We start from the raw sequence: 72,089 nt of genomic DNA, 5'->3' as shown, positions 1-72,089 counted from the left end.
ACATCAATGATGAGTCATTGATCGGCTGCCTCCTGCACGCCCTCGACTGGGGATGAAGCCCTCAACCTGGGCATGTGTCCTGACTGTGGGGCGAACTGCATTCTCCTGGATCCTTGGTGGATCCTCAACCTCTGAGCCACACCTGGCCAGGCATAGAAGAGGGTGACTTTTCCAGATGAAATGTTGAAGAGTGTTAAACAGGCAAGTTACCAGATGGCTGCTATACAACCATAAAAAATGTATGATCTCCTACACCAAGGAAGCACCATTCAACAATCCTTTTTATGTGTCCTTGATCAGCTCCATCTCTCAGCCTCAATGATAATTCTAAAATTTTCTCAAATTCTAAACCCAACTCCTCATATTCTCTAATGACAGCTTTCTACTGGGACAGGGCATTTAAGATCACTAAGTCTTCACCATTTCTTACTTCCTAGAGCCTCCTAGTTGACACCCTTTCCCAGTCTCACCATTTATCTATTCACACTGGACCTTGAGTGTACTGTCTTCAAAGTAAGTCTGGTCGTGTAGTCCATATACTTAAAACTCTTCAATGGCATCCCTTCACCTTCAGAATGAAGTCCAAGATAGTACTGAGCATGACCTAGAAGACATTCTCTACTGATTTATATTTGAACACTCCCATGAGCAATTTTTATTATAGAAAGTCTGAAGTGCTAAATTTTAAAATCAAATCATGTTATTCCTGTGGTGAAAATACTTCTTCCATTGCTTCTCATTAGATTTTTGAATAGCACTTTGTCCTGTTTCTATGAAGTGTTATTTATAACTTTTAATTTTACATTGGGCTACTTACCTTCTTATTGTGTGACTATCTCTACTGATAAGTTCCTTTAGAACATTTTTATTTTATTCTCTTATTAAAAATATGCTTTTATTTACAGTGAGAGGAAGGGAAAAAGGAAGGGAGAGGGAGAGGGAGGGGGAGGGGAGGGGGAGGGGGAGGGAGACAGAGGAGATCAGTTGCCCCCAGCATGCACCCTGACCTGGGATTGAACCCTAAACCCAGGCATGTGCCCTGACAGGGAATTGAACCAGAGACTTTTCCAGGCACAGCACAACACCCAACCAAATGGCCCGCACTGGCCAGGGTTTATTTTATTCTTTATTGCATTCTCTGTCTAGAATAGTGATTGGAATATAGAAGGTATGCAATATTCATTGATTATAAATGGCCTGTTACTAGTAATATGAATACACCATGTTGTTTCACATGTCTGGCTTTTTGCTTATAACTACTTCTTCCAAAATTTATTTACTTAGCTAACTTTTTCTCACCCTCCAAGAAAGATACTCTAACCCTACAAAAGTGCAAACTATCTCACATCCCTACTATCCCATTATCTGGTGTATACTTCTATTTTATTATTTGTTGTGCTTCATGTATCTGTTTTCATTAGTGGCAGGGAACAGGTTTCAATCATCTTTTAATCATCAGTTAGCATGATGCTTAACATAAACAATCTTAAAATGGAACTTTTTTTTTAAACCCTTACCTGAGGGTATGTTTTTATTGATTTTAGAGAGAGAGGAAGGAAGAGAAGGAGAGAGAAACATTGATCGGCTGCCTCTCGTACGTGCCTTAACCAGGGATTGAACCCAGGTATGTGTCCTGACCGGGGATGGAATCCACAGCCTTTTGATGTGTGGGACTACGCTTCATCCAACAGCCATCCTGCAAGGGCTGAACTTTTCTTTTTTAAAAACACAGATTAAGCTCCACCTGTGTAACCAAGCAAATTTTGAATATATAAAGAATTATTAAAGAATTAATTATTTAAATAATTATAGTCTACCTCTTATTTAATAACTTTCCTGATGATCTAAGCCTAAACGGTCTTCCTCTTCTTATCATTCATTCATTTTACTTTAACTACTAATCCAATGCTTTGTGAAATCTATTAAAATTATTGCCTTGAACTTTTATTTTCTCCTTGAGCAGTTTTACATTTTGAATGGGTTTATATCTCATTTTTTCATTTCATCAGCTAGGGATAAGAAATTTTGTCCTATAAAATCCTAGAAAAAGGCACATTGGCATATAATAAGCATTTGCTTATCAGACTCAATCTGAATAAATTTGCAGTATGTGTAAATTCAGAGACATTTAGAATTATCTGTTATGTCAGTTAGCATTTTCTATATAACAATACAACCCAGAACTTTGTGGCTTAAAAAGAAAATCACCATTTCATTTTTTGCATGATTTCATTTTTTGCATGATTTTGTGGCAATGCTGGGATGGTACTTCTGGTCTGGGTCAGCTCAAATGGGTTGTGTGGTCTACACTGGCTTCATTCTGTCTGGTGATTTGTATATTAGTTGGGCTGGGGTTTCACCAGGTTGCTGTGTTGACTGTGAATAGTCTTGTACATGTTAACTGGTGGACAATATGAAAACATTCTCTAGGTGGTATGGCCTGAATTCTCTCCCCCAAATTCATATGTTGAAGGTCTTAACCCCCAATGTGACTATATTTGAAGACAGAGCCTTTAGGAGATAATTAAAATTAAATAAAGTCATTAGGGTGGGGCCTTAATATAATAGAATTAGTGGCTTTATAAGAAGAGGAAGAAAGAGATACTTCTTTCCATGAGCATGCACTAAAAAAAGTCCAGAGCAAGGAGGCCTGGCTGTGTCTGTGGGGCATTGCTAGAAGGGTGCTGTCTTACAAGCCAGAAAGGGGGCTCTCACTGGAACCTAAAGAGCTCGCACCTTGATCTTGGACTTCTGGCTTCCAGAAACGTGAGAAACAAATTTCCATTGTTTAAGTTCCCCAGCCTATGATATTTTGTTATGGCAGCCTGAGCAGACTAAGACACTACAGTTTACACCTAGGGATGAACTTGCATGATAAGATAGACACATCTTCAAATTAATTAACAAGGTTAAATTATTTTCCAAATTATTATATCAATTTACCTTTCAAAATTTCCTACTTCCTTCCCAACACCTGATATCCTAAAACTTGAAATTTTGCCAGCCAAGTGGGAATAAAATGAAAACCAATTGCAATTTATTTAATTTTCTTCTTACTAAGGTTGAGAATTTTCTCATTTATTTATTTTATTTATTTATTTTTGGCCATTTGGATTTTCTTCTTGTTTCAAGTGTCTGTTTTTTACCTGTTAAAAAAAAATTGTGCTATTTGCCCTGGCCAGTGTAGCTCAGTTAGTTGAATGTCATCCGGTGTACCAAAGGGTTCCCTTCAAGTCTGGGTCAGGGCACATACCCAGGTTCGGGTTTGATCCCTGGTCTGGTCACTTACAGGAGGCAACCAGTCAATGTTTCTCTCTCACATAAATGTTTCTCTTTCTCTCTACCCCTTTCCCTGCCTCTCTCTCTAATATCAATTTTAAAATTTGTACCATTTATGTTTTTCTTTCTGATGTATAAAATTATCTTATGTATTCTGAATACTAAGCCTTTGGTAGTTATATATGTTAGAGATATACTCCCCCTCTGTCTGTAGCCTGTATATTTATGTTCTTTGTAACAGCTTTTGATGGACAGACATTCTTAATTTTTAATATAATCAGATTCCTATTTTTTCTTTATGTATTTCTATTTTTGTGTCTTGCATAAGAAATTTTACCTGCCCCCCAAACAAAAAATTGTTCTTTAATTTTTTTCTAAAATTTTGCTTTTTCCTTTATACATTTAAGCCTTTACATGTATAAAGGAAAATGGAAATTGATGGGTTTAACAGCAGATATAGAGGAGTGGGGAGAGGTGGGCAAAGGGTGTTGCTATTGGCATCTAGTGGGTAGGGGCCAGGAATGCTCTAAATATCCTGCAGTGAAAAGGATAGTCCTTGCAAACAAGGAATTATCTGGACCAAAATGCCAATAGTGTTGTGAGGAATCCTTGGAATAGTAGTTTGTATAATACAACTTTAATCAGTATTCTTAAATACGTTATATATGCTTAAAAAGAAAGTATACTCTATAATTGTGAGTGTAATTGGTTTCTGTAATCTATGTTCTTCTTTAAGTTAGCCTTGTTAATTTTGTGGCTTTCATCATTTTACTGAACTTTTTACTACATTATTTATCATTACTGGGAGAACTGTACTTAAATTCTCCCAGGAGGCAGATTAATCGAGTTCTTACACGTCTGTCAACTCTTGCTTTAAATAATTTGAAGTTCTGTTGTTAGGTGATTCAAGGTTAGAATTCTTATGTCTTTCTGGTGAATTGAAATATTTACCATTTTGAAGTGGCTATCATTTTCTGATCACACATTTTTATTTATGTCTATTTTGTCTAATATATTTTTATAAATACATCTGATTTTTTTATTGGTTAGTATTCATCTGTTATGATTCTTATAATCCATTTACTTTACATTTTCTATGTCCTTACCTTTTAGGGTGTCTTATAAATAGCATGGATTTATTCATTTATTTTTGAGTTACCAATTGATGTGCTTTCATGAAATTGTGAAAAATACATATAACATAAAATGATTTTTAAGTGTACTGTACAGTCATGTTAACTGTATATACATTGCTATATAACAGCCCTATGGAATTTTTTTTGTCTTGCAAAACTGAAACTCTATGCCTATAGACAACAGTGCCCCATTTGCCCCTTCCCCTAGCCTCTGAGATCACAGTCTTCTTTCTTTTTCTGTGAGTTAGATTGCTTTAGATAACTCACACAAATGGAATCATTTGTCTTTTTCTGACTGGCTTATTTCAATTAGCATAATGCCCTCAAGATTTACCCATGGTGTAGCATGTGGCAGGATTTATTTCTTTTTTATGGTTGAATAATATTCCATTGTATGTATATACCACATATTCTTTTTTATAAAGGAATATAATATTAAATATTTGTTTCAAATGATGAAAAAAATTTCCAAAGTCTTTGGTATACACTTACATATGAATAGCACTTAACCCTGGAGGGGGATGCTAAATAGTTGCAAATAAATGGAAATGAAATATATGGGGAAAACATAAATTTATATTCTGTAATAAATAAGGCACACCACACCCTATATGTGATAGCTTAATAATACTCATTTAAGTCTTGACCAATTTTTCTAATCCTTTACAAAACATAAAAAAGGATTCTTTAAGAGTGATCAAGTCCATCTAAAGAATTGAGAATCACTTACAATTTTACTAGACTTAGGCAAAAAAAAAAAAAAAAAAAAAAGCAAACCGGAAACATGGGACATAAGATTCTAATGCAAATTTGTATCCTTCCTCATTTAAAGAAAAACCAGTGAAAACTTTCTCCTAGATAGAGGGATATTTGCATTTTTCTGATAATTAGTGATATTAAACATTTTCTATTTGTTTGTTGGCCATTTGTATAGTTGCTTTGGAGTTAAGTTAGTTGCTATATATTTAAGTTAGTTACTATATTTTAATCAGGTTATCTCTTCTTCTTATTGTAGAATTGTAGGAATTCTTTATATATTCTGGATGTTAACATGTATGGTTTGCAAATATTTTCTCAACAGCGGATTTGTGGGCCTGGCTGATTCCTTTCTGGTTTGCGTTGCCCTAAGCCTGCAGATCACATTGTCCTGGTCCCCTGCTGGGGTGGGGGGTGGGGGGTGACTGCTTCTTATATTTATTTCCCAAAACTCACTTTGAGTACTTTCTTGTTCAAAGATAACTTTATTGCAATTTTATTAACTAGAAAAATAAAATGTTGCCTTCATTCATTCCACTGTGCTGTAGGTAATGTTGCCTGCTTTACATGTAAACTCTGTATGACTTCTCTGTGTAGGCTTTGCAGGTTTTGCTTTGGCATAAGAATGCTGCAAACCTCCTCACTTGAGGTCTCCAGCAAAAACGAATTTATCCCATTAGACAGAAATATACTGAGCTTGATAGTCTTAAAAGGGTTGCTCAATTCCCATCTCCACATTCTCATCTCCCCTTCATTTTCAGAGCACCATGTCAAATGGTATTATGAATGGTGGTGAGAATTATGCCTGGGCTTTGTACCACATTTTCTTTATTCATTCACCTGTTGATGGACACTTAATTTGCTTCTACTTCTTGGCTATATTAAATAATGCTGCAGTGAACATGGATATGCAAAAGAGGTTGCTGCATCACATGATAAACTATTTTCAATTTTTTGAGAAACTTTCACAGTTTCCCATAGTGGCTGCACCTTTTTGTATACCCACCAACAGTGCACAGGGTTCTGATTTCTCCACTTTCTCCCTAGCACTTATTTACTTTCCTTTCTTTTTGTAGGTGCTATCCTAAACATTCAAAAGGGTATGAGGTGAAATCTCATGGGGGTTTTGATTTGCATTGTTCTGATAATTAGTGATATTGAACATGTTCTATTTGTTTGTTGGCCATTTGTATAGTTGCTTTGGAGTTAAGTTAGTTGCTATAAATTTAAGTTAGTGGCTATATTTTAATCAGGTTATCTCTTTTTCTTATTGTAGAATTGTAGGAATTCTTTATATATTCTGGATGTTAACATGTATGGTTTGCAAATAGTTTCTCCCATTCTACAGACTGTTTTTCTCTCTGTTGACTGTTTCCTTTGCTGCACAAAAGTTTTTAAGTTTGATGTAGTCCAATTTGTCTAGTTTTGTTGTTTGTGTTTTTGGTGTTATTTCTAAGAAATCATTGCCAAATCTAATGTTCTGAAGATTTTCCCCTTTGTTTTTTTTGTAGGAGTTTTATTTTAGGTCTTACATTTAGATCTTTGGTCCATTTTGAAGAGCTGCATTTATTTTAAATTTGGTTGGATATTTTGTCTTTTAAATGAGTCATTTAGTCTTTTTAAATGTATCAAAATCACTAATATTTTTGTGTTTATATCTACCAGCTTATTCTGTGATTTTATTTGGACTACCTTTTAAGTTTTTAAAATATGTATAATGAATAGAGATATATAAGTATATTTTATTTATATGTATAAATACATATATAAATTTTTATTTATTTATATTATACATATAAGTAAAATCTCCATAAATGGAAAAACAGATGGGGCAAAAGTAGGTTTATAGTTGTGAGTACACAAAATACAGAGTTTATTCTTGTACTATTATTTTTTTATTATTGTATTATTTTCCATATGAACAACTGTAAACCTACTTTTTCCACATCCTGTATTTGTGTTTCACACACAGATTTATGTTCCTATATCTATTTCCACCTATCTATCTGTCTATCTACCTAACATCTGTCTACCCTGTGAGTTTATATACTGTTTTCCATTCCAATTCAATAGTACCTTTGTGTTCATTCTAGCTTAGTTTCTCTGTTTTCTGTGTGTCTGATAGTGAGAAACCTGACTTCCATTACCCTGAATGTATTTACTTATTTGTTCAACCTTTTTGTATTTAACCAATATCCCAAACATGCAGGTTACCTCCCTTGACTTTTCTGCTGTCTTCTCAGACTATGATTCTGCTTCTGTCTCCTCAATTGACTGCTTACCTGGCCCCAGCTCCATTACCACCTTCTGAGCCTCACTGTGTTCTCAATTTTTAGCCCACCAGTCTCTGACACACTTTTGAACCCTAAATACACCGCCACTTTCTTGATTCTCTACTTCTTCATTCTTAGCCATGTTCCACAAGACAGGAAGGGTGTAAGAAAGTGGCTTCCAGTTTCATTTTTTTGCATGTAACTGTCCAGTTTTCCCAACATCACTGTTTAAGAGACTGTCATTACTCCTGTGTTTACTTTTATCTCCTTTGTCATAAATTAGTAGACCAAGTAAGGAAGGGTTTATTTCTGAGCTCTCTATTCCGTTCCATTTATCTGTGTATCTGTTTTGGTTCCAGTACCACACTGTTTTCATTTTATAGCTCTGCAGTATAGTTTGAGAGTAGGGAGCATGATATCTTCAACTTGTTCATTCCTCATTACTAAACTTTTAAAAATCTAAGTGAACATACAAATAAGCTTTGGACTTGTTTTGATTATCCATACTACTTTATTTCTACTGTAGCTGAAGATCTTCCTTTGAAAGTCTTACTTTCAGTTCCACCCCATAACCTGCAACCTCCCAACATACTGCTCCATTTACTCTGTCTTCCTTTCTCTTTCTCAAGCCAAGTCTTGATTAAAGGTGGGTAAAGTAGGGAAGGCTTACTGAGAATACAGTCACTAAACCCTTCAAACCTCCTTCCTTAATGTTGTCCCCCCAGTAACAAGAAATTTTGTTTTTTTCTAGGAGTAGCTGGCTTAGAGTCACTCACACTATCCTAGTAGTATATATACCTCAGCACTAAATGTCTTTGTGATTCTTCAGAATAAAGGGCATTATTTAGTACCTTTTATCTATTAAATAGGATTTCACTACTACAATTTTTTAAAAAGGTAAATTTAAATGTCGAGGAATAGAAATACAGAAAAAGATACTTGTCCTGCCTGCTCACGTTTTCCTGTAAACCAAAATAAAACAATCATTAAAGTTACTTATTTTAATCTATTTGATATGTGCCGCCCAGACTAGAACTTGCAGAGCAGTAGAATATTATACATTTAATATCTCAGTAGTCATAACCATTAAAATAATCATAATAACACTCTACACTTACAGAGTACCTTTCATCCAAGGATCTCAAAGGTCTTTCTAAACATTAATTAGTTCTCCTAGCACTTCTGCCAGATAGATAAATATTATTATCCCCATTCCTCTGGTGAAAAAACTGACACATTGAGGTTGCGACTAGCCCTAGGCTGTTCAGTGAGGCTGTGGCAGCTCTGAGGGTGAGATCTTAGTGAACAAAATTTTATTCTGTGCATTCCTGTTCCATTACTTTGCATTCATTCTGTTCCCAGAGTTGTTTCAAAATTGTCAATGAGCTGTAAAGTAATTTTAAGAATATAACCAAATCCCTAATGAAACTAATAAAAATAGGACCAAAGGAATAGGATAGCATGTGAACAATTCCCTGACATTCATTTCTAAATCTTTGTTCCCTAAATGTTACAGCAAATAAGACAGAAGTCTATAATTAATTTGTACTTGCCGTGAGTCTTCCCCAAGTTTTCATCATTTCTACCTTTTATGCATGTACTTGTTCAGCTTTTTTCATGGTGTTTCACATTGAGAAGTTTAACTCTCTAGCTTATTCAATTTCTTTTAAATTAAGATATTACAGGAAAAAAATTGAAAATATCAGCATTGGTTTCTGAAAATTTTAAACACAGACAAGTTTACATGAAATTTATAGTACCAATAGGGAAATGGGAGAAATAAATGAAGGAGATTAAGGGGTACAAACTTTCAGTAATAAAACAAAAAAGTCAAGGGAATGTAACAAACAGCTTTGCGAATATAGTCAATAATACTGTGATAATTTTGTATGGTGACAGAAGGTAACTAGACCTATTGTGGTGATCACTTTGTAATGAATATAAATATTGAATCACTATGTTGTACACCTGAAACTAATATAATATTATAAGTCAATTATACTTCAATAAAGAAAAAAATTGTAACCAGATGCCGGACCTAGCTCTAGTGCAAGAAAAAGTTCTGATTAAAATTTCACAGTTAGTCTTTTAATAAACACATATTTTAATACAAATAGTTTTAAAATTATGACTAATATTTAAATATTTTCAGAATGATAAAAAAATTACAGTGCCAGAAGTGTATAGATGGTGTCATAGATACTCAAATCCCATAAATCAATTCAGAACTAGTTATGCTAATAGTTTATAAATGTTAATTATAGAGTCTGGGATCTCCTAATGTTAAGTTAGAGTCTTTTAAACAGATAATATGAAGGTTGGTTCCAGAGCATCTACTTATCCAAGTCTAGAAATTTAGTACAGTTGAAGAGTAAAAGTGATTTATATTTGTTGTTCTTTTAATCATTTACTGAGACCCTAAAGTTACTCCAAGTAAATTCGCTTTTATTTAAAGCATGTAAACCTTGTGGTATAAAATTTTATCACATTATCCATCATGTTAATATTTTGTCCCTATTGAAATATGTCCCATCTTTTACCCACTTTTCTATAGTTTCCTTTCCCTTTCTTTCCTTGCCTGTCATCCACCCAGCCTCTTGCTGCCTGTTTCCTAAAAGCTCACCACCGAACAGTTGCTTGGAAATAGCCTCCATCAAGTAAAGTGGATCCAAAATAGTTTTATCCCTTTGTAGTAAGATTTATATTGGTTTCTAAACTCCAATGATGTCATCTAATTAGATTGCTTGTCATAATCATTAACAAGTCTTTTGAATTTAAGAAATAATCTAGTTTTAGAAGCCAGGACTGCTATTTTTTTCTAATGGCACATGTTTTGAATTTATATATTCTTTTAGCTTGATGTCTTTACCTCCTGGATTTCCTTTTTTGGAATATCACATGATTTCTCATGTTGTTACGTATGCATCCCGCTTTGTATGACATAGAAATAAAAAACTACATGGACTCACCTTGGCCTGTGTGGCTCAGTGGGTTGGAGCGTCATCTTGTACACCAAAAGGTTGCGGGTTCAATTTCCGGGTGGGGCACATACTGGAGGCAACTGATTGATGTTTCTATCTCACATTGATGTGTGTCTCTCTCTAAAAATCAGTGAAAATATCCTTTGGTAAGGATTAAAAAAAACCAACTACATGGACTCAAGTTCTTAATAGGTAAAAATGTTGGAAAACAGGAAGAAAACTAGTAACATTTGGGTAATTCTGGCTCATTCAAGGCATAAAGTGATGCTTGACTATGTATTTGTCTGAGAATTATCCTTCCAAAAGCTAAGTCATTCTTCAGTATTGCTGGGGTACATTTTATCTTGTGCTGTTTGTTAAAAACGATGCTGTACATTTCGCATACTTATAATTGATTCAGAAATGCCTCTTTCCAACACTTACCTTTAACTACAGTTTCTGTATTTAAACATCTGACACCTTCAACTAACCAGATCCCTGAGTCACCAAGAACAGAGCAGATTCGGTTCACCCCCTGCTTCACCCCACACCCAAGAAGGTTTGTGTCAGGGCCAGACTTGCAGGCAGAGGGGCCCCAGGCAATATTTTCAGCCTCCTGCAAAATAATTACTGAATAATCACTCAGGGCAGGATTAAGGTGTTGCAGGTTAAGAGGAACAAGAAGAGGGGGGCAAGAATAATTGAGTTCTGTGGAAAGCTTACTTGAGATGCTAATTTAAAATGCTTCCTTTGGTGGAATATAGAATAATCTAGAAAGAAAAGTCTTTAGAGCTAACATATCTATATTAAAAAGAAAGTTATGGCATTGTTGACTTGATATTATATAATTTAAGGTTTGTGGATATCATGAGTGAAAACCTTTTTTTCTTTTTAATCGAAAACTAAATAGAAATAAATATTTAGGAAAATATATTGAAGAGCTACATAAAAGTAAAAAAAAAAATGGAAATTTTTGTTAAGGAAGAAAAAATATAGAATACATTTTATTCATTTAAATAACAGAAGAAATACCAGAGGAATATAGCTACTTTTTTTTCACACCAGTATAAGCATACTTGAATTTACATATTGCAGATATTTGAGACGAGGCTAAGAACTGCAGGAGGGAGAAACAGAAGATGATTTTGGCTCAGAAAATGACAGAATGGAAATCAGAAGAAACTGACAACACTTCAAGATAAAAATGACCCTCTTCCACATGTCCTCTGATCCTGATTACCTGGTTCCCAGCATCGCCTTGGTGCAGTTCCCCTGAGCTGGCTGCTGCTTCTGCCTGGATCAGGGGCTGCACTCTGCTAGCTCATCTCATCCCTAATAGTCTCGGCAACTACTCATCCCTATCAGTATTGATGTGTTCCACCTCTTTCTCCACCATCTCCTTGAGAAGATTCATTGCCCCTCTATCTACCTTCTGATAGGCATCTGATAACTGAATTTGGCTGAGTTTTTCACATCTCTGTATATAATTCATGTGAGACAATAGGGAAAGATCTCAAATCTCCTTCCTATAAGAGTTTAAGAAAACTCTTGGCACCTTTTTGATCAATTAAATTATATTTGACACAATTAATTGTTTAAATTATCTCCAACCCAAATCACTTTCTTAGCATATAAAACAGCACATTAGATTTATTTACTTATTTACATATTTAGCACCTCCAATCAATCTTGAGTGCCTTTATGAAAAGGCTGTGTATTACCTTTATTTGTGTGTTTACAGTCTAGCATAAAACCCAGCACAAAGCAGGAACTGAATATAGTGGTTTTTATAAAAAATAATGAATGAATTATCAATATTTACTCAGAGGCTACATTCATTTATTCATTTATTCAAGAAATATTTCTTGAGTTCTTACTCTGCACCAGACATTGATGACATTGTGGATGCATCAAAAAATGACACAGAAGAGGTTCTGCTTTCTAGAACTTACATTATAGCCACAGATATAGAATTGTAGCTCTTGTGAGAAGCAGGTTAAAAATATACAGTTTTGGGAGAAATTACGGCATCAAACTAATTGCTGTCATAAAAATAGATCAGCTTCTGGAAAGAGACCTGTATAAAGGGACTAGAAGGTCAAAGATATAACTGGCACCCACGGTTAGGGACATATGTTGCCTTTTCCTCATAACATTTTTACAGATGTCTGAATAAAAGCCATTACTCTGATAATAATTGTTAATAAGTAATAGATATATCCTAAGAACATGTACAGTTATATCTAAAAAATAAAACAGCATATGATTCCAAGATACTATAAGTACCATGATTATTAACTATTATTTTTTCAAAAAAGGAACTAAAACTGATTTGAAATAGAATTTTGTATTTTTTTTCAAAAGCAAGATTAAAATAAAGTTTAAAAATACCAATTACCTGGCCTGGGAGCTCAGTTGGTTAGAGTGTCTTCCCAATATGCCAAGGTTGTGGGTTCAATCCCTGGTCAGGGCACATACAAGAGTCAACCAATGAATGCATAAATAAGTGGAACAACAAATTGATGTTTCTCTCTCTCTTTCTCACTCTCTTTAAAAATCAATTAAAACATCAATTATACCACAATAAAGCTATTTTTAAAGCTATATAATAGTTATGTAATAGTGGTTTTGTTATTTGTAATTTGGCTAACTCTTTGTGATGCAAATGATATATTTTTTATAGATCATGTTAGCATCATTTAAAATATATATATATATCTTTATTGATTTCAGAGAGGTAAAGAGGGAGAGAGAGAGATAGAAACATCAATGATGAGAGAGTCTTCATTGAATGGCTGCCTCTTGCATGCTCCCGACTGGGAATCGGGCCTGCAACCCGGGCATGTGCCCTGACCGAGAATAGAACCCCGATCTCCTGGATCCTAGGTCGACGCTCAACCGCTGAGCCACACCTGGCCAGGCAAGCATCATTTTTTGAGTAAATGATTTTACAGGCTAGATATGAATAAAGTTACCTGGAAATTATCAAACCATTTCTTACATCTAGAATTTTGTACTTCTTTTAACATAACTAATTTGAAAATACTAAAAAATATGTTCTTATTAATGAAGAGAACAAAGCCAAAGTTTCAAATAGTCATCTTCAGAATTATACCAGAACATTAAAAGTCAAAATTAATGTTTCTGAGATGTTCTTTGCATAACTCAAAACACTACATGTTATCAATTACTTTAGACTAAATTATTATAACTTCTCATTCTGTGGTCACAGTTTCTGAGTTTAAATCCTGGCTTTGTTCCCTATTAAACAAGTTGACACTGGACTAATTGCTTACTATCTATGCCTCAGCTTTCCCATCTGTAAAGTAGAAGTAATGATAAGATTGCTGATTAAATTAGATTACCCATGGAAGGCAGAAGAATATGGCATATACATACATGTATCCTGATTTTTAAATTGCATTTGGGATTGTATAATATGCGCTGTTCTAAGCCTTTTCCATTTAGTAATGTATCTTTTAGAGCTCAATAAATATTTGCTGCATGAATGAATTGAATAAATGATTCTTGCACCTATGAAGCACCATTATTTTTCAATAGCTTTGATGTATTTCGTTAAACAAATGTACTATGATTGAATCAATAACTTTTTGTTTTTGTTTTTTTGTTAATTTTCACCTGATGATTTTTTTCCATTAATTTTTTTAGAGAGAGTGGAAGGGAGGGAGGGAAAGGGAGAGAGAAAGAGAGAGAGAGAGAGAGACATCAATGCAAAAGAGACACATCAGAGAGACACATTGATTGGTTGCCTTCCTCATGCACCCTGACCAGGCTGGAGATGAACCTGCAACCCTGATATGTGCCCTTGACTGGGAATCAAACTCGAGACCCTTTGGTGTGTGGGCCAACACTGTTAACTACTGAGCAACACCAGCCAGAGCTCAATAACCTTTTTTTGATGGACATTTAATCTCATACTTCTGAGTTTCTACTATCATTATTAATACTATTAGTTAATTTCTTGACAGCATTCTAGAGACCTGGGACTTTCATTTTGTTCACATTCTATAATGGAAAGCTAAAAATTACAGTGCCTACATTTTCTTGAAATCAGCATTCTGGATGTCAATTGGATGCTGCTGAAGGGATGTACTCCTGGGGGTTTTGGAATGTGTGTATGAGGCAGAGCCTGTCTATCTGACTATTTTAGCCATTTATATTAAAAATCAAAGTTGGTGTGACCCCAGAAGTATGCTGAATTCTGTCCTTTAATGCTATGTTAATGTTTGCTGTTGGTACAACTCATGGTCTGCCCCACACACCTTGACTTGGTGAGGGTCTTCGCTACCCTGAGCCCATCTCAGTGGCTGCTGCTGCTGGCTCAACTGACGGTAAGATAGCAACCTCAGCAATTCTCTCTGCAATCCTATATTAGGGGCTCACTTCAGGCCCACCACCATTAGTTTCTCTCTGATCATATGTGTCCCTGGTGGGATACATGAAAATGATCACGCCTATTTATGCTACAAGTGATCCAAGGGCAGTTCTGGAGAGCTAAACCCAGGTCCTCAAAGTGTCCTTTGTGTTGTATAGTTCCAATATACAGTGTACAGTGTTGTGTGACTACCATGAAACTATCATACAGAATAGTTTTACTGCCCTAAAAATTATCTGGCATAAGCTAAATGAAAAGAGGAATCTTAGCTGTCCTTTCTTTCTCTTTTATTCTCAGAACTTAGCAGAATACCTCGGACATAGGTTGTGTTCAAAAAATATTTGTTGAAAAAAGAAAATAAATCACATCTTCTGATATCCAGAGCCAACAAATTTATTCTCTTCACCAGGACTACCAGTGGATGAAGCTAAATAACTCAATTGTATTTCATGAATTTTAATTACTTTCATTGTCCTCTCATATCTCCATTGTGTATTAGTTTTCTCCAGTAATGGGCATTCTGTTTTCAATATTAACTTTAAAGTGTCCCTTGTTTTAATTTAGAAAAAAAGTGCTACTTCATCTTCCTCATAGCTATTGTTAATCTGTTTATCTTGTTATTACCAGTAATGTTTTCTTACATTCCTTATCTGGTGTAGTATTCTGATTTCAGAATCCTTTTCTTGTTTGTGAAATATTCTCTAGTGAAGAAACACAGGAGTCAAGAGACTTAATTTTAAATTCTAACTGGGTGATATGGGGATAAATCATATAAGCTTGGGACTCAGTTGCTTCCTCTGTCGAATTCAAGACTGAATTGGAAGATCCCCAAGGCCTCTTCCTGGGCTGTTCCAGAATGTTAGGACAAAGTAGGGAATGAGAGAGCTGCATGACTAACAAGGGTTAAAACTGAGCCGACATAAAAAAGATAATGAAATATAAATAACTGGCTGGACATTTCAGTGATAGCCCTCCCACTTCTAAGTCATCTAATAATATCTTGTATTTTATCATCCTGGATTATATTGTGTTTTAAAATATTGCAATACTCAAATGTTAAGGTAGGTCACCACCATCATTCCCAGCAGCAATAATAGCATTACATAGCACCTTTCATCTTAGGTTCTCAAATCACTTGGTAAACATTAATTAAGTCTCAAAACTTCACTATCCTAGTATTACTGTGCCCATTTAAGAGATGGAAAAGTGAGCCATATTCTTCTTTAAACCGCAAACCAAAGCTTTCTCATTTTAAATCAGTAGACTTCCTTAAGTTAATAACGTGCTAGCAGAGACCTGGGGTTGAATTTAATGAATGAGAATTTCTATATGTGGTACTGCCAAGTCTGTGGGTTTGTGGAACAATGTGTGGTGTCTGCGAATGTGTGTGGGTGTATATATGGTGTGTGGGTAGCTATGATTATGTGTATATAGTCTGTGGGAAAAACTAGTGCGTATGAGTGTGTGTCTGAATAAATATAAAGCCGCGTGCTCTGTAGGCACGCAGATTTTTCCCCATAACTTGTTTGTAAAATTCCGCAGCTGCACTGAACACTTCTGGCATTCCCTTCACCATCCTTCATGCTCTTTTCTGGTATCGCTCCTATTTCTCTGCAATTTCTTCCTTCTCTGCCAATCCATGCTCAGAGTTTCAGCATTTATTCTCACCCCACGTGCTCCCTCTGGTGCTCCTGTGCTCCTTACCCTGGTCTTATTGACTCTATATGCTGATAGTACCTAAATCTACTCTGACAGCTTGACTCTCTTCCCTAAATGTCACCACTGACCACAGATATTCCTCTATTTAGATGTCCCACCATTATTTTAAACTCAGGAAATCTGAGAATGCACTCATCAACTCACTCACCTCCTGTCCTTTGCCATATAAACTTCTTTTTCCTCTTACTGTTCTTAGTAGAGATTACCAACTATCCAGATGCCTAACTCAGACATCCAGACTCATCCTCTCTTTCCCTCGATGCTTGCACTCAAACATCTAGCTAGTTCTGTTAGCTAAGTGAAATTCTACTTCCAGTTTCTTCAATGTCTTGATCCCCCTCAACAGTCCTGCCTTATCCTTGGAATAGGTCCCCATTATTTGCTGCGTGTGTGATGACAAAGAACTTCAAATAAATTCTCTGGCCTGATGTCATAGTGACTTTCCTGAGACAATAACCCGATCACGTCTACTCTGCATAAAGCCCTTCAACAGCCCTCCTCATTACTATTTGAATCAAGTCCATCCTTGACATTCCTTTCAAGGTCCTGCATGATCTGACTCCTGCAGACCATATCAATGATCATCACAAAAGTCTGCCTTCTTTTTTAAGACAGCCGTCTGTGTGCTCTCAGAACTCACTGTGTGTTATCACACAGCATTATTACTATCTTTATTTGTGTGGTTTTTACCCCCTAGATTTTAAGTTTCGGAAAGACAGAAATAGTGCCTATTTTTGGAACACCGTATCCCAGTGTTGGCATTGTTCCTGACACAATAGATGCTTTGTAAATATTTACTGAATGGTTAACTGAATCAGTGACCACACAGAGCTTGTATAAGTAAATCAGTGAGGTCACTGTTTTAGGTGAAACTCATGGGAATAAGGAAAATGGGCCAGACCCACGTTGCTCTAAACAAACTATATTGCTTTAAATAATTCAGGAGCAGTAGGTCACTCAGTCTAAATAATGTATTCTAGGAGAAAAATATTTATTATGTCCTTAAATTGCCTACTGCATGCCAGGTATGATTGTAATGAGACTGATTTTATGTGTGGTTTATGAAAATAATCTTCTTGGATTTGCAGTTCCATTCATCAGTACACACAGGCAGGAGAACCTCCTGTCTTAGTCCCATGTATCTCTCCACACAAGGTGAGACTATGGGGTCCATGCACAGGTACAAGCCTGGAAATCCCTACACAAACCAGTCAACTCACCTTTTCTGAAGCTGGCAAATGCCCATTCCTGGGATCTGTCTTTTTGAGGGTTGACTAGGACACTTTGGGGTCTGAAAGGTTACTAGAGGACAAATGTTTGAATATTTGAGAGAGATGAGGATTGAGCATTGACATGAGGGTGGAACTTCTAAATTCATGCCAAGGTAACTCATGGTGTTGACCAGGGTGGGAAGAGAAGGCAGTTGGGGAAGGGTGCCAGAGATGGAAGTCAGCTGTGGGTCTCCAAGGGCTCTGAGGATTCTATTAAATTTGTATCTGGTCATCCAAGTTGTTATGAAGTATATTTATCAAGGTAGGAAGATTTATTTTATTTAAAAGTTTGTCCAGCCCGGCAGGGCGTGGCTCAGCGGTTGAGCGTAGACCTAGGATCTAGGCAATCGGGGTTCGATTCCAGGTCAGGGCACATGCCCGGGTTGCGGGCTCGATCAATGAGTCTCTCATCATTGATGTTTCTATCTCTCTCTCTCCCTCTCCTTTCCTCTCTCTGAAATCAATAAAGACATATTTAAAAAAAAAAAAAGTTTATCCAGTTGCTTTTCAGCCTTCAACCATTTAAACTTTTGTTATCTGGGCCTCCAATTATACTCTTGCAAAGGTCCATAATTGTTAGGCGTTGGCCTGCTATTCAAAACAGTTATTTTCTAGAAGATTTTTGTTTTTTGTAGGATAGTGTGAAACAAATATTAAATGGTTCCTTAATTTTTTGATATTCTGTCAATAATACTTTATATCAAGAGTAAAATATATTTCAGTTAACCTGAACTCAAAATTATGCTTTTTGTCGTAAACCATAAAACCAATATTGATAGGTTTTTATCCGTTTTTTGACATACTGATAACAAAAGTGCTTCAGCAAAGGCCCTGGTGCTAATTTTCATGGTAGGGAAGGTACTAAAGCATATTTGAATTATAACCTAAGGTTTGTTTGTTTTGTTTGTTTGTTTTGGCTACCTCTCTTTTTATAGGGTTGCCATGCCTCAGCAGCTTCTCATTATTTCAAAATTCCCTTCTCAATAAGAGGAAGCCAGAGTTACTATTTTTTATGATATAGCTTGATTTTGGTACAAGAATGTTGTAGATATTAGATGATACACATTTTTAGAATTTGCTGGGCACTTAGTAAAAACTTTGTAAATATTAACTCATGGAGGCCTTCTATCACTTTGAGATAGGGATCATTATTATTATCCCCATTGTACAGATGAGAAAACATGGGCAAAAAGGGGCTTAAGCAACTTGCCTAAAGTCTCCACCATGTGTCTAATAAATAACCAAGTGAGGGCTCAAACTCAGGCAGTCTAACCTAGTAATGCGACCCTAAGTACTACTCCATTATTGCCTCAAACGAGTATTCTTCCTTTTAGTTTTATAGAGCATTTACTTCTTAAGGACATGGATCACAGGTTTTTATTTAAAAACTAAGACCATAAGGATATATTTTTAATAATTAATGGTCATTAAAGGAGCAATTACTGACTCTGACTTTCCACTTTAAAGGAGCTTAAGTTTTGCATTGTATAATGTAGATTTTTGAAAACTTTTAATATGCTTTGCTTAACCCTGTATGAATATTTTACTTTATACCTATATTTTGATCAAGAAAGAGGACATGCTACTGTATTGCTTTATTTTTTTGGGGGGAGGGGAGCGGAACTAGCTGAGTTGTATTTGAAAGAATTCATGATAATAATACCTTCATACTTATAGGTTTCCTCTCTTAACCTGCCATTTATCAGAGTGGCACAATGTTTTTAGATATTTAAAAATATCAGCAGTCACCATTTCAGGCAACTGAACTTATATCTGCAATATAAATTGTCAATGCCCTTGATAGAGTGAATCTACTTAGCTGAAGGAAATACATCTGAGTGGGACAAGTAATGCTAACAGGCCTTATTCCATGTGTACACATTTCTCCTAGAAATTGGGATAGCCCAAGTTTATCTTTAATAAGACAACTACATGTGCTCTGAAGTGAGTTGCACAATTTCCATTTTAGCTATGTAACAATAATTACTTCATATTCCCATATAGATTTAAAATGCATATTATACAATACTTAAATATAATTAATCCTAAAAATATATATTCTGTAAGGGTATGTAACAGTCATTCACTTACTTGATTATGCAAAAAATTCCATTTCACATTTTGTGACCTTATTTTGTAAGCCAACCATTAAAGAAAATATGGTATGAATTTCCAATGCAATATAAATAAAATGTCATGATCTACAGAGTAAGAACTGCTCTGGAATGTTAAGGTTTCCATATTTTCTCTCAGTACAAATACAGAAGAATATTATTTGGCCTAGATCAGTTCCTTTTATATAAATTAGACTGGAAAATTGCATCAGCTTTATTTAGAAATATCCACAGGAGAGATACTCTGATTATTGAGGTCATTGCTGTGACTACAGTAGTGACTTAAAAACCAGTCTCACAGTTAGGAAGTTTATTATGGAAAGTAATTAAACTTAGTCAAATTTAGGAGAAATTATAAAGGCCAAAAAAACTTTGGGGTTTCTAAAATCAACACCTAAAAGATAAAAGCAAAGTATATTTTCATTGCAAATAATCTTTCATCATTGTGAATATTAGAATTACATTACTTTCTTCATAAAAGTAGAACATCTTAGGTGCGAGGCCCTTTGGTAGGTACCAGGGAGTCACAATGAACAAGAGAGAAAATGTCTGCCTTCATGGAGCTTACTTCTAGTGAGATCAATTAGGAAATCATGTTGGTTCTGCCACCATTAAATGTGTTTTCAATATGTCTACTTTTCTATTTTTGCTCCTATCTGGTTTATTGCAATGCTTTCCTACCTTGTCTTCAGGATTCTATTTTGTAGCCACACCCTGGCTGAAGTCTCGCATTCTCAATGCAGGCAGAGATCTGTTTAAAACCTGAAGCAGTCTCTCCCACGCTTAAAACTCCTCATGGCTTCTTTTATACGTAGCCTTTCTATGTCACTGTAGCATCAAAGGTAATCTGGTCCCGTCCTGCTGCTTCTAACCTCTGATTCTCTAAAATTCAACCAACTGACTCTCTTTCTGTAACACTTACATTCCACACTTACTCTTCTTTAAGGCCTTTACATTAGCTCCTCCTTGCTTTTTTGCCAGGTCTGTACAAAACAAAACATTCCTACTAAAATGTTACAGGAAAATAATGATCTCACCTAAAAAGGAGTTGACCCATGAACAACAAGGGGTTAGGGGCACTAACCTCCTGAGCAGTATAATGTTGACTCCCCGGAAACTTGATTAACTACTAACAGTCTACTGTTGACAGGAAGCCTTACTGATAACACTGACAGTCGATTAACACCTATTTTGTATGTCATATGTGTTCTATACTGTTCTTATAATAAAGTGAGCTATAGAAAAAAATGTTATTAAGAAATTCATAAGGAAGAGAAAATACATTTACAGTATTTACTGAAAAAAATCTGCATCTAAGTGGACCTGCACAGTTCACGCCAGTGTTGTTCAAGGGTCAACTGTAAATAGAAGTGTTGGTTTGGGGCTGCCTATCCCAGTTCTCATTATGTGTACCCTTGGCACTTACATTCTAGTGGAGAAAGAAAGACAATACATGTGAAATATATAGTAAACAAAATGCTAAGTAGTTTTACAGGAAAAAACGAATCAAAAAAGGGGGACAGGATGGGAGTGTGTATTCAGCTTTAGTCACACAGTAATTGCTAGATAAATATTACTGTTGTAGTTACTGAATGGTAAATGGAAAGATGTCCCAAATTTGTATTTCTCATCTCTTAAGTAGTGATGTCACTTTCTTAAGTATTATCATAGAAAGTTGTGATGAAGTTGGGAATGAAAAGATGCATACTATATTGGGGGGATCAGTCTCTCCCACACACTCCTCCACCACTTTAGGTCAATAATGGAAAGAAGTTGTTCAAGGTAATGCACATTTCATTTCATTTTTATCCACCCCAGGCACATTTCTTATTCCTGCACTTTGTTTCCTGCTCAGTAATAATTGCCATCATTGAATAGTGCCCATCAGTAGATGACTGGATAAAAAAGCTGTGGTACATTCACGTAATGGAATACTACATGGCTGCAAAAAAGGAAATCTCACCTTTTGCAACAGCATAGATGGACCTGGAGATTATTATGCTAAGCAAAATAAGCCAGACAGAGAAAGACAAATACTATGTGATCTCACTTATATGTGGACTCTAATGAACAAAATAAACTAACCAACAAAATAGAATCAGAAGCATGAATACATGGAACAGACTGATAGAAGTCAGAGGGAAGAGGAATGGGGGGACTGGATGAAAGAAGGTGAAGAGATTAGCCAAAGAACATATATGCATAACTCATAAACACAAACAACAGTGTGGTGATGGCCAGAAGGAAAGGGGCAGAGGCTGGGTGGAGGTAGGTAAAGGGGGGGAAATGGGAATATCTGCTATAGTGTCAACAATAATTTAAAAAATTAAAAAAATAAAATAAAAATTTAAAAAAGTAAAGAAATGTTTCAAATATGGGACAAAAACAAATTAAAATTGCCTAAAATAATTTATTTTGACAAATAAGAATTCATTATTCAGAAATGTATTTCAGTGTGAAGCAGTTCACAAAATATAGAATAAATATGAAAATGAGATAAATAATTTTACAGAAGGATTGAACAGCAAATTTATTTTAAAATGTTTTCTCTCCTACCATGACAAAAGTGTTAATATAAAAATTATGGTGCCCATCACTTTTCAAGAATATATCAATTGCATAAATTATAATCTTATGTTCATTTAAAAAAATATTTCATATGCACATACAATTCTATTTGTATTTGATATTACACAATATACATCAATTGTCACTTTTTTATGTTTCTAAAGTAGCACATCAGGTTTTGCCTTTATTAAATCAAAGCTTTTAATTTTTCAAAATAATACTTCCTCCTCTGACCTCCTCATATCCTGACTCAAATCCACAAACACGTTTTCAATAATTTCCTAGTTTCCATTTGCCACATGTATCATGACAGTCACCTAATTCATTAAATAAATGTAAACATTATTTGACTATGCATTTGCAATGTTTTTGCATCTGCTATGTTTTTTTCAATTGTTTTATTCCTAAGCTTTGGAATTATTTAATGGTAATAAAACCCTCATTTATCTTTTTAAAGAACTTGGTTAGAAATACTTTTAAAAATCTAATAGGACTTGATCATTTTAAAGTACAAATAAAAATATGAGATTTCTTGTGTTCTTATACCTTCATTTTCCTTTTGAATAGTAAAACTCCTCTTTTCTACTTTTACAACTTTATGTTTATGCAAATTTTAAAATGTGTGACTCTGTTAAAAATATCACTAGAACAGGATTTAAAGGAAGCAGTGCTAATCAAAGTCATAGAAAACTCTATTCACTTAGTCTTAGACATACTTCCTGGTTCTTATAGTGCTTGATATTTTCCTTCAGGTAATATATTTTAAAAATTTATCTTTATTGTTGAAAGTATTATGGATGTCCCTCTCCGCCCCCCATAAGCCCCCCACCCCCAGGCCTAGGTAATATATTTTTTTCCTATCTTCCCTTCCTGAAAATTTGCTTTCAAAGAAACTTCCAATTATTTGAATAGCTTAATTTTTAATTTATTTTGCTCTTTTTGATTATTGCTTTCACTACCTGTCTCCCCAGCTACCTTTTTCCATGACACATTTTAGAGTTCCAGGTGGCTTGCTTACCAACAATAATAAAGAAGAGGGATGTTTTAGATTATAGTTTGCACTGAGAGGATATCCCTGGACCATTGCACATTGGACTTAATATGAAAATTGTGTTTGGAGTCATTTGATTTGCAGGAATAACAAGCTTAAATGCTTCAGTTTCTAATATTAATTAGTTTTCAACCCAGACAGTCTGGATAACTATATATTTACTACCTTGTAAAGAACTATCATAAGAAGCCCTTAAGCATTATTTGAAAATTAATAAACTAAAGTAGGAGGAAACCTTTTACTTTCCCATAGCAGCATAAACTGAGTTATATTATTTTATTGCAAAGTTTCAGTTTCAATTATAGGTTTACTAAAGTAAGAGGCTTGAAAAGCATAAAAAACAATTATTAGTTTCTTAACACTGTAGATGACTAATGCAATGAGTCCACTTTACTGTATGGAAACAGTTGTTTTTTTTGTTTTTTGCTTTTTAAAGAAAATTCTTTCCTTGAAGTGCCTGAGAGTAAGACTTGATTCACAAATAAGTCTTGTTTCTATTATATTAATAGAACCCATACATACTTAATTGAGGTGTTTTCTAACTCTTAACCTTGTTCATATTTTTATTTTCTAAAATTGAAACTTGGAAGTAGAGAAATTTAGTTGTTAAAAATCTACAAATATACACTAGATCCTGCAGTCTGAATTTGAGCTCCACAAGAGTTGCTATTGATGATTATGTTAGATTTAAAAGAAAAATGTGTATAAATTGGGTTAATTACTTAGAAGAGAGTGTGGAAGACAAAAATTACTTAACCTAATTCTTACCATCAGAGGGTGAAGCTGGAGAACCTGTGTTACTACACCCTGGCCGAGAGAAGTAATGTAATTCCTTCATTACCAGACCTAGCACCGTGGCTCTGGATCATCCAGAATGCCAGCTTTCTTAGAAATCTGATGTCTGACTACCTGTGAGTGCTGTGTGTGTGTGTGTGTGTGTGTGTGTGTGTGAGAGAGAGAGAGAGAGAGAGAGAGAGAGAGAGAGAGGGAGAGAGGGAGAGAGGGAGAGAGCCGGAAGAAAGATAAAGGATTAAACTCTAAGGAGAACTGTTGAAAAGGGTGAGGTGCAGAAGAACTTGTTTTTCTCCCACTCCTGCCCTTTCACCTCAAATTTAAGTGCACATTTTGTTTTGTGGATCTTATGGCATAGTGATGAAGGGCAAGGGCTTTGCCCCGGACAGAGATGATTCAAATTCTGGCTTCAACGCTTACCAGCTGTGTGATAATTATCAACTCCCTCAACCTGCGACTCAATTTCCTCACCTACAACATGAAGATAACCTGCCAGGATTGTTGCAAAAATCAAGATAGCAGGGTCTATGCAAATGATATTGGTTTTAATGATGAAATTCTCATTCTACCGGGTTTTGTTTGTACCTTTTACAGTGCTTTTTAAATATTTAGTTTAGTAAGTTCTTGAGTCATTTAGTAGTGATAAAATGAAGAAGGGCTTAAGTTAAAAAAAAAAAGTGTTGAGAAAAAAAGAGAGATAGAAGATATGAATTGTTGAGGGAAATGTCTCTAAGCCATTAAATTTAGTACTTTCAACTTTCAAACCACCATCCCTGAGTTGCTAAAGGTCATTTGAGGAATGAGATACCCAGATAGGTGGTGATATTTTAATAGGAAAAGTTGCTAAGGAAAAGGAATCAAATCTATCAATCAGTTGATCAATTAATTCAAAACACGTTACCAAGAATCATAAAAGAGTCAGTTTGAACCTCAGTAAAGAATAAACTCACTATTTCAGAATAATCAAGAATTCTGTGTGCTCCTGCTTAATTCTAATGTATCCTCTATACCATCAACATAATATGTGCTCAATTAGTGTCTGTTAAGTGAATGGAAGGAGTGAATGAATGAATGAATGAATGAATGAATGAATGAATGAATATGCCCATGACAATCAGAACTGAAAAGAGAGGTAAAAAAACACACCAAAAACACCAAAAATGATACAAAAAAGAGAAGAAGAAAAAAACCGCACACAAACAGCTGATGGCCAGAAGACCAAATTTGATCTGGTATATTGTGTTTGGCCTTTCTAGTCTGTTAAACATAAAATTAAAGAATTAAAATTTAGGGAGCTTCACATTTTAAAAAATCTATATTTCGGGTTCCTCTTTTAAAAATTAGCAGCTGTGCTAATAGTCAGCCTTTGTTCCTGCCTGCTTACAAACACCTGGAGCCGGACAGTGGCTGTTCCCTTAAAATGAGTGGAAAGTGGCACACAGGACTGTGACAGCTTAACTCAACCTGTCACCGGCCAGGCTTCTCTTAGACCTGGGGTTTGCAAGCCTCTCCTTCACAATGACAGGGCTTTCCCGGTGCAGTTCAGTTGCCCTACAAGACTTTGTCATAGCTTAAAACAAGTGGATGGGCCCCTAAACCTTTCAAAGGTTTCTCTCTCTTTAATGAAAGGATGAGGGACCTTGAGCTAGTAACAAGAGTTTCTTATCTGTAGTGCTATTGACATTTTGGGTCAGAAGATGTTTGTGGCGGAGGTTGTCCTGTGCATTGTAGGAGGTGTAGCAGCATCCCTGGCCTCTACCCACTAGAAACTCTCTCATCCAGTGTGACAACTAAAAGTACTTCCAGGCATTGCCAAATGTAACCCAGGGATGGGGGGCAAAACCACCCCGAATTGAAAACCACTGAGTCAGCTGCCAGATTTGCATTAGACAGATGTTAGATAATTTGTAGATTACTCATTGGCTACAACCTCGGCACTACTTCTAGGTTCTAGATTTGGTTGCTGGAGACAGACCACCTGTTTAACTATATTTATTCAAATTTAAGCTATTCAAACTTGAGTGGGATGATAATGCTATGGTTTTCTTAGACCTCTGATTTTTGATGGAGTTTATAAGGACAAGGAAGCATAGCTAACATAGTAATGTTATAAAATGCAACATTGTGCACATAGAAATGTCTGGATAGTATTCATATGCTATCACTTCGTCCTGTTTTCTACTCACATCTTGTTCCTGATGAATTATTTTAAAAGTATGACTAAATTATTCATTACACAGGATCACCATTATTTATGCAACTGAGGTTTACCACTAACATTTCAATATGGATTTTTTTGACTAGGGGAATTCAATACAGCGTCTAAGAATAGAAATGTATGCCTAGAATTAAGTAATGCATGTGGGGCACACCATAATGATGGAGGAATAGTACAAAGTGATTAAACCTTGAAATCTTGAGGGAATTCTTAATAACAGTAAACCTGATAAAACATTATTTATAATATTTGCATATATAGTTAAATTTTATGTACATATCTTGGTTAGAATATCTTAACACATTCAAGCAGATTAAGCTACCAGATATAACAAATTTCTCCCACAGGTTATGTGCCTCATGTATTTCATTTAAATAAAAATTAGGTAGTACTAGGTAACAATCAAAGTACAAAAGCATAAAATTATACATCATTTAAATTTTATTTTCACAGCATCAGAAAAATAAGTATCATAAACCTCTGAGTAATTTTAATCTGATTTTTTTCTTATACCTTCTTTCTACCAGTGCCTTTCTGCCAATGAAGGTATATTCGCTATTGCCTGTCCTCTAAAGTCTCATCCAATGTCAATTTAAATGACTAGTGATGACTTCAAGTACAGTACAATTCTTCCTTTGGGAAGCTTGAAGCTACCCCTTTGACTAATATTAAGTGTGTTACTATCGGTATGTTAATTAGCTGCATCACTCAGCATGGGCTATTTATGTACAATATACCCCTCTTCCATGAATTACCACGTGTGAAATAGCCCAAGATGAAATTTAGGAGTTTTTTCACATAGTAGCTTCCGGTGACTAAATTAAAATGTATTTTTTTTTTTTTTTTGCAGCTGTATCTGTTTTAGCATTGAAAATTGACTAAAACTTTTACTATTTTGATATATGGTTTTTCAAGTAAAAGGAACCAAAACCCAACTTCTCTCTAAATGTTTTAGCAGTGGAACTAGTTTTCTCTTCAGAGGGCAAGCCACATACCAATAAAGAGAAATACTATGCTGGTCTTTTTTTTTTTTTTTTTTTTAACAGTTGAAAAATAGAATAACATAGAAGCCACAGAAGAAACAAAATATTGGGTCAGAAATTGTAAAAAAAAAAGGCTCTTCTTGAAAGTGATTGTTTTTTCTGACCAAGCCTATCAATAGGCAGACCTCAAGTCTAGGGAAAGTCTTTGCTTTGAGGGCCAGTGGAAAGTGGAAAAGATGTCTAATATTGAAAGCTGATATCAACTCTGATTGATAACCTCAACACATTTTCAGACCTTTACATAATTCAAGTTACCTCTTCCCATAGTTTCCATACAAATCGGAGGACTGTCTTATCCCACTTTGGGAACAAATTCTCTTTTAACCTTTCTCTTTGAAGGTGTTGCCTTAACTGGAAATTATTTCCAAATCTTGGTGAGCGCAGCTATAGCAGTGAATCTATGGACCCACATTTGCCTACAAATGTGAAATGGCTCAGCATATAAAATGCTGTTCATAAATACTTTGTATTTAGTTATAAACATATTTATGGACACGTTTATTCTGATGTATTGTAATATGGCTTATTTCAAAAAACAAAGCACTGAAGGGGAAGTTCACTGTCTTTGACTAATAAAAATTACCAGAAAAAATTACTAAATAAACCAACTATAGTTTATCTTTAAAGGACCTGGCTATCAAATCTCGATGCCAGTTTAATTTCAAATTTTTGATACCATATATATGCCCTTAGATGTTTAAAATTGTTCTCTCAATCTCTACACTAGAATTTAGAAGGCTGAGTCATGTCATAAAAGTATATCTGCTTAAACCGGCCTCGAACATTAAGGGGAAGTTCTGAAGGATCCTAGGGCTGAGAGCAGAGCCCAGCCTGAAACCAGGCTACTGAAGGTGGGAAGAGATGGCCTGGCAGGTGACACACTGAGCCATAGGGGTCTCAGTCTGAACTATATCAAGAAGACTATAAAGCCCTGGGTCGTGTGGCTCAGTTGGTTGGGCATCGTTCCGTGCACCAGAAGGTTGCCCGTTTGATTTCTGGATTCTGGTCAGGACACAAGCCCAGGCTGAGAGCTGATCCCTGGTAGGGGCCGTGCAGGAGGTGGCCAGTTGACGTTTCCCTCTCATACCCAGGTTTCCTCTCTCTCTAAAAAAATCAATAAAACAATTTTTATAAAAGACTACAGAAAGAATAAGCCGCTGAGGGATCTCCTGCCCACTGGAGCTCAGAAATGATGGCTATCTTCAAATTTGCTTCAGTAACTAATTTCAGATTAAATGATGGAAGGCAAACCTTAAACAATCATCCTCATGCTTCAGCTCCAACAACTTTAAACTGGACTTTGACTAGATTAATTTAAGTAGCCCTTATATATTAAGGAAAGAGCACAATACGAGTGAAATTTTTAGAAGAAAAGTCAGAGACCTGTCAGTCCACATCCTCACAAACCAAGCCTGGGACGGAAAATGGTGTGCGAGCAAACGAACTCACACATAATTACAGTGGGCATTTTAATGCTGCCACCAGGCCTTTTGTAAGGCTTTATAAACTGGTCTTAATTTTGTTATACTGACCCCTAAAGGCACTTTCTATTGTAAAATAGTCTATTAAGAATTGGTCTATATTTTGGAAAGCAATAATATTAAGCTCATTATAGCTTTTTGCAGTCCAGGCACTAATTTAGCTTGTGTAATCCTCTTAAGATTTTAATGGGTAAAAGCTATTTTAAGAATTTTTGCAAGAGAACTCTATAGGTAGGCTTAGAAAAGTACTTCTCTTTCAGATCCTTTAAAATATATATAGGATATTTATGTTAAATTGATTCATGTTAAAAATGTAACACATCCAGTCAAAAAGCCTTAATAAGACAGACTTCTGTATAAGGTAGTATTATTGCCTAATCTCAGCCCTAGAATCTTGACTTTACAAGCCAAGTATGGTCTGCATGTTGTAAGTATGTAACAATATATCATTATTATTATTAAAGAAAGTTATTTTCATTGTAGAAAAAATAAGTATAAATAAATAAATAAATAAATAAATAAATAAATAAATAAATAAAAATGTTAATATCTTATCCTCAAAATGGAATCCCACTGAACACATATTTTGAAACACACATTTTAAAATAAAATATTTTGTCAAAAAATATAATAGAAACATTTAAAATCTGACTAGTGTTCCACTAGAGTTAAATTTTTTCCTATATGGTTATTGTTCATCTATGTTCTTCTGTGAATTGTCAATCCTTATGTTATTAGCTCATCTTTTTTTCTTACTGGTTTGTTATAAATAAGAGACTATAAAAAGAACATATGTTATATTTTTATATACTTATATAGTATTTAATCTCCATGAAGGTAAGGAATGCTGCCTCTTTTGTACTTTGTGATAACCCCAGTACAAAAAGAGTGTCCAGCATATATCAAGTATTTACTGAGAACCCCAAAACCTTTTTTGAATGAATGAATGAATGAATAAATCTGAGAACAGAAAATTCTATATACAAGATAATTATAAAACTTTTTTGTAAATGATTATACTTGAATATTTTTGTTTTACATTATTTTAGGATATTTATAATATAAAATATAATTTATATTAATATTTTGATTTTATAATATTAACTATTGCATTTCCATGCCCTTATTGAAGTCCTACTTATCATAAATCAGTATATTGCAAAATTTTAGGTGTTTCTGTGGCACATTTGACTTGATTTATTGGAGCTAGTAGGATATTTTTGGATGGTAGCTTTAACACAAACAATCAAGTGGTAGAGGGAACTAACTACACGCTCAGAAAGCAAAGGTAAAGGGAACAAAAACTTTGATCATTATTTATTTAAATCTCACTAAATACAGAATGAACACTAAGCTAGGTCCTATTTAGGAATGAGTTTAACTAATGACTTAAAAATTAGCATTTCCTTCTTTAATGACTAAAAACCTGAGTAGGGATAACAAAATATCTAGATTTACAGAAAAATTCACAGTCAATATAGCATATATACTTATAAAAATGGAAAAGTATGCTGTATAAGTCAGAGTCCAGGCTCAAAGACAGAAAGCACCACACAACTTTTTATCAGGAGGAAGTTATCACAGGAAATTGGTCACCCAGGTAAAGGAAGAGCTGAGAAGCCAATCATTGAGACAATTCAGGCATTACCAACTGCAGAAAGCCAGAGGAATCAGAGTCTAGTTATCCAATGGGAACTGAGACCACAGAGAGAGAAGCAATCCTATAAAGCTGAGTCCATAGTAGAGAAGAGACCCTGATGCTGCTGGAGATGCCACAGCAAGGAGAAAGAGGGAGAAATTCCCTGTCTTCTTCCCTCATTTCACCTTCCAATCTTGTACTAGTACCTCCCATTGGCTCAACTTAACTAGAAATCATCAGTCAAGCAAATGTGACAAATATTCCCTTTAATACAGAAAAACAAAAACAAAAAACAAACAAGAGGTGGTAGGGAAAGGATCTGAGAGAAAAGTGGTAACTGATGGATGATCCTTAACTGTCATTGAGCAGAGTTCGAAAGAGATCTGGAAAAAGCATCTTTCTTTGGACATTAGCAGAAAAGAGGTCCTTTTCCAGTATAAAGTCAAGAAAAAGACAAAAAGACTATCCAGGGAGGGTAAAGAGATACAGAGGTGGGAACAAGCAAGTTGAATGTAGGGACTGACAAGCTGATTAGCTTCAGGGGACTACAAATGTCATTTAATGGAAAATGGAAGAGAAGTTTAATGGAAGCAGTAGAAGAGTGATGACAAAGATGATGCATAATTACTGTCATTTTGCCACTTTGTTTTGATATTTACTTCCTACTATCTGATAACTGTTGTTCAGAAAACAAAGTAAAAAATCATTTAGATGATTATTCTCAAACCTTAAGTAACCTAAAATTGATATCCTTTAAATTGATCCATTCCTCAGCACATATCATAGATTATATTATTAAGAAGTATGAGTATCCAAATGCATAGGACTCTGTACTGAAGAAAATTTTGACATAAAGTGTAACACTCTAGGGAGCCCATCTTGATAATGTTGATGACCTAGCCACCTGCAGTCTCATCTTTGCTGGGTCAGTGAGAACATAGTCTGGATATTAAAACTTTTCTCCACTAGTTTGTCAGGCTGCAAATAGCTGAGTTTCCTGGGGCTGGTGTACCTGGATTGGAAGCTGGGCTTCCTTGTGATCAGTGAATGGTAGTCAAATCTTTTTGATCATGACTAAGAGCATCTATAATGATAGGCTTGCCTTGATTCTTGGTTTTCATTCTTGTTTTTTTGTTTGTGTGTATGTGTGTATTTTTTAACTGGAGTGCTGACTAGAACACATTAATATAAAATACAAAATTCTTTATCCCTGGTCTCCCATTACTTCACAACTCAAAACATCTTTAATAATGCTATACTCATTGAAGCTTTTTACATGTAGTATGACTGTGTGCTTCTATCTCCTTGTACCACTAATGTCACTCTCTCTTGCCTACAAGCATCTACAAATAATTTTTGCTAAGTGGTAAACCTTTGATTTATATAACAACCTGACTCTAGCATCAGAGATCCTAGTAACTAGCTATGGGTCTCCCAATAAATTCTATTATTATAATGTACTTCTTTCAATGACTCTTGTGATAGCAACTCACTCATTTAAAATATGTTTATTCCATGTCATTTATATATCTATATATCTATATTAGGTTCTGGGACTCTAACCTAGAATGGGATATAATCCCTCCTCTCAAGGAACTTACTAAAGTGTGGTTAGGAAACAGGACATGTAAGTTAAAGTATGGAATCTTGTTCTCAATAAATACTTGGTGAATGAATTAATAACTTTTGTGAGAGTGGTATATAAAAGGAGATCTGAAAGCAAAAGGGGAATATATCAATAAGGCTTGAGGTAGTTGGTCATCAGAAAATCCTTCCTGGAAATTAGCTAGATGACCCTAATAAGGGAAAGTGTATTCTATGACAAGGCAATAATAAGTGAGAAGGTCCAGATATATGAAACAACCTCACACACTTCAGGAAAAAGGAACCATATGAGGAAATAGTGAAAAGAAGTGGATTGATAATCTAAGAAGAGGTTACAAACAAGTCTGAGGTCTAAATGTGAAGTGCATTGGATGTTAAGCTATGAACTGTGAACTATAGCATGACAGTCTTGAGAACCACTTAAGGTTGGAAAGTCAGCTAGTGATATCAAAATGGCATTTTATAAAGGTCACTCTGACAACAGTGAGGAAGGTAGTTTAAAAGGTTCAGACAGCATAAAACAAGAAGCTACTGCAGCAACATAGAAGAAAAACAGGAGTGACTGTGGGAAAAGAAAGAAGAGGACAAAGATGGGTTTGGAGATACTAGGCAGATCTACTCAATCAGACTGTGCTCAATATACATTACGTGTTTTCATAACATTGCATCTATATAATTGTTTAATTTCCTCTCTATGCATCTTTCTTCTGTCACAGTACATAACAAGTGCTTCATAAATGTGTTTTGAGTGAATAAAAGTATACCTTGTGATTGAGCAGATGTGGGGAAGAGAAAGAGAAAGAACACAAAATGAATCTCAACATTTCTGGCCAGACCAGCATGGAGCCATACTCTGAGATAGGCAGCAAAGGAAGAGGAGGGATTCTGGTGGAAGGATGAAAAGTTGAGGATAGTCAGTGGCATGAATTTCAGACAGGTGAAGATATTTATTTACAAGGCAGTTTGATATAGAAGTGTGGGGTTCTGATTCTTACATTTCTTGCTTGGAAATTGAGATTCATCAGTGCATGTGTGACAGTTAATTTTTCCAGTTATTGTAAAGTTCTTAAGGGAGAGTCAATAAGATATTCAATCTGGGTGGAGAAACAAGAGTACAGGAAAATGATAGAATAGAAAAACAAAGAAAAAAATCTAGGAGAGAGGGTCACAGAAGTTCAGAGGGAAGAGAATTTCAGGAAGAAATGAGTTCAACACTACCAGGTGCCACAAAGAGTTGAAGTGAGACAAAGACAGCAAATTTTCACTGGATCTGGTAATGTTGAGGGCAATGTAGATAAAACTGAAAGTAGATCGAGTGAAGTGGTGGAACCAGGTGCCAGATTAAAGTGGGGTGAGAAACAAATGGAATGCAGGGAAGTGGAAATAACAACTGTAGAATCCCTTTGCAAGATGTTTCAAGACTTTTACCAATAAAGGGAATCAATACATGAGACTAGAAGAAAATGTGTGTTCAAGGGTAACACTGTCCTATGATTGAAAGGGCTTGAGCACCTCTAGAAGGTAAACTGTTGCAGGATGCGGTGAGAAAACAAGAGAATAAAAAAATCAAAAGAAATAAAAGTAACTAAGCAACTGAAAAGATGGGCCATGGAGTCTAACTAAGCTACATGGGAAAGGAGGTAAAGTCCAGAGAGGAGACAGAAATTATCCACAAGGGAGTATAAGAGGAAGAAGTTATAAAGAATAAGAGAAAATGAAGTAGATTTGAATTGGACAAATGAATTGAGATGTTAAAATTTCAACAGTGAATCCAAGAAAGTTAATAGAAAAAGGAGATGTATTAATCAAATATAGTTTTTGATATGTATTAGGCTTGGTGATAGGTGTGTGAAATATCTAGATTATAATATTGAAAATACATTTCTTAGATGCAGCAGAGGAGAAGGAAATGGGAAATGGGAAGAGCAAGAAACCAAAGGACTAAGCAGTTACATTACTACTCAACAAAGTATATATTAAATTCTTTCTGGTCAACTGTGAGAAAAATACTAAAATTCTCAAACAACAACAAAAAAATGTGGAGGAGATTCCAAAAGGCATGAAGGATGGACAGAGGGCTACATAGCTACATGACAGGAACTTCAAAATGTGCTTTATGGGGAATTAAGGTGTAATTGATTGGAATGGCCCTGGAGATCAAGAAGGTAAAGGCAAGTTTTGGTCCTGCGTTTCAAGGATGTGGGAAAATGAACTACTAGAACAGGACAGTGAAACGGGAGAGTTTGATTCAAGTGATGTTTGATCTTTAATAAGTAAGCAAATAGATAGCTGAGTGAAGAGAATGATGCTATCCATTTGTTAATAATGGGTCATGGTCTCTAGAGAACATAGTAGAAAGTGTTGACAAAAGAGGTAGCAGTAGGGAGACAATTAAGAGAGTGAACACCAAAACTGCAGCGATGAGAGGATAATAGTGCATCCCTATTTGGGGATGAGGTAGAGAGCTTGACAAAAGTTGGGAAGCGTGGTGATATTACTAAAGTCAAGTGTTCACTCAGAAGTTTCATACAGAAATGGTCCATATACAACACACACTCTCTTCCACCTTGAAAACAGGTATCATGTGTATTCAAGGCCCTTTTTTCCTTCAGACTGAGCATACCCAGCCCTTCACAGTTTCTAATTATGGTCCATTTAAACATCCTGCTCATATTTGAAATGGTTCAACTCATTTTAATTTACAGGCATTCGAAATATGGTAGCTTGGAATGAATCCAGTACTTAAAGTATATTTTAACAAACACACTACAGAATAAAATCACAAGGGAATGAAACCAACATTTATTGAACAGCTACTATGTGCCTAGCCCATTGGCAATAGTGAACATGCATAATCTCACTCAAGACTCTGTGGTTAAAACATAGGCTCTGATATCTGAGACCAGGTGCTGGAGTTCATATTCTGTGGTATATTAGTTGTGTGATATTGGAAAAAAATAATTTGCCTTCTTGGGATTCATTATTTACAGATTATCCTCTGTAAAATGAGGATAATAATTTAGTAGTGTTACTCTGACAGTTAAAAGAAATGAGACATATGCAGAACTAGTTGCCTGGCACATGGTAAACACATAATAAGTGATAGTTATTATCATGATCTTCATTATACAGATTAGAAACCTGACTGCGACTTAAGGTCAGACAATAAAGATTCAAATCCAGACCATGAACTTCCAAAGCCTATTATCTTAAATGCTATATTGTTTAATGCTTCTCTTTCTAATAGTGCCACCCAAGACGATTGACTGTTGATTTACGTAGAGTGTATTGTCAACCATGATTCCTATGCTTTTTCATGCCTGTTGCTATGATTACTATGATTTCCTTAACCCGCCCTTGTGCAAATTTGTTTTTAGACATAATGGAGGCCACTGTATTATCTAGGTTTAATGATATGAACGATAGAAAAGTTGATGAGTAGGGAAATTTTTTTTAATTAAGAATATAAGAAATGTTATAAAAATAAAATCATCAGTGTATAGAAATAAATTGGAACTGTGTAGAGAGAGTGAAAAATAAGATAAATATAGGCTGATAATAATTTATTTAAAGGATGTTAGTGCCATAGACAAAAATGGAGAAATTTAGGAAAAATAATGAGTGCCCATCAGTAGATGAGTGGATAAAAAAGCTATGCTACATTTACACAATGGAATACCACTCAGCCATTAAAAAAAAAAAGTAAATGTTACCTTCTGTGACAGTATGGAAAATCCTGGAGATTATTATGCCAAGTGAAATAATCCAGGCAGAGCAAAACAAATACCTTATGATTTCACTGACCTGTGGAATCTAATGAACATAATAAACAAACAAACAAAACAAAAAGAGACTCACAGATAACAGAGAACAGACAACCAGCTGTCAGAGGGAAGGAGGTTTGGGAGCCTGGGTGAAAAAGATGAAGGGGTTAAGCAAAAACAAACAAACAAATGAACAAACATTAAAAAACAACCTCACAGACACAGACAACAGTCTGGTGATCAGAGGGAAAGGAGGAAAGGAGCAGGTAGGACAGGGTGAATGAGGAAAGGAGACTTCAGCCTTGGGTGGGGAACTCACAGTACCACATACAAAAGATGTATTATAGCCTTGTGCACTTGAAACCTATATAATTTTACTAACCAATGTCACCCCAATAGATTCAATGAAACTTTTTTTAAAGAAATAAAAGACAAAATGTTGGTGTAGGAGACAAAATGAACTTCTGGGAGGTTTGTTGAAAGGAAACTTGAATTGACTCTTATCTACATTAGATGTCTCAAAAATCATTCTTATTTTCCTAGATAAAATCCTAGATGAACAAAGCTTAGAGTGGAAACTTCACCTTTTTTAGGAATTAAAAATAGGTACATTTAACTTTATGCTGTAGGACCAAAGAATTTGCTAACTCATTGGGAAACTAGTCAGAAACATAACATGGGTCTGAGTCCAGAAGGAGAGTAATATCTGAAAATAATTTTGATTTAATTGTCCTTTCATTTGTGATGAATTTGAGAAAAATACTGTGTTTCCAAAGAGCTGACATCAGACAATAAAAAAGTGCCTTAGTGTTTTGCAATGAATTACCAACATCCTAAGGCACAGTGACTGGCCAAATGGTTTAACTTGGGCTTCATAATACAATCCTATCTGAAGGGGAATTTTGTTTCATTGGAATCTCAGTAAGAACTTGTGAGAATGATTATCAGTGTTCTACGAGGAATGAAAATCTGGTAACATAAAAAGTAGTGGCCGACTGTTTCTTCACTGACCAGTGTTAATCCATTAGCAACTTAATTCCTTTAAAATGTAACATTCAAAATACTTAAGGTTGTCATTTTTATCACTGCTCATCAGAGTCTGCCAATCATTTTTTAAAAAAATTGTCAATCACAGTCAAATGAAGGCATTTTCAGAACTAATGGATTAAAACTTTCTGACCTCATATTTTTCACAACCTTAAAATCACATGCAAGGGATATAAAAACTTAAACTTTGTTTTTTTTCATTAGTAACTTTAAGTAATAGTCAAAGTAAATTTTGGATACAAATCATTAGGCTTGTCTAATGGTTTGTATTTTAAGAAATCAAAAAAAGAGATATATACTGAAAAAATATAGAGAAATGAGGGAAAAAAACCTGGGTTCTATTCTGTACTCCACTATCACCTGACTGAGGAACATTCCTTTACCTCTTCTGACAGCTCTGCTGTTTATTCTGTAAAGCATGTAAATAGCATCTTCCCTGCTTGGTGAGGGAACTGAGAAAATGATTTCATGGATTTTCCTCCCTCTCCAAGATTTATTACTAAAAATCTTTTATTTAATTGAAATCCACAAAAATAAACTGAAACCAAAAAATATAAGGCAAAAGAGGTTCAAACTATTTCCTTAGGCATATTTCCCCTGTGAAATAAACTTTTGCCTTCTATTTTTTTTTTGTCTGAGTATATTTTTAATGTCCTACTCCATTTCCTTTTAAATTTTTTCCTTTTTTATTAAATTTATTGGGGTGACAATGGTTAATATGAACATGTAGGTTTCAGGGGTGGGTTTCTATGTTACAAGAGCTGTATATTGCTCTGTGTGCCCACCACCCAAAGTCCTATGTTATCCCATCACCATATATTAACACCCCTCACCCCCACCCCCACCCCCTTCCCTCTGGCAACCACCACATTGCTGTTTGTGTCCACGAGTTTCAGTTTTATATCCCACATATGAGTGAAACCATATGGTTCTTAGCTTTTCCTCACTGACTTATTTCACTTAGCATAATAGCCTCAAGGTCCATGTTGTTGCAAATGGCAGTATTTCACCCTTTCTTATGGCTGAGTAGTATTCCATCGCGTACATGCACCACATCTTCTTTATCCAGACCACTATCACAGGATCCTTTGGTTGTTTCCATGTCTTGGCCACCATGAATAATGCTACAATGAACATAGGGGTGCATATACCTTTGAGAATACATGCTTTTGAGTTTTTTGGATGTATACCCAGGAGAGGGATTGTTGGGTCCTATGGTCGCTCTATTCTTAACTTTCTGAGGAACTGCCAGACTGCTTTCCCTAGTGGCTGTACCAGTCTACATTCCCGCCAGCAGTGACTGAGGGCTCCTTTTTCTCCACAGCCTCTCCAACACTTGTTATTGCTTGTCTTGTTGATAATAACCATTCTAACAGGTGTGATGTGGTATCTCGTTGTAGTGTTGATTTGCATTTCCCTAACTGCTAGTGAGGCTGAATATCTTTTCATATATCTATTGGCTGTTCTCATGTCTTTTTTGGGAGAGGTGCCTGTTCAGGTCCTCTGCCCACTTTCTGATTGCGTTATGTGTTTGTTTGGTCCTGAGTTTTATGAGTTCTTCATATATTTTGGAAATAAAGCCTTTGTCAGAGCTACTGTTTACAAATATCATCTTCTATCTGGTCAGCTGCCTGTTTGTTTTGTTGGCAGTTTCTTTTGCTGTGCAGAAGCTTTTTAGTTTGATACAGTCCCATTCATTTATTTTTGCCTTTACTTCCTCTGCCCTTGGGCTAAATGGTGTCAGAGACAGTTCCCAGAATTACTGGTTGAGGTTAATGATGGCAGTTGTCAGTATCACAGCAGCATCTTCATTTGGTAATTTCCCCAATTCTGGTTGCATATTGCATTAAGACCCAGAATTACCAAATTATAAGGAAAATACCAGAAAATAAGCTTCTATTTTTTTTCTTTCTACTACAACACAGTACTGGGTTGTAATTCATTGCCATGTTTGACAAATGCTATGTATGCTCTCATGCAATTTATATCTCTAAAAATTGAAGTTAACTTGTTGAGTTTTACAATAGACAAGTTAAAGCCTACCTGCTGCTTTATATCTTTCCAACTTTTCCAACTGTAACTGAATTCTCAAATTCTACTTCCTCCACTTTTAAATATTCACATTTACTATTTCTATTTTTATTTTTACAGTTTCTGTTGATATAATTTCATTCATTAGAGTGAAGTTTCTACCAATTTGTTTCAAATTCTGAATTCAGAAAACAGTTGTTGTGTTTGCATTCAGAAAAATCCAAGGGTAATCTAAACATTTTCCTTGGGAAATTTGTGATTCAAGCTCCTACCTACATTAAAAGTTCATTCTATAAGAAAAACTTAAAACATTTTTAATTGTTATTTGAGTGGTTGCTATGTGTCAGAGACTTTAACAGTTGTGTTCCTAAAGTTCTTATTATCAATAGAACCATCTTCTTTTTAAGGTCCCAGTCGGTGTTCCATTTTTTGTTGCCCTTTTCTTCCATTTTACAAAAAAAACCCAAACAGGTGAGAAGGAGTGCCTTTAATGTTGACCTAACTCTGACAAACAAATGGAAATAAATGAGCAAAGTTTCTAGAAACATTCGAAATGCAGGTCATCATTCTTCCTTCTTCCCAAATACTGTAAGCCATTCAAAAGTACAGGCTACTCCACACCCCAATGGACAAATGCCCTATTACTCCAGGGAAAGTTGACTCTCTTAGAAAAAAGTCAAAGAGGCAAGAATTAGGGTCACAAAATGAGGTTATTTGAAGACGATAAGTTAATTTGATGAACTAGAGTTAAAAAAAATTTTAAAGTCATTTGCAAGATTAAAATGTGCAAATGTGTAAGTGTGTTAAAAATATTATTGATAAATGTGGAGGAAAATATAAATAATATAAAAACAGCATAGTATTTTATTTTATCCAATTTATTTCTATTAATGCCTATAATATACAAAGATAAACATTACTTCCTTGCTTTCTAGAGAATTGTTATGTTAAATTTATGACACATAAATCTAATTTATCTAATTTGAAGCCATAATTTTTTATTATTATAAATAATGGTATTAGAGATATAATTTTATTTGTATCATCTTGAAAATAATATAGGACAGCCAACATTAAATAAGATTTAAGTGTATTTCATGTATGTTATTTGTGACAAAGAAGATAGTTTATATGTCAAATCGTGCTGTGATAAGTACTTTAAAAAATAATGTAACCAGACACTGATTCTCTGGTGACTTCATACATCACTTTTTCCACTCTGACTCATAAAGACAATGCAAAAGTGATGAAAGCCAGAAAGAAATATGATAAACTATGTGGTGACATTTTTTTGCTTGTTTTGTTATATTTTTAGCCTTAGTATCTTGTCATCTTTTGTGTTTATTTTTAATATATAACATACACAATTACAGGGGTTTTTTACTGCATTCCAAAATACTTTACAGTTTTTAATCATTTGGTTCTTGCACATACCCTATGAGAAGAGAAGTGAGGCAGATTAAAGTAAAGTGATTTAATTATAAAAAGTTACTTTCTATATGATTTTTGGGTAAGAGACATACAGTACATTAGTTAATGCTTATTTTTGATTCCAGAAATCATACGTTATCTCACCAGAAAGAAATTAATATTAAATATGGTTAACCGGGTAATGAAGTACTGAAAAGGCAAAGAGTTCAGTAAGTTATCACAGAGATAATGTCCACTTAAAGTAGCTCCCACCACTAGGACTGGGGGAACCAAAGAAAGAAGTAGGTAATTTATGGACAATAAGTTAATTTTATGAACTAGAGTTTACCAACTGAAACTTAAGTCTTGGAGAAGGGGACCTGCAAATCCATAACTGAGCCTTTTGAAAAGGATATGCTACTAAGTTTGCTTGGGGGTCTCTGAACTGAGAGGAGGAACTCTTTGGGGTTGGTACCCAATCCTCTAAGGAGGGGGTACTAGCCAACTTATAACAGTGTCTCTGAAGGACTTAAGAAAGCTATTTCTTATAATGGTGTAACAACTGCACACTGAAATCATTTGCTACTGGTACAGTCTGTTACTTTTGGGATGAAGAAGTTTTGCTGTTTGTTGCTGAGAGGAGCTGAAAGCAAACAAGACAGAACAATTCGTAATTTCTCTTTATCTTCTATAGGTTCCTTCTAGTGCACACAATTAGCATTCTGACAGAGGGCTGCTTAGGAAAGGACAGATATGGTTTGAAGGGTGCCATCCCTGAGAAAAAAAGAGTAAATGATGGGCCAGTCAGAAGCTTGAAAGACAAGAGCTTACAAACCAGCACATAAAGCATCTAGTATCTATTGGCATGTGCCATGAGAATGTCCAACAAAAACTGACTGAATAAAGCCTGTGGTTTATTTTCAACTATTTCTCTCCCATCTGATTGTAAACCATATTTAGATACAAGAGTATATGTACATAAAGGGCCTGGGTGATGTGAACAACATTGATCCGAGAGCCTTGGGCCCCAGAAGACCCACCACAAATAATTATTTTAAAGGGTATATTAACACTGACCTTTTTACAGATTGAAATTTCCAGGTCAGGTTCCCTTTAGCAAAAATAAAGTGAGAGAAGTATACAAATGTTAAAGTTGAAGTGAGAGAAGACTAGAAATGAGGAATTTTAATTTTGTCAGTGTAGTTTGAAGAGATTGGGAACAGTTAAGGCACCATAAAATGTAGCTCTCTTTTAGATTCCTAAAATTTCAAGTGCTATTAATGTACTGTTATGGGCAGAAGACATATAATCTTGGGACAGAACTTACATTTTGCTTCAACTTAATTAATCCATCACCTACATTGGCCAGAGTAGTCTTAATGATTTTTAGTCTTCAAATGATATGACTTGTATGCTTTATTTGACAATATTGGTAATCATCCAATTCATGAAATACATTCTCTATTGTCCTGTGGCTCTATACTGATTAAAACATTGTTTATCAATTTAATCATTAAGACTGCCCTGGCTGGTGTTTCCCAGTGGTTAGAGCATCAGCCCGGGCACCAAAGGGTTCTGGGTTTCATTCCTGGTCAAGGGAACATACCTGGGTACCTGGGTTGCAGGTTTGATCCCCAGCCCCCAGTCAGAGCGAATGTAAGAGGTAACCAATCAATATGCCTCTCTCTCTCCTCTCTCTCTCTCTTTCTCTCTCTTTCTCTCATTCTCTCTCTCTCTCCCTCTTCCCTTCCTACCTCCCACTCTCAAAAAAATCAATGGAAAAAATATACTCAGGTGAGGAATAACAATAAACAAATAAATATAATAAATAAATAGAAATAGAAATCATTAATACCTATGGAAGACTGAAGATTGCTGGTTGCCTTAGCAGAGTTATTTGTTTGTTTTTAACAATAAGAATAGGAAACAATATTCTAGCTAGTTGAGATATAAATTTAAGGTAAGAAAATAGTGAAGTGTGTGGTAGATTATAAGGTTGCATTTTCAAAAAATGCAGAGCAATATTTCCAATTCCACGTTCTCTTCCAGAACTCTGTTTCTCCTCTATTTCCCTATATTTAAATTTTGTTTCTTGTCCCGTTGAAACTGGATTGGCCTTTGTAACTGACATGATGAATAGAATCATGTCAGGTGGAGAAAAAGACAATATCTCCAAACACTAGGTCATAAAAGAGATACAATTTCTGTTTGAACATCTATTTTGGGATTCTTGCCCTCGAATTCAGCTATCATTTATAAGGCTATCAAAGCTACCTGAAGAGGCCATGTGTAGGTGGTATGGTCAATGACCTCCACTAAAATCTCAGGTGATAGCCAACATCAGCTTCTACATATGTAACTGAGCAGCTTTTAGATGACTCCAGCTCCCAGCCTTTCAGTGGCACAGACATGAGCTAGCCCTTTTAAGCCTGCCCAAATGGCAGATTCATATATATATATAAATTTATAGATATATACCAAGTTTTTGGAGTGGTTTGTTATCTGAAAGAGATAACAATTTTGGTACCAGAAGTAATATGCTGCTATAACAAAACCTAAAACTGGTTTTAGGGCCAGGCAGTAGGTTGAAGTAGGAAGAACTTTGAGAGGAGCATTTTTTGTTACAGATAGCCTAACTGACCCTGAGGAGACTGCCATAAAAGTTTAAACAAAAGTGACAAGAATATTATGAAAAACTGGAAATAAGGGGATACTTCTGTAGTAAAAAATATTAGCAACCCTATTGCCTGTAATAACATGAAAAATAGAAAATATTCCCAATAAATATTCCCAATAAATTAGATGATCTATTTAAGGAAGTTTCCAGGAAAATTATTAAAAGTTCACCTGGCTTCTTCTTGCTGCCTATAATAAAAAGAGAGAAGAGAAGTATAGATAAAGAAGGAATTGCTCAGTTTTCAAATAAATTTTTTTAAAAATTTTATGGAGCCCAGACTTACTGAGTCAAAAAATGGGACCCAACCAAAACATGATTCTCGAATATAGAGTTTCAGAACAAGGAGCAAATCAAGGATGACACTATACGTTCATTTGTTAAGACCTCAGAAAGATTTATGGCAATGTGTCAGAGAAATTTTAAGTGAGACAAAAGGTCCCCTAAGGATATTAAAGGACCACTAAGGATCTTATTATACTTGCTCATTAAATAATCAGCAAGTATTATGAATCCTAAGGATAATGCCCTCAACATTCTTACAGGAAGTTTAAGATAGAGGTCTGATTTCATGAGATTTGTGGGTGTGCTTTTTTGTCTAATGAAAACTCCATTAACAATCATAGAAAATCCACAAAGTTTACAGAGAACTTCACTTGTAGACATACTACCAGCTTGAACTAAAAAGGACAGACGGAAAATGAAAAGAGGTCTTTGAATCTCCATATTACTATGGGCAAGAAGGAGGTTAAGGGTACTACTCAGTGGCAAACCCCAGACACTTCATGGAAAATGAAGGATGTTCCAGAAGGCACAACCAAGACTCCAAAGAGCACAATCAAGACCTGAGATGGATCATCTCCAAGCTGTAGCAATATGTTACCCAGCTGGTGTTCAGAATTTCTTTAGATTAGTAACTGCTCTAGAACTCCCATTTCTACTTTCCCTTGATGAAGGTGTCTGTAGTGGTTATCAAAGCCTGTCTCACCATTATATGTTGGGAGTGGGGGAGAGGAAATATTTCTTTATTTCTCAGGCCTTCAAATTGAAAACTGTGCTCAAGGAATTATACTTGAAGAAATGCACCTAAGGGGGCCCCAACTATATCTATACTTGATTTAGATGAAAAGATCCTGATACTTGAGAATAAGACTGATTCTGAAATGGGATATTTAGGGGATCCTTGGAGGAGAGTTGAGAGCACATGCTGTATGTAGGGAGACTGGAAGATTCTTTTTTCCAAATATGGCCACAGCAATACTTCTGGTCCTTCAAGCTCTTTCAATACATTGCCTGTACTCCACAAAAAGGTAAATTTTTTTACTTTCTCATTATAATTGGGCAGGCCTCTGGGCTGCCTCTGTGAAGACAGTGCAGTGAAAGTGACGCTGCGTGATTTCTGAGGCAAGGTCATCAAAACGACTTGGTTTTAGCCTGGATCTCTCTCTTGGGATGCCTCCCCCGGGTGTACAGCCTTCATGTTGTGAAGAAACTCAGGCCACCTAGAGAGGTGTCAGGCTAACAGCTTCAGCTAAATTCCTGACGGTCCACACCAACCTCCTGACAGCCAAGTGAGCAAGGTTTCAGATTCTAGCCTCCAACCTTTAGAACCATCACGACTGATGCTGAAAAGATTACAGGTGAGCTAGCCATGAGGGCCCCTGCCCACATTTCAAATTAATGAATGAAAGATAAATTGTGATGGACACTTACGCCACTGCATTTCTGGGTGGTTTGATTCGTAGCCATATTGTGCTGGTTTGGTTCACAGAGAAAGTGCTGTTTAACATGTATTTAGTATTTGAAAAAGTGGCTAGAGGAGTGAAGATTAAAAAAAAAAAAAGGAAAAGAGAAAATTCAAAGGACAATGTACGATCAAAAGCACAAGTGAGATGATTAATCATAAAAGATCTGGGGCCCTTCTCTGGGAAAGAAGAGAAAGAGGGTTGACAATATAAAGATAATTAAACAATGGGAACATTTTAAAACACATTTACTTTTTAGATAAAATGTTTATGGAACACTGAAACCCTTTATCTTCTTAAAAAATATGTGTTAAATCTATTTCACATACTTATCCACGGTGATAAATACTACTTACCTTTTCAATTTTACAGTGTTCCTGGTCTACTGCATATTTTAATTCAAATTTGTAATGCTTTTTTTTAAAGGCTAAGTAAGATAAGCATAGTTTGCTTTAAAAAGCAAAAAAACTTCTAAGCAGTCCACCCCAAATTAATCATCATGCCCCCTTTTCTCATATTTCTTTCTTTAATGGTTTAGAGATGAGCAGTCACATTACCATTATGTATGAATACTACTAAGCATAAATAAGTGGGACAGGTTGCCCTGCAAACAAATTTCATTAAAGCACCTAGATTAACACATTTTAAAGGTCTCTTTAATGAATCTTTGTCCTTGTGATAGAACGTAAGCAAGAATAGGGCAAACCAAGTTGTAGAATTTTATATCTCCATCTCTAGCTTCAAACAATTAAGGGAGTTATAAATAAGCTCTACTATCTTTATCCCACTCAAAAATAATGAATGAGCCATCCTCATGAATCACAAGACTATCGCATCAACTCATCACAATCCCAAGATCATGAAAGCAAGACTTTAAACCGGCATTATATTTCAGAATAAATCATGGACTTGGTAACTATTTCAGAATTGTAAATGTTATGATTTTTAGAGTTATAGCGTAATTCATATATCAAATTGTGGCATCTATGAACCCCATCAGAGAATCACTAGAGCTTTTCTAATTTTCAGAACAAACCTTTGTGAGTTTGGATCTTTAAAAATTCTTACAATAAGAAATGTAGTCAAACAGGAACATTTGGAAATATTAAAAGAAGGGTTTTCTAATGAAAATTATATCAATTGTCAAATACAAATGGGAAAGCAATTATTTAAAAATTATGAGTTATAACCCAGGAAAATTAGGAAATTATTGCTGAAACAAAGGATTATTGTTAGTGTTTATTAGCAAAAGGTAACAAAGGGTAAAAAAAAAAGTTATTCAAACCAAGATTTTTCAAGCTGACAGCTTTTTTGGGAGTGGGGGGAGAATTCAATCATGCATTGAATCAGTTAATAATAAAACTACCTATTGCCTCAGTGGAACATTCTTTTTTGTAAGCTGTACATTATGATTTCTGTAACAAATTCATATTAATCAAGAGTGTATCTTCAAAAGCCTTATTGTAGGATATGATTACTAAATTCTAAAATGTAGAATGATTAAGGGGAAAAACTAATATTTTACTATGATTTGAACTTTCTGCTATGAGAGCTGGTTAAGGCCTTTTCATTTCTTTATAATTATGACATGATATTAGGGAAAGATGCAGATTATGTTTTCAAAACAGTTTTTTTAAAGAATTCACATGTATTTTCAGTGGGCATTCCAGATGGACAATTTTTACCCCTTTAAAAGAGATTTAAAGAATGATAAGCCAGTTAAGGAAAGACAAATACCATATGATTTCACCTATATGTGGAATCTAATGAACAAAATTAACAAACAAAGCAGAGACAGACACATGGATACAGAGAATAGACTGACAGCTGTCAGGGGGGAGATGGGGGGGCGGGTGAGAAAGGTGAAGGGATCAAGCAAAGAAAAAAAGACCATGGACACAGACAACAGTGGGGTGACTGGGAGAGGGAAGTGGGGGGGGGGGAGATAGAAGAAGGTAGAGGGGGATAAATGGTGATGGAAGGAGACTTGACTTGGGGTGGTGAGCACACAGTACAATACACAGGTGATGTATCATAGAATTGTCCATCTGAAGCCTGTGTAATTTTATTAACCAATGTCACACCAATACATTCAATAAAAAATAAAAATAAAAAGTGTTAAGCACATAGCATGGCACAGACATATCAGCTGCTTTTTTAGGTAACTTGAAATCTCAAGTACATTGATATAGTAAGATTCTAAATGTTGAGATCAGAATTTTGCACTCACATTACTCTGTGTTACATAATGTATTCTTATAAACAGTTCAGATTTGGATTCTCATTGGTTTTACTTTTGGTTTCTTAAACACAGAGCTTTAGGACACACTATTCTTTTAGACACACAAAACCACTTTAGTCCTATAAGATGCCTAGATCTTAATGCAATATAACAGTTTTCTAGGTTGATTCCTTCCTGAAAGAGATAAACATAATTCCCTGTGGTACAAACGGTTTTTAAAATCCAATGAAATTAATAGAAAATTCAGTGAAGTGTCTTAGCCACAGACAGTGAATTTTCCACACACAGAAAAAATACAGTTTAAATTGGACAGCTTATTGCTGTGTTCATAAAAATGTGTTTTGCTCCCCTTTAAAAGAGTGTAACAACAAGAATTCAAACACAAAATAGAAAACCAGACCTAAATTTAGCATTTAATATAATTTATAAAGAATCTTATTTAAAGGAGCATTTGATAAATTCAACCTATTTCAACCTTTCTTTTCAATTTCTAGCACTTCAGAACTGTTCCTGCGCGAACTTCAATTTGTGGTTACTTACTGCCTAACTTTCTTTACATTACCAATCATTTGTCTCTTTCTGAAAAATAAAAATAAGGACATCAGCACTGCTGTCACCACCACCATCATAAAAAGAGTGTGCGCCTACACACAGACGCATACACATGCATGTCCACACACACAACACTCATTCATAAAGCCCACAAGATCCCCAAACTATTTAAAATCTATTTTCTTATTGTCAACTAGTAATTTTAATTCCATAAAATATAGGTATGTCATAATATTTTTCTCAATTCCAAAGAATCCTGTCATATTTTCTGCAAGATGCACATATTCTAATGTAACTATTGGTATAATGTTGAGAGAAAAATTTTCTTACATGAATTCTACTATTTATAGGAAAACTCCCAAATAAATTAGTTGTGGCTAAATTCCATATCTGACAAACAAAATGGCAAATAGAATCACAGATAAAATGCTGAGGATTTCTGTTCCATGGGGACAAAAATTACACAAACCAAATGGAACAAACATGCATTCTTTCAAAAATCTAAGCTTGCAACATTTCTCCCTTATTTGCTTTTAAGTTTGATTACTAGCTTTATCATTAAAAAACAAGCAACAAGCAAACAGAAAATCTAAGAACAACAGTGTTTAAATGACTAGAGGCAACAAAACTCCCACAGTCTACGAAAAATTTCAAAACTAAAAATATGACAGAAACTATGATGGAAAAAGATTCCTAGAATATTAGTTACTTTTGTGTGTGTGTCATTCACTGCTACTTAGAAAATTTTAAAAATCTTTGGAAATTTGATTCAGTTCAGCAAACTTATATTGAATACTTATTATGTGCCAAATGCTGAACTAAGTGATGGGTTACAAAAATGAAAATACCACTCTTGTCTTCTTTCGTGCAACACTTACTTCTCTCATATTACCTTGCTCACTAACAGCCTGGAATATTTCTAGATAATTGTGATATATCAGTCACAACCAGTGCCCTGCCTTTCATGGCTATATATCTATATATCTATATATCTATATATCTATATATCTATATATCTATATATCTATATATCTATATATATATATATATACATATATACACACACACACATATATGTAAAACACCTTGTAGGCTTTACGTCCTAATGATGGGAGAGGCATAAAATAAACATAATTAAATAAATTATACAATATTGAAATTCTAGAAAGGGATACATGAAATGGAAAATTAAGGAGCATGGTGGAAGAAATTAAAATTATGGATGTAGATGTGGGTGTGGTAAGTAGATTGTAAATCTAAATAGGTTGGCGAAGGCAGGATCCATTCATAAATTTCCATTGAAGCTAACACTTGAGGTGAAAAAGAAAGCCTTTAGTTCCTGGGGGAACAGCCAGTGCAAAGGCCCTAATGTGAGAATATAGTTGGCGCATGCTATAACCTAAATGTTTGTGTCCCCTAAAATTCATGTGATAAAACCTAGACCTCGCTGTGATGGTATTAGGACATGGGGCCTTTGGGATACTAGTAGATCATGAGGGTTCTGTCCTCAGGAATGACATTAATGCCCTTATGAGAGACCCCGGAGAGCTCCCTTGCCCTTTCTGCCATCTGAGGACACGATGAGAAGGTGACAGCTATGAACCAGGGAGCAGGCTCTCACCAGTCACCAAATCTGCTGGTGCCTTTGTATTGGACTTCCCAGCCCCAGAACTATGAGAAATAAATATTTTCTTTGAGCCAGCCAGTCTATAGTATTTTTGTAATAGCTGCCTCATGGACTAAGACTGTGTTCGATGAGCAACAGTAGCCCAGTGTGGCCTGAGGAGGGTAAACAAGGGGAGAGTTAGTAGGAGGGTAAGTCAGAAAGCTAACGGGGGCTTGAGGAGCGCAGGGCACATGGGTCTGTTAGGAAGTTAGCTTTCATTCTAGGTGAGACAGAGCCATTGAAGGGTTTGGAGCCACAGGGTGACATAGACCTTACATTTTAAAAGTATCACTTCAGCCAGGCCGGGCGTGGCTCAGCGGTTGAGTGTCGACTTAGGATCCAGGTGATCAGGGTTCGATTCCCGGTCAGGGCACATGCCCGGGTTGTGGGCTCAATCAATGACTCTCTCATCATTGATGTTTCTCTCTCTCTTTCTCCTTTCCTCTCTCTGAAATCAATAAAGATATATTAAAAATAAAATAAAATAAAATAAAATAAAATAAAATAAAATAAAATAAAATAAAAAGTATCACTTCAGTTGCTGTGTTGAGAATACATTATATGGAGTCAAGGGTAAAGGCAGAAAGACCATGTGGAAGAATATCACGGGGAGAAATAATGGTGGTTTAAGTTAAGGAGGTTTAGACTAAAATGTTTGTATAAAGAGTCTGAGTTCTTTACTGATCCATTGGATTTTAGATCAACGTGTTGGGAAATCAGCCTGGTCTATGCTTAATGGATTGATGCCAATACTTTAATTTTCGTTTTTTTATTTTTAAAATAATATGTCTTTATTGATTTCAGAGAGAAGAAGGGAGAAGGAGAGAGAGATAGAAACATCAATGATGAGAGAGTCACTGATCGGCTGCCTCCTGCACACCCCCCACTGGGGATCGAGCCTGCAACCCGGGCATGTGCCCTGACTGGGAATCGAGCCTCCATCTCCTGAATTATAGATCAATGCTCAACCACTGAGCCATGCCGGCCTGGTAGATGCCAATACTTTAAATTATATTTTGCTTTTGTAAACAGATTTCTATGTGCAATGTTCTATGTTTATGCCTTTCTTTAATATGTCTTAGCCCATTACCTATTACAGTAATTTTTCTCCCTGAGTGCTCAGTTAAAACTGTTTGTTTGTTTTTTGACATATTACTATCATTTTCTTCTAGTTTGATTCCTAATTTCCCTTCCCTGTGAAGCCTTTCTTATTCCACCCGACTGTACTCATTCGCTCAGTAATTACATGTCCAATTTGAGCCTTGCTATTTTTAGTTTGTTGCTTTGCTACCGAGATAGTTGATCCATCTGATTTCCAGTTTGGTTCTCCATAAAATGCAAGCAATCAGAAAACACGTCTACACACAGTAATCCCTTTACCCTCTAGGATAATTAGGATGTCATTAAGGGTGAAAACAGATATCACCCTAATCATCAACTTTTAAGAGACATGCTTAATCAATGACACAGTGGTCTTCATGCAAAGTTGGTCTCAGAATCTCATGGTACATGAGCAGAGGGGAAAAAACAATGTTCTGAACCATGAGCTTAGGCAGTAAAGGGATGTGCTCATTTATTTATCTTCTGATAAGTGAAAAGCCAGAATCAGAGACCGAAAAAAGGAAAGTTATATGGTTGTAAACCTTTCAAAGATTACCCTTCTACCTAGCAGAGACATTTTCCCCTCTTATCAGGCAATAAAATAAAGATGGCTTAGTTTCTGTTTGCTTTATGGTTTCAAAATTCTGACAAAAAAAGTTATAAGGGCAAGTTAACTTATTAAAATGCTTCGAGCCCTTTGAAGAGAAGATATTTTTATTAGAATACGTTCAAGGCATTTTTTCTGTCTGCAGTCTTTTCTCTCATAAAAAATATTCTCTTTCAAATAGGCCTAAACTATTGAATATGTTTTCACTTACGTTTACTTCATCTGCTTGTATATGCTGGGGCCCATCTGAAGTAATAACTTCTTTGTTAAAACTTTATCTCTTCAAAATGTAATAAAGCCAAGAAATTTTAACGAGCCAAATCACAGTATGCTATAATATATGAATTAATCTCATTATTGATTCATGGTGTCTTGAATCACTCCCCTTAGCGCTTCACCGTATCTCAGTAGGCGCTGGATATAATCACCTTCTCCAAAAGTGTGTCTATGTGTGTTGCAGCCAAAGACTAAACTGTGGACAATTAGCTGGTCCACTCCTCTGCCAAGGCTTGAAATAAATCTTTATTCCAGATATTGGAAAGACAGAAACACCCCTTGTCCTCAACATGCGATTCCTTAAATAGTACCCCAGTGGCCTGACACAGTCAAGGAACTTCTTTAAGCCTAATTTATTCCCAGAATATGACCTAGGTGCTGGGGAGAACAGAACACATTATCTGATGTTCAGATTGCTCAACTGTACTCTAGAGGATCAGAACATTACGAAGCATATGGTATGAATATTGTCCTGGTGAAGGCACGTTGTTCCACTTTGGAATTTAAAACAAGCAACGCAGAAGCTGTTATTAACTAACTCAGACCCTTACTTTCAAATCATAAGGCTTTATAAAATTTTAGAAAGCAGAATGGTAGATGACGTATTCTAAAGGTTTTCTGTGTTCCACATCAGGGTCAGTGATTCTATAAAGAAAAAAAAAATCTTATTAATCGCTGCCCATAAAGACGATTAAAAAAACCCTCACAACTTTTAGCTTTGTCTCCCCCCCCATTCTAACAGTGGCAATGACAGTGCTCGGTAGCAAAGACTTGGAGCTGCTGGCTGACGCTGAAGTTAAATGTATATGACAGAACTATCAGCACTGATGGATGGCTCCGGACCGGCTCTGCTGACAAAAGGCTGGGATGTTTGCAATGGTTGGTTATCAGTGAAAATGGGCATCACCTGATTTGGCATTTGAACACTTTGCATAACCTGAAGTGATGGTCAGCACTGAACCCTGAAGACACGATGCTAGCAGGGTTAATATTTGGTAGAATCTGTCTGTCTACAGTGGTGACGTATTATTTACTGAATCCCAGAAATAGACCTTTTGGTAAAAACCTCAGTGGGGGGAATACTGGCGATGATATAGATTCTTATTGGCTTCTAGTAGTTTTTATGAGAACTTATAGTATGAAAACTTCTCAAAATATTCTCATTTCCATCATTTGTTTTTCTGCCAAGCCACCGTAAATTTATATTTTGAAGTCCATTTGCTCTCATAGACATTATTATTTTTCTCAGTCTGTCTATAAATATATTGATGATTTTACATGCTAGTTTAATCTGGTATATTTTTATGTATTTATTTATATTCAACATACTTAAAAAATATAAACTGGATTTTACAGCTCTTTACATAAAAACCTCAAGAATCCTAACATATAAAACCAAGCATCAAAGAAAGCGGGCAAAAAAGTATTTCAAAAATCATGCTGAAGTTATTGTGATTAAAAGTAAATGTAACTCTGGGGTTCTAAGTGGCCCAAGCAAAAAAGGAAAATATTATGGGAAACAGACCTCTTTTTATCTTGAAGCAAGCATATCAATTTATCAGAAAAAACCTGCTTTTTCTTGTTCGACAGTTCTGAAAGTAAAATTTCCAAGTTTCTTTTCCTTTTAAAATAAGAACCATGGAATAATATTGCCCGATGCTGAAAAGGAAAGTTTTTATAGAAACTACGATGATTTTCATCATATGACTATTTTTCTTATTTGACCTTAAGGAGATAAGAACAATGACAAACCAGAATTCTGTCAAGGAACAGAAAAAAGAAAAAAAAAAAAGATTTAGTTATGTAGCATTTTGGCAACCTGACTTAAAATGAAGCTAAATACCACTGTAATGATATGAAACAAAATACACCGAAGGCCTCTTGAAGGTCATTAATGACTGCATTGCAAATATAAGCTAATATTATTTACAAATCATTTTTAGCATCTTCAGTATTTTTTCTAGGTAGTTATTGAATAAGTATTAAATAATAACATATAATAAATAAATATATCTAAACATTGTATTAGATGAGCCCCTTTTGACATATAGAAAAAAATTTGTGTGTTTTCAAAACTCTGATTAAGGTTGTCTGTAGTAGATCAACTGCAGAGTGGCAAAAGCTAGAAGCCCCGAGCCAGGGGCTACTAGGTTATATTAGTGAGTTTCGGTATATTAGAATGACATTCTTTCAGGAACATCATTTCTAAAGAATAGGTAGAGATAACTTCTTGGTCAAAAGTAGTATGAATAATCAAGGTTGCCTTTATTTTTTTAATATATAATGTGAGGATCAAATAAATAAATGAGAGGAAATTGGGTAAGACAGTTAAATGTCTTTGAATAATTGTGCATTCTTACTTACACTGAATGATATAAAATTGTCATTTTTTGCAGATCAAAAGAAATCAAGTATTAGAAATTTCACATGGTTCACATGGTTCACATAATAGATTTTATTTCCTCAACCATATATAAAGTTAGAATTTTTCTATATAATATACTCTTAAAAATATCATATGTAGTTATAGAAAAGTTAGTTATAATTTTATCAAGTAACTTATTTTTAGAAACAATATTAAAACAAAGATTTTTCTTTTGTCCACATAATCTAATAATTCATTGCTGGACTGATACTTCTGCTACAAGAGAAAAACTAGACCAAAAAGTAGATTGCAAAAACCAGATTGATTGATTTTACTTACAAAACCCTTAGGGGTAGAGATTAAAAAAATAAATCAAATGAATTTGTCTGAAAAAAGGGTATTTTTACCATAAAATGAAACTCTATTTTTGGATTTTATTTTAAGCAGAACACTAGTATTGTACAAATTGCATGCCATAATGCAACATTTTCCAAATTGGTGGTCTGAATAACAAGACATGTGTTATAAAACATTGCTCCATGCTTACAGTGAGAAAACGAAGGTTAAATAAAGTTAATCAGACTGATTTACTGAAGTATTTCTTTGTGTCTTTCATATGATAATATACTTTGTAACTATTCTGGAAAGGGAGATACTATTCAGAATTTGCCACACATGTTTGATTAAGAAATACTTTCTTAATTGAATACATGTGTTTCTTAGGTTACAGTTAGGGAACTGCTATCAGGGAGTCAACCAAAGAAACCCAAATTCTCAAGGAAAAAATTGTATCATTGAAATAATTAGCAGCAAGGGCATTACATAACCTAAGAACAGAATAAAACTTTATTTCAAGGCTTATCTACTGGTCAAAGATATACATCTGAATAATCCTCAGTATTCAATTAAAAGCTGTAAGTAAACCAACATAAATTCAAAGTCATTGAAAGAATATCCTTTGGTTGTGATATGTGAAACATACAAATAACTTTAGTCTACAGTAACAATTTAACTTCCTGATTTATATTCACATATTGAGAGAAATAAATGCCTAAAAAATATTTTTTATTTCTCCATGAAACTATAATAAATTACCCTGAACATATTAGTACCCTGAACATATTAGAGCAAGGTTTACTAGTGATTACTATCTAAGTCCCCATGATCAATGTCTAAAATGGCATCCCCTTGTTAATTCTACCTTATAATGAAGATATGAATTTGTGCAAATTGTTATTGTTATGGGCAAAATCAAAAGAGTAACATTTTTATTATATATGGCCTAAACCTAACCCAAGTACTTCATCTGGGATTAACAGAGAAAAATGTGTTAAAACAGTAAAATATAGGTTTGTTATAGGTAAGTAGATAGATTGATAGATATGGAATAAAATTAATCAGTCTAAATATTCACACATCATTAGATTCTTAGATCCAAGTTACTTTTACAGGCTCTAAAATAATAGTATTTTTCCTTTACAAAGCTTATTTTTCCCTAGACAAACATAAGGATGCACCAAAATCCTATCGTATATTGGGATTCCTTTGACTTCAGTTCTGAGCAGATATCTGGAAATAAAAAGCAGTGAAGAATTATCAGTCTTACAGAAATAAAATACATTATATTGTTTTATTTTATGTCTACATTCTTTGTCAGCTCAAGGCATTAGGTGTCAAAAATCTAGAGGAACTCTAATATCCAGGTAGATGTCCTTCACACATCTCTTCCTGCCCTTAGCAGAGAAGAGATTCCGAGGTCACCTATCAAAAGTTCTCACTTGGGCCCCAGAGGTTCAGACAATCTTTCCCATCTCCGTCTCCTGATGGCTGTCATCTCTTTGTTATTATCTGGGAGTTCCAGTTTCCATCCTGGGATGCTACATATGATGATGGCTCCCAACAGAGCCTTTAGTGTCCTGTCTACTTGCCTTTCAGTTCCTACTGGCCAGGAACCTGTTTTCTCAGTTTTCCCTCAGCCTGTCAGCCATAGGATCCAATCCATTGCCAAGCCAGGCTTTTAAGCTCCAACCTGGGCCTGGTGATAGACTTCAGACTGTGCAAGTATAAAGGATAATCGGTGAGTTTTCATGGTTCTTGGTAATTGTGTTAACTTTGCTTATTGCAATATCAGGAACATACACTGAAAAATTGTAGGTAAAACAAGAAAAATAAAAATAAATGAATTTACTTTATTATTCCTCTTTAAAAATAATGACCAATAAAATGTTAGTAGAAGTAGCTTTAGTAGTAGCTATAAGAAGAAACATTTTAAAATAATGAGGTCCTTTATTCCCTTGGACAAATATATTATTCAGGTACCACCTATAGCTTAATGCAATGTTTTCCATTTAAAATAACTAATTATTAATAAAGTAAATAAATGAAGCATTGGCTCCTTGTTTCTCAAACATTCATTTAATATTTAAAATAATGATTCCAGTTTTATCTGGTATAAACAGTCTTTTAAATGACTTTAAAGATTAATAAAGGTTTTCTCTTTTCCCTTTCTCCTGCTGAAATATAATTAAGGAAGGGTAAAAGTTCTGGACTTTATGTTTCAGAACAGTGTTACAAGATATTGAAAGTCTGGCCTCAAATTTAATTTTATATCTCATTTAAATATTCAGCATGCAACGATGTTGATGTCTATATTACTGTTTCCTTATGAAATGTTTCAACTCTAGCCATCTGATGAAATGCATCTCAGATTTTATAGGAAAATAAGGCCTACTTTATATAAGTGCGTTTCATGTAATAAACTAAATTAGAAAATATTTATATGCAAAAATAGGAATTCACATTCTTTGAATACATACGGTGATTGATTAGAAATTAAATTGCTATAATCATTTAAATTCAAAACATACAAGCATTAAGATACAAAGGAAACTATTTTTCAATAAGCTTCCTAAAGAATTTTTCAAGATCTCCAAAAATCTTAGATAAAATGTTTGATAGGAATATACTTAAAAAAAAAAAAAAGAAAAGAAAATACAGAAACCAGTCTTTGCATTACTGCTTTACTGTTATAGAGATTTCCAATTAAAATATATAAGTTGCAGCTTTTCCATCTGGCTCCTAGAGGCTTGAAAGAGTCCTTCTGCTGCTTTCCTGACTCAGCATGGAATGTCCTCTCTTCCCCTACCCACCAAATTACTACATCTCTTTCAAGGCCTTTTCAAAAGCCCTTTTCCATGGAGCTTTCCCCACAGTACAAGTCAGAATTAATTACTTCTTCCTATGGGCTCTCAAAGCACTTTGAACCTCTAAATGGCAATTACTTTATTCTGCCTTGCACTATTTACATGTTTAAATATGTCTGCCTCGCAAGACTTTAGGCTCCTTGAAGACATCTTAATCAACTCTTTTTTTCCCATCTCACTGATTTATTCCATCCGTGTGTACTTATAATTTGGAAAATGGTTACCAGTTCCAGAATGGGTGCCCAATAACTTTGGGTAAAAAAGAACTGAACTGAAATTATTGTCTTCTCACGGTGTCTTCCAGTCAAATCCTGACTGATGGCTTTCCAGGTAGACCCTCTCGTACCTATGACTTCCTAATACTAGGTATGAAGTCTGCAACGTTAAAAATGTTATATGTGGTATTTTCCAATATTCCTTGGACTCCTAAATGCACCTTTTAATATAGCTTACCTTTAGCATGTCTAAAAATGTCACTTGGATGACTGTCTTTCCTCTGTGCTTTACTAAGATTAACCTTTTGAGTCATATAAATCAAAAATTCAAGGAAAAGGGGGAAGCTGAAATGGATGTTATCTTCGTCCCTTTACTCTGTGAAACTTTAAACTTGAAGACTGTATTTGGTGATGTTTTAAACTTTTAGCTGTATGTCTATGGTGTTTCTCTCCATAGAGGTAACAGCAAAACATTATTCATTTTCAGACGTCCTTTAATTTGGGGACAGGCATTTTTCACTTAGAAAAATATGGATGTAGAGTTTTTAAAATGCTCCCAAGGAGCACAAATAGTGAGAATCGGTATTGAAAATGGACTTCAATTTTTTATTCCTAACCAATGTCCTATCACGAATCCATGTTACCATACAAAGGATTGCTTTGGGTGTGCCTGTGAGCCACCTAAATGAAACCTCGTTGTAGGGCTGGGGAAGTGCACTGAGCATTGTTTTCTAGCTTAGCCTGTTACGTTTTCACTGATCAGATAAATTTCTCCTTCCATGTATTTTAATATTACATTTGTTCATCTCTTCACAGTGCTTACTTAGTTAATCATCATCTGATTTGTCTATGATAACCAGGTGAAATGGGTCTCTTCTCAAATTACAGACAGAAGAAACTTGGGCTTAGTAGCTTAATATCAAAAATAATCCTTTTTTTCCTTCAATTCCAGACACCTTTCGTTTTTGTCAAACTTAGTAACAGGAAAAGAAATGTCAGAGACATGAGTGGGTGAAACTTAGAAGCACATTAGAATAATTTGCCTTCAAACTGTCTGATTGTGATTTAATTAGATATAGGTTACTTCGGCATGTGCTGATATTTATTTTTAAATATTATTTATTTATGAAAAACTACATAAGACAAACACACACAATCCACTGCAGTGCGTAGGTTTTAATATCTTTACCTCTTATATTAAGTGCATACATAGAAATTCTCCCTCCAAACACTTTTTTACCATGTACTGAACTGAGTTTAAATAAAAGAACAGCAGATTTTAAACACTAACAGTAATGTTATGATACTTATTTTATTGATGTTACTATTAAAAATTAATGTTCACGCTTTGACACATAATCCAAATATTACTGTGAAGTTGCACCAGTTGCCTTTGGAAAGATTTGTAAAATATAACTACATACAACCAGAGTGAAAGTTGTATTAAATACAAAAGGCACAAAGCACTTTGTATAACTGTACAAGTTCAGATCTGGATGTAAATTTCCAAAATATCAGTTGTTGGAATCTATAACAACTAAGTAATAATAAAACCAAGCAATGATATACTAGTAGAAAAAATAGAAGAAATATAAGCTGCTATTTACTTTAAATACTCAGTTTCTTCAATCAAGTTTAGGAGAAAATTGAAATTTAAATAGAATGAAAGTTCAGTATAAATTTAAAGATATATACATATATACAGCCACTTAAAGGCTAAATGTGACACCTCTCTCATAGCCAAAATTATACTGGTGTCTAAATAATTAAACTAGTATAAACGGAGAATGAAGGAGGGTCTCTGTTTACTCCAGAGAAGTAATATTACTCATATTTGAAGTTTCCGCACAACTTTGCCTACAGTATCTGATCTTCTGGAATGCTTGTATAGGCTCACCAATGAAATAACATGTAAGAACTGTTTAACAAGCCAGAATGGGCAGATGCTCTAGGAACTTGTGTAAATGATTAGAGTGAATTTCCTCTTGCATACACAGGAAACATATGCTTTTGTGAAGTCTCATTTTTAGATCAAAAGAAAAGAGAAAAACCTGGAGAAAAAAAAGTTTTTTTCAGTTGTGCTCATCTGATTCCTATCTTTAGTTACCCTCAAATGCCCCTTTCCCGGCACACTTGAAACAACCAAACTACCTATCCTATAAAATCAGCCAATAGAATATAAGTGTCATGAAAAAAATCCCAAAGAATAAGATGGAATAAGAATGGGGTGCTGGGTGTCACCATTGTTTTTTAAGAAAAGAATAAAATATGTTTATTTGTAGTTGAACTAACTTTTTTTAAAGTAAGACGAAGGCTTATTGAACCTAACTCAACCTACTTAAAGTGTAACAAACATAAGAGAGCTCAAAATTGAAACATTAGGGTGGTAATATTCTGCAAGTGATTTTAAAAGTATAAACATTATACTGTACAATTTTAGTCCATGATACTCATAAATTATGTATCAGCATCTTCTTTAGAAAAAAATCACATTATTATAATTACTAAGAATACATTTTAGTTAAACATCTGCAATGCCTGATGATAGGTACAAGGTAAGCTACAAAGAGGGTTCTTGATACAAGGAGTGTTCAGGTATGAACTTTTTCTTCTGAGAGCTTACAGTTAATAGAATTATCCCTCAGTTGTAATAAATTCCATAATCCCAAACAAAACTCAGCCCTGTAAATTCAAACAATAAGTCAGATTACAAGCTCTACATTTACAACAGATTATTCTTATTAGCAATCAACACAAATATACAAAACTCTATGAACTGACAGAACACAGTGTCGATAGGTAAAATATGGGTGAGTGTAATATATTTGTGAAAAATGACCTGACTGTATTTCAAAATGGATAAATTGTATGCTTACCGTGGCTATAAAAGAGTCCAAATGCTGAGCCTTCTCTTTTGTAGTATTCCCCATAGTGAGGTTTTAAATTAAATTTGGGAAGCATATAACACTCTAAATGAAAATATTCTTCACATTGACCTAATCTTATATTTTGGCAAACTTCAGTTGTAGTATAAAATTCAGTGGAAATCATGCTGACAAATTATTCAGATATTCTATAAAAGAAATGTATAAATAAAAATTAAAAGATTCTATCATCTTTCATAAATTTTAACTAAAACTTTAGTTATTTTTTATAGAGAAACCCAAATAAGTTGAATAATTAAGGGTATTTAAAAGATTTATTCACTTTTCTTTAAAAAATATAAATGTTGCCCGGTCGGTATGGTTCAGCGGTTGAGCATCAACCTAGGATCCAGGCTATTGAGGTTCGATTCCTGGTCTGGGCACATGCCCGGGTTGTGGGCTTGATCCCCAGCCGGGGGTGTGCAGGAGGCAGCTGATCAATGACTCTCATCATTGATGTTTCTCTCTCTCTCTCTCTCTCTCCCTTGCTCTCTCTGAAATAAATAAAAATATATTTAAATATATATATAAATGTTTCATATACATATATATGTATATAATAGTGGCAAATACTAATATGTAATCAATACATTTTTGTTGAATTAAAAAGTCAACAAAATTTTCATTTATGTCACTTAGAAATTTCTTATAATAATGTCCACTTAAAAAGTTTTAAAAATTTATTTCACTGAACATTAGTAAATTTAATTTGATTTTGTGGAAAATTTCTTTGTAGGAAGTTCTTCTCCAAAAAAATTTAAACATTAGGATAGTGCTCGCTTAAGCAGCACATATACTAAAATTGGAACCATAGGGTAGATTAGCATGGCCCCTGTGCAAGGATGACACCCCAAATTCGTGAAATGTTCCATATTTTTGAATCTCAGAGGGAAGAAAGGTGGAGGGTGGGGAGAGATTAACCAAAGAATTTATATGCATATATGCACAACCCAAGGACAAGGACAATGGTGAGGGGAGAGGTGGGTGTAGGGCAGGGTGGAATGGGTCAATGGGGAGAAAAGGGGACATTTGTAATATTTTGAACAATAAAAAAAACCACATTAGAATATTTAACAGAATTATAGAGTTCATAATCAAAATATTGCTTCAAGGCCATTACTTTTTATCTCAACTTCTCAATGTCCATCTCCCATTTTTTAATTGCTAAACCCAAGTTAGTCTCAACCTGGGGTTCAAATTCTCAAAGATGGGCAGATTTAATATATTTGTCAACACCTGATATTGCTTTACTTCAGATAAAAGTGATGGTAAGTCTCTGTGAAATGAGGGCAAACCTGGAGTTATTTTGAAACAGCATTCAAGAACCTAAAAGTGTTTATTTTTGTTCTAAGTTGTACTACACCTTGCAAGGTTCATATTACTTAATTTAAACAATTGCCTCTTTTTTTCCAACTTATCCAGTTATTATTTTAGTCACTGTCTTGGTGTGTTATTTCTTTTATTTTTTAAAAAATAAGCAGGATGTTACAATTTCTATATAATTTTTTTATTTCTGTTAGATGGCTTAGTAAGGTGAATATTTAGAATTTATTTTAGGTAAAAGGGTGTACTACTTCTTTTAAGGAAAAGAATTTAAAAGTTATCAAATTCCATAAATAGATAGTTTTTAAAGATCAAATAAGCCATGGTTAATTTAGTGCATATTAAGTGAGATGTCCAGGGTTTGCATTTAAAAGTGAATTTGCAGTTGTCTTTTGCCTCTGTTTCCTAATTCATTTTTAGGGCTTTAAAGATCTGTTGCAACAGTACTCTTGTTACATTTAATAAGTGCCATGTTGATTGGCGTTCTCTAAGTAGGCTTTTCAGTTTGCCTGTGGGGAAATTTAATATAAAAACATTCAACATTCTTTTATTAGTGTTTTTTACTATTCCCAGTCCCATCAGACCTTTGGTGCAAGCAGTGTATTATTGAAAAGCTTATCTGTAAGAAGTGAGCCAAGGGGAAATTCAGCCTTTATTAATATTGACATCATGTTCCCACACAATGGCTGTCTAAAGAAACTTTTCAATTGGATTTCAACTGCTTTGATGCAATATAAATGGAAACAACTGAATGCATGGTTTAACACAGAAAGCGAATGACGCTGCATCCTACACCACCAAACATGGAGTGGGAGTTTAGAGGTATTTCAGGGCCATAATTCAGTAGTGTCGATTTATAATGGTTAGTGGAATGTTATGTTCATTTTGTAGGTCCTTGAATATATATAATTTTTGAGGGGCTCTCTTTCCCATTGCCAGTTTTTTTAAAAAAGAACTACTAATGTATTTTTGAGATATAAGTGATATTTGAGGACCAGTATAAGACTTAAGTAAGGTAATCTATAAAGTGTTAGAATATATCACACTAAGATTATTGTTTTTATATTTATTAATATGTAATAACCTCCAGAAAAGAGAGACACAGAGAGAGAACACAGTACTGTTTATGTTAATATAAATTTTACCTATTTTTGCAAGGCCCAGCTCAAGTTTCACCTCTTTCCTTACCATGGTTATATGGGGTAACCTGGCTCCTCAGGATTTTTCTTTTCCTCTTCTTCAATAAAAACACTAAAACACACTAGCATTTATATATTAGCTTATATTAATTTTTAGTAGATATCTGTAACTTGAGAGTAAACTCCTTAAGAGACATTATTTCTTGTACTTGTTTGTGTTCCAGTGCTTTATATCACAGTAAGTACTTAATAAATCCGGCATTTATGAGTATGTCAATAAGATTTTTTTAATGCCAAATACCTGTATAGAAATAGCTTAAATAAAAGTCTGTTTGAGGAAAATAAAAAAAGTGAAAAAATAAAAAATAAAAATAAAAGCAATTCAGATTACCATTTTGCGAATAATTAATCCTCGGTATTCTACTTTGCTTTGCCCTAACAGATATAAGACCAATAAGGCAAATGTCTTTTTGTAGAAATTTAGAGTGCCAAATTGTCCAAGTGAAAAGGTATTTTTAAGAGAAACATATATTTGCCATTTTCCAGAACTGGATGATAGTTAAGCATAACTATTAGCACAACCAGTAAGCCAGGACTTGAGTAAAAGGCAACAAGGTCTTCAAAATTGAGAGAAGTAGTTGCAATTTTGCTCAGAACAGTAAATGTAATTTATTGTAGAATAAATTCTTGACTCATTGAGCACTATCACTTCTCTGGTTAAACAGTCCAAATTTGACATCTAAAACATTTCTTTAAAGTCACCATTTTCCTGGAAACACTCTAATTTTGAAGAGTCTAGGGCTATATTTATCTTTTGAAGAGTAGTCTTTTTAAAAATATGGTTATAAAACAGATTGATTTAGAGGAGCATTATAATTAGCTGCTGAATATGTTAGAAGGATAGATTATTCTACATGAATCACGGAGCTCACTTTAAGTGTCATTCCCCATTCTAAACTGCCAGCTTAATTTCTTCTCATTTTTCACCAGAAGGAGCCTTTTTTTTCTATTATGCCAATAATAAAAGTGTAGTTGTCATGAAATAGGAATACCTCTGTGAAATAATTAATTATAAACTCTTTTATTTCAATGTTTTAAGTAGCTGAGTCATGATTACTTGATTTGACAATAACCTAGAAAATAATCTAATTTTTAAAATGTATATCCAATGTAGTCACTTTTGGAGACTACAATGTGGCAAACATTTTTAAGTTAATAGAGAAAAACCTGTAACAAAATACCATAAATAATGATAAGTATGGTTGGTCAAGTAATATCTTTGAGGATGTCAGAAAATATTACATAAAGAAGAACAACTGTAACAATACTGATGGTCAATATTTAACAAAAACTTTAAGATGATACATATAAACTAAGATAATTGAATATAATATTATAAAAATAATTCTAGAAATTAATGTTTGATAACTACTATTAAAATATTACCAATCTTTGAAGCCCATTTGAAATTTCTCAGTTAAGAGTAATAGCATCACACTGGGTGAATTTAATAGAAGAATCTGCATTATTACACAATCTTAGAACAAGTAGCTCAATATTTGGGGGATGGCAAAAACTTTATAATTTTCTTTTGAGCGATTATTTCTCCTTCTCATTAGTGAAGCTTTATTAAGCGCCCAACTTCACCTTTCCTTCTTACTAGAGTGGTAAACAAACCTAGATGACTTGGACCCTGGAATAGGACTCTGTCAGAGGAACACTGAAAACGCTTGGTGCTCCCTCAAGTAGATGCTCTATGGTATCTTCTAGAATTCCTACTACAGAGGCTTCTGGGTATTTCTAGCTTTTTAATTTACACTTCTTTTGATAGTGTGATTTTCCCTACATCCTTCCACGAATTTTTCTTTTTGCTTACATTAACTAGCATTGGTTTCTATTACTTGTAACCAAAATACTCGAGCAGCAGTAGGGATTGACGTTGCAGTCTAGGAACATAACCAATGGAATAAAATGGGCCTCAGGGCCAATAGTCCTGTTCTCTGATTCTGGCTGTCACTACTGGCTGTGTGTCCTCAAGGAGGCAACTGGCCTACCTAAGCCTCAATGTCCTCATCTGAAAATGAAAATGAAAACCTTCAGCTTCTGAAGATTGTATCTCTGCTCAAATTAAATGACATATTTAAAGCACCTATTCTGGTATTTGACAGAATGGACTTAATAAATACTATTAGAGGCACAAGAAAGAGAGAGGAAATTAATTTTCTTCTTCTACCTCTTCTCCTCTATAACCTGATTTCAGACTTGAGCAATTTTTTGTTGCTAAAGAGAATATGGCTGCAGTTTCCTTCTGACCTGGCTGTGTATTTCTTCAACTAGGCATGTCCTTCCTTGAGCTAAAGGAATCCACACAAAATCATTTTGTCTTCCAAAGACTTCAAGTTCTTGAAGGAGACTTTACTCTACTTTTTATTTCTATATTTGATTTTGTTTTTAATGCAATTTTGTTTTGTTTTGTTTTTTAAAAAACCACTGCCAATAAGTAACATCTTCTCATTATCCAAAGCCCACTAGCAAATTAGCAAGTGAACAGAATTTCATAATCTAATGATCTTTCAGCTCCCTCCTTATACTAACTCTTTAAATCTAGATATAAAATCAGCTCTTGTCATAAAACATCATCTCATCTGTCTTTCTTCTAGATTCTCAAGCATGTTTTTTCTTCCAAATTTTAATTTTTTTTTTTACATTTTATTTTTCAATTGAAGTTCACATTCAATTTTATTTTGTATTAGTTTCTGGTGTACAGCATAGTGGTTAAACAATCATATACTTTACAAAGTGATCCCCTGATATTTTCAATACCTACCTGGCACCATAGTTATTAAAATATTACCGGCTATATTCCCTATACTGTGCTTTCTATCCCTGTGACTATTTTGTAACTACCAATTTGTACTTCTTAATCCCTTCACCTTTTTCACCTATTCCCCCAACCCTCCTACCATCTGGCAACCATCAATCTGTTCTCTGTGTCTATGAGTCTGTTTCAATCATTGGACTTGAGGAATGAATTAGGAAAATTTTCTTTAAGTGACTGACATATTTTTAATGAATTCTGAGATTTTGAACAATAAATGCTATTCTAGGACAGGAAAAAAATAAATCCTTAAAATCAGGCTTTTTGGCTACAACTCTAAGTCCTTTGAATATTGTGAGAGACTTTTTGTACAGAGTTAGGTATTTTATACGATTGTTTCATAAACACATGGAACACTGCATGGCTATGTTAGTCAGTATTCTCTATGAATTCCTTTTATGATGCAACTATCTGTATATCTAGGTCAGAATGACCTATACCAAGGAGAAAAGAAGTCCACGGAAGGACAGCAAAAGGAGAGAATTGTGAAGTGGTATCTTCTTGTCTAAGCTTATACTGAAATTTTGTATCAGTGCACTGGATGATTGACACTTTCTGCAAGTTATTAAATCATACCTTAGCCACTTTTACTCCAGAGTAAAAATTCCACTTCTGTTTACTCATTATTTAAGCCTTCAATCATCTGTAATTTTCTTTAAATTTGAGGATCTCTGAGATCCAAAATGAATATTCCTTAATTATCATTACTTTTAATATGTCTTCTGTTATGAAAGAGCATAATAAAAATGATGTCAAATTTTGATTATGCATCTCAAAATTTAATATGTTTATAACAATCAGCTCTGTTAAATAAATATCATACTATGTAAAATATTGAATGGTTACTTTAAATATGTTTGGGTTTATATTAGCATAAGGCAAGAATACAGGGCTTTTGCAAAAAAAAAAAACAAAAAAACACGTTTCATCTGAAAAATTTTTAGTAATGATTACAATAAGTAAAATGTGAGTTTATAAATCAGGTTGGTTAACAAAACAATGGACATAGTACTGACTACAAAGGAAATCTCATTCTAAACAATGCAGCCAACCTAGAGAAGACACATAAAAAGAAAGGAAATTACTGAAGCTATTACACATACAACACATCCAGCTGAGAGTCTAGCTGCTCGAGGAAGCTGGTGGTTCTTGATCTTTGGGAATTCCTAACTAGAATAGAAGCTAGAAATATAATTGAAAAAATAAAAGAAAAAGAAATTTACTATTAGTTCTAGCTCTCTCTCTCTCTCTCTTTTTTTTTTTTTTTTGTCTCTTTAGGTGTTCACAAACAGAGTTACAGAAACTTGGCTAAGTAAGCAATAAATAATATTTTATAAGTGCTGACTTTTGATACCAAGTATACTTTATCAAAAATTACAATATTCCATCACATATTTGCCCCTACTTTCAGAATAGGCATGCTTACCAATAGCTTATAAACTGTGTGCTGCATTTTAATGCTGCATATGTGAATCAAATGGTTGCACTTAAGATGCAGTTATATATTACTTAAAAAGCAGATTTTTCTTCCATTTTGGCTCTCACTACATACTTCTCTAAAGGTTTTTGCAATAGATGAGCCTTCATAGGATTATAAATCAGAGCATGCTAGAATAAATGCTATAGAAATTGCATCCATGGTATAATATTTTGCACAGTGATAATCACCTATAGCCTGAGAGCATATAAATATGTGATTAATTTATATCTTTATTTTAAGGGTCCCAAATAAATATGTGCCCATATATTTTGTTATTTATGGTGTTTCAAATTACTCCTATACAGGTTTATAGAACTAATGTGACCTTCCCAAGGTCTATACTAGCAAAAGAAAAAGATCCAAAGAAAATTAAAATTAAACCAGAGAAATTAAAACAAATCCAAAGAAAGCTAAAACAAAACCAAAAATGTAATCATTCTTATTTCTATGCAATTGTCTGGATATTTGAGGTGAATCATGTTTAGGCTCGAATGTCAGTGGATTATTTATTACTTTCATTCTCCATTTCACTGCTAGTGAACCTGATTTTTCAAGGTTGATCAGAATGCAAGACATTGTATCCTCTGATTGATCAGTATGCAGAGTTGAATTACTCAAGAGAACATTTGGGCATTTTCACTATGTCCTGTGGATTAACCTGCAGAGTATGCATTTTGGAGGGCAGGTACTCAGGGAGGAAACAAAAATGACTTAATGGTCTAGAATTGTGGAAGTTTGATAAACTCCCTGAGTAGAGGTCAAACTTATCTTATGAAATCACTTGCCATACAAAGATGATCTTAAATTCTTTGGAAGATAAATATACTTCATTGTAGGGTAGAGTAATAAAACTAATTGAAAGAAGGTAATGGAGTTCACTTTTAGTTTTCAGATTATAAGATCGTACTTATATTTATTCAGATACATTGATTTTCTAATGGTAGTAGCGGTTAATGTTTGTGTGGTATATTTAGGACTGCAAGTATGGGTTTCTACTGTCTTTCATTCTATTTTAAATGTTTTGTTGGAAGTAGTGGGACTCTTTCTTCAAGAGATCTCTGTCTTGGCACTGCTTGCTGGTCTTCTCCCTATTACATGAGACAACACATGAGGTTTTCTGCAGAATATCCAGGGCTTTCTCAAGCATAGTTTTGAATATACTCTGCTATAAACCAGGGGGGAAAGAAGCAAGGAGGTCTTCTTTTCAAAAATTCCCTTTAGCTTCCAAAAATTAAGTGTAAGTTATGTATTCTAAATTCAAGGTTGAATCTTATTTAAGAATCTTGGGAAAATTCTTGAATTTCTACTTATTCTTTGGATTAGTTTACATCTTTGAAATTGGATAATCTCAAGGAAATAGACAAATCAGGGGGAAAAGAGATAGGAAAAAAATTTGAAGTCTGTGTTTTATTATCTTGTATGAGAATGAATTGTAATAGAAAATGCAACTGTGGCCCTGGCCAGTGTGGCTCAGCTGGTTGAGTGCTGTCTCATGCACTGAAAGGTCGCTGGTTGGATTTCCAACCAGGGCACACACCCAGGTTTTGGGTCAATCCCAGATGAGGCAACTGATCAATGTTTCTCTCTCATACCAATGTTTCTTTCTCTCTCTCTATTCCTCCCTTCTTCTCTCTCTAAAATCAATAAAAACATATACCTTTAAAAAATGCATCTATGGACTATAATAAAAGTATTTGCATTCAAGTTGCTCTGTGAAGAAATCTAGAGAGACATGTAGAAATGAATATTAAAGGCCTTGTAAACTGGCACTGTAAAACCAATGCACGAAATAGAGGGACTTTTATAGCAAAATATTGATTTGATTGAAATGTATTTAAGTAATAATTACTGAACCCTTATAGCTGGAGCACCCAGTTGTAAAACAGGGTAGGATAAACATAACACCTTTTTTAAGGCCACCAGCATGAGGTCCAGCATGAGGAGCACCTGGGCAAATAAGGACTCACATTAATCGTAATTATAACAAAAATTATATATCTTACTCCAGCCTCCATCTCTACTGTGGAAAAACTTTCAAAAGCAAATATGTTACATAAGAAAAACTGACACATTAACCCACCGTTAACATTCAATGATGCACTAACATTTTATCTTATTAATAAACATCATGGATGCTAGATGATATAAGAGTCCACGAAGAAGCACACTACTATGGAAGACAGGAAATATGTTGAAAGCAGTTCTCGATAAACATTACAGAAAATTTTCTATTACTTAAAATTTGACATTTTGGATGACTTTGCCTCCCCTGGATAAACTCTAAGATCACAATTTCTTCATTTAGGTTCTTTTACTTTAATGAAACAGAGTTGATCGAGTTATTTTAAATGATAGAGGTGTTTATTGTTTGGATGCATTTTGGAATAAAGAATTAAGGACTTTAGCCAAGTAGGTCTTACAAACACACACACACACACATACACACATATGCACACGCACAAAACAAAAACTAAATCTAAAAACAACAAAAATCCCAGGAAAACTGACCAAGCAGACCTAGGTAGCAGTTGAAACCATGAGATGAGTTTCACTGATAAAAGAATTGTTGTTGCTGGTAGTGGTGGGGTATGTTTCTAAAACCCATGGGTCCCTCTGGAATCCTAGCAGCCAGGAGAGCATGATCCTCGCTAGTGCCTGCAGATGGTGGGACTTGGTACTCCCTCCAGTCTGTTGTACTCTGAGTTCATGTTGTACTCTGAGTTTTCTCACTACCGCATCCTCTGCCCTTGCCTCAGTGAATCTGCCTACCTTTATATTCTGCTTCCCTATATATTTGGCTCCCTTGTGACCCCCACCCATCATTGTGGCTCCTCTACATAATAGTTTTTGTTGGTATATTCTTTCAACTCTTTCTCCCACTCCTAGTGCCTTGATTCTTTGTCTTTCCAAATTCCTATCCCTTAAATCAGAATATCCATTTTTCTCTGGAAAGAGCCATCCATAATAGGTGACCATATAATCAGAACCATTTCTTTTAGGCCAAGTTTTGGCCAGACAGATATCATAACTAGCACAATTGTGGTAAAACTGTTGGGAGACCAATTGTTTATTTTTTCAAGTACTATTGTGATTTAATTTCTTTAAAGTAGGCAAGAGTCTTAAATGTTAAAATCACGGTCCCAAGAGAGCTGACATATGTGCTTAATGATGCCTAAAATATCATTGGATTAGCAGATCATATAAAATGGAGACGTTTACTTTCAATTCCAGATACAATTTTCTTGCCCTTCAAGAAGCCTAGGCTGACTTGTGGCTTCAGCTCCAACATATAAAAAGCTTGGAAGTCATCACTTTCATCTTTGCAAGGAAAAACTGGACAAAAAGAAACTCAAGAACTTCTCTTTGATCCTTCAGAAAGCTGAGGTTGCAGAGCAAATGGCTACTTTGACATCTAGGGAAACAGGTGTGTCTGGAAAGATACAGCAACCAAGATCTGCTGATCTGGAGCAGTAGCTGCTGGAGCCGCAAACTGGTAGGAACAGTTATGGTAATTTTGATCAAAAATAAATTGAGACTAACTATAAAATTTTTCTCATTTCTATAGGAGAGAGTTGTCATGCAATGGAATGAAGTTCTAGCACAGGCTTACAAAGAGAGAATTTCTTCTCAGGATAACAGGAAGGAGACTTTGTACAGGTGAACATTGGAACTGACAGAGTTGCCCATACCTGTGAAGTATTATATTAGAGCTGAAGTCACTAAAGCTACAGAAATTCACTGAATAAACATTAGTCTGACCTAAAATGGAATTTTTGAATAATTGTAGTCAGGGAGAATAAAAATATTTAAAAATGGATATAAGCAGCAGATACAGGGAAACAAATATTGTCTAGAAGTCTAAATAAAACCTGAACAAAGTAAGATAAAAACATGCAGTTACTGTTTTCATAGGTATAAAACTATGGTAATTTCTTAGTGAGACTAGATTAGAAGTGGCTGTAAGAATTTCACTGTGGCCCTAGCTGGTTTTGCTCAGTGGTTAAAGCATCTGCCCATGGACTGAAGGGTCCTGGGTTGTATTCCAGTCAAGAGCATATACCTACGTTGCAGGTTTGTCCCTGCCCTCAGTCGGGGTGTGTGTGGGAGGCAGCCAATCAATATGAGATCAATGTTTCTCTCTCTGTGTCTCTCCCCCTCCCTTCCACTCTCTCTAAAAAAATCAATGAAAAAAATATCCTAGGGTGAAGATTCACAAAAAGGATGAGTAAAGCACCATCCCTGCTTTCAAGGTACTCATAGGCTATTGAGGATACTTAGTATTATAATTATATTGGTTATAAGTGAAAAAGCAAAAACAATTGTAGGCCCAAACTACTTAAAGAAAAGGAATTCTGGACTAAAGCAATGTCACCAAGGCCAAGGTGTTGATGACTCTGTTTCCTCAGGTGGGATTCATCCTTGGCCTTCATACTAGGATTTCCTGGCAGTGCCACATTCTCCCCTTGAGGTCATAGTCCTCCCAAATATCACATCCTCTCATCAGCAAGCCATCAGGGAAAGTGGGCTGAAGTCCTATAATTCCCAGCAAAAACTCAAAAGATTTTCTTCAATTAATCAAACCATGGTCCATCATCGTTTTCAAGGGCATGCCAAGTACAGGAGCCTGGATTTGGGTTTCCTGATCATCCTTGTTAAAGAGGGTGGGCTAGACTTATTGTTATGAGGAAATGGGATAAGTTGATTGTCTCAAGCTGATCAGAGCTCATCCCCTGGAGTTAGGGTGAGGTAAATGTCACTAAAAACTTTTGACAAGGAATTCAGGGTCTGGTTAGGAAGGGGAGAGGAAGATAAACTCTGTCATTCCTAAACAGAAGCTCACTCCAGAGATTACTATAAAATATTAAAAATGTAATTTATTCAGTGCTGTGGTAAATATGTGCAGGGTAGAAAGGAGAGACATGTCCTAAGTGACTATGTCAGGTGAGAATTAAACAATGTGTAGAGAGATTCTGTGATGGCTGCAGAGTAGTTGGAAATATATATAGAGGGAGGAATATAGGTATACAAATAAGAATGTAGAAATGCAAATTAAAACCACAATGAGATAAACTCACACCTGTCAGAGTGGTTATTGTCAATAAATCAACCAACAACAAGTGTTGGCCAGGATGTAGAGAAAAGGGAA

This window comes from Miniopterus schreibersii (assembly GCF_964146895.1).
Source record: "Miniopterus schreibersii genome assembly, chromosome: 2".
Classification (NCBI taxonomy): Eukaryota; Metazoa; Chordata; class Mammalia; order Chiroptera; family Miniopteridae; genus Miniopterus; species Miniopterus schreibersii.
This window is presented reverse-complemented; position numbering follows the sequence as displayed.